Below are 72,089 nucleotides of genomic sequence, written 5' to 3'. Positions count from 1 at the left end.
TTTGTATATTCCTTCTTTTTTCCTTTCATTTCTTTTTGAAGGAATTTGAGTAGTTTTTTATAAAAAGGATTTTCTTAGTTTGTAGTTGTTGCTGTTGTTCAACTCCTATTTCTTTACGTTTCTTAGCTTTTCCTTTTATTTTTGTTTTTGTTGTTGGAAAATTTTTAATAAAGCACAATATTATATGAATGTATTTTTATGTAGTATGTGTGTGTGTAAGTATATGAAATGTTTGTTGAATATTTGGCTTATTAATTTTTATTTTATTTTGATTTTATTATATTTCTTTGCTTTACTTTTTTCTATAACTTTTAAATTTAGTTTATTGCATTTAGTTGATCTTGATATAGAAATTACTGAAAGGAGATAATATATTTTTGTATATGAATGAATAGATTGAAATTTAAAACTAATATGGCATAAGAATCATTTATAAATTTGTCTACATACTGCCATTTGAACTTGTTAAAGTTGTCTAAAGAATTATCTATAAATTTGTCTAATAATCTACATTGTGTACTTTTCAATTGACATGTGCTTGAACTTAGACTATAAGCGCACTTCGTCTTAAAGCTCGCCTATAGTCTCGTCTATAAACTCGACTACAATATCAACTACAAGCTTTCGATTATAAACTATTATTGCCTACAAGTCTATAACCATGTCTAAAAGCTTGTCGGTAGTCTAGTCTAAGAACTCTTCTATAAACTCGTCGATTATCTCAACTATAATCTTGTTTATAAACTCTTATAAACTAGTCTCATACATAGATAAACTGACCTTAACCTCGACTAAAAGCTTGCCTATAGTCTCATCTATGAACTATTATATACTCTCCTATAACCGCGTCTAAAAGCTTATCGCTAGTCTAGCCTAAAAACTCTTCTATAAACTCGTCGATCATCTCAACTATAATCTTATTTATAAACTCTTATAAACTGGTATCATACATATTTAAACTGAACTTAACATCCTCTAAAAGCTTGCCTATAGTCTCATCTATGAACTATTATATACTCTGCTATAACCGGGTCTAAAAGCTTGTCGCTAGTCTCGCCTAAAAACTCTTCTATAAAGTCGTCGATTATCTCAGCGTCTACGTACTTACTACGCAACTATTAACTCTGCTATAATCTTGATTATTAACTCTTTTACAAGCTCGTCTATGAACTCGTCTATAAACTCAACTATTAACTCGTCTATAAAAATCCATAAAAATTCCTCTGTATGGTTGTCGAGAGTTTTAACGTGAACATACGACACATTCTTTAGGTAGACGGGTGGGGTAAGGCCCGCCGAACCTCAAATTCATCCCGTACCATATACAATTAATACCAAAACATTTCCAACGCTTAGTTCCACAGTCACTCCTCTGTGCGGTATCTGTTGTTTTCGGCAACAGCACCGAACTTATCCCGAAATATTGACCATTATCATGCATCAGTCTTTTAATCGCCACTGACTCTCCCCACGAATTTGTGTTTAAACCACAGCCACTACGTGGATCCCGAAGGAACTTCAACCAACTGACCAGACAGGATATAGTCCAGCGGGCAACTGGCCACCCATAGTACCAGATTATGCGGTGCTCTGGTCTGACCTCTGGCAATCTATGCAAGGACTAAGCCAAGCAATAGACCGTAACCAATTTTTTAATCCCGGCCAGACTGAAGGTATTGGCCACCTCTCTATACCTTGAGATTGCAATAACACCAAGGCGAAGGTCTCGACAAGGCAACATGCCCCCGGGGGTATTCCTCTGTATATACGTTAATAGATTTGTTTACAAAGTCGCCTATTATATCCTTATAAACTCCACTGTAAACTTGTATATAGGCTCTTCTATAAACGCTAAATTAAACAAGTGTGAGTAGTCTGGTCTATAGATTTATAAAATCGTATGTAAATGTCTATATAAACTGATCTATTAACTCGTTTATAAACTGGGACTAAACTCGACTATAAACTGGCCTAAAAACTTGTCTGCGACCCCATATATAAATTATAATAAACTTGTCGAAAATCTCATTTATACTAATCGTTCACGAAATCAACAAAATTTTAATTTTGAATTTGAAGAAATTTTAAATTTTGTTTAATTCAACTCTCTTAATAAGTCCTAAGACAATAAAAATCAAAAAATTTTATTATCATTAATTTTTAGCTCAACTATTTATAAATGTTAAGCAAAAATAATCAATATCATTTTATTTACGTGAATATTCATTTTAAAAAATAAACAAATTTAAAATTTAATTTATGCCAAAAAGAAAACCATAATCCATTCATTCATCCAACCAAACAAATATTCATCTATTTATCCAGCCAAACAACGAACGAACGAACCAACATCCAATCCATCTATCATCTATCATTCAGCAACACTTCACTTTATATGCTCAGATGGATGGATAAAAAATGGTTAAAAAAGGGAATATCGAACCAGATAGTGGTACTCATACTCGAACAGGAGCCAAAGTATTATTTATACACAGTCTCCCAACTCACCAGCCATTCCAATACCACACTTTCCTGCACACATCCTAACAATATCGTCACACTTTCTTTTTTTCATGGTTCTAACAATTTTCACAGTTTTTTTGCGTCTGTGTTTGCGTGTGTATTATCCTTCTAGTGCGTAGGTTTGTGTATGTGTGATTTGTTGTTTTTTTATTATTGAATCTCTAGCGTAACATGTTGTATTTTTACTGCATTGTTGTTTGCTTTTTCTTTAGCGCCTTTTCGGTTCCTACCGATGTTAGCTGGTTGCTGTTCCAGCTCCATGTATACTGTGCTATTCATTCTTTGTCACTTTGTGTACAAACGCGTGTAAAATGCGTTGTTATAAATATATATTTATATATATTTTTATAAATGTATATGTATTTCGTTTATTTTAACTCATCCTTGTGATTTCTTTCGTTATTTTATGAAAATGACAATATGCGTGTCAGCTTCTGATAAGAAAATTTCTGTGTTTTTTATGACAACTATTTGAAGGATATTAACGAAATGTATTATAAAATATATATTTATGCTTAAAAGAAAATAAAAATATATTTAACAAAATTGTGCATATTTCTTTAAAAACTCTGTAATAAAAAATAGATTTTCGTTTAAGCTATGGTTTACTACTTTAAAACGTTGAGTAAGATTGTTTAAATAAATTTTGTTTATAATAAAAAAGTTTTATAGGAGAGTGTAGCTATAGTTGCTGTCGTGACTTGTCTATAAATCGACAATTAATTGTTCCATTGTTACGTTACAACCTTATCTATAAACTCGTATAAGTCTTGGCTCATAGATTCCTTTTTAGAAGTTCCCTTGTTCCGTCTATTAAAGTGTTTTGAAAGTCGTCTTAAGTCATATATATAAACTTGTTAAAAGTTTCGTTTAAAAATTCTTATATTAGCATATCTGTGAACCATCCATTAACTCATCTACGACTCGTCTATAAACTCGACTAACGTTAGTCTAGTCCATAAACTATTCTTATTTTTAGTTAAAAAATTTTTTCATAGTTTTATCTATAAACTCTTTTAGTGACTATATTCTCAATTGTTAATGTGTCATGTTCATCATATAGAAACTCGTCTAAAGTTACATCTTCAAACTATACCATAACCTCACTTATATGTATTATTCGTCAATATTCTTTCATCTATTCGTCAATATTCGTCAATATTCTCATCTTTAAACTACTTCTGCATTAGCAGGACTACTTTCTCGTCTATTGACTCTTGACATAGTCGTCTAAGTTTCTTATATAGTTTCATCTATAATCTTGTTCATAATCGTCATAAAGCCTTTAAAAATTCCACATAATAATTCCAAAGCTAAAAATATGGAAGTTTTATTAAGACTGTTGTTTTTAGACGAGAATTAATTCGTCTATAAACTCGTCTTTGTTTCGGCTAAAAATTTGTCTTCAGTTTTATCTGCCAACCCTTCCCTAGTCTTATCTATAAACTATTTCATAATATTTTCTATAAATTTGTTTAGTATCTATATTCTCGAGAGGTTAAACATGTATAAAATCTCATCTAGAAACTCGTCTAAAGTTTAATTTTTAAACTCATCCATAACATATTCTCTTATATTCCATAGTCCATTATTTCGTACATAAACTCTTCTATAATGTCGTTACTCACTATAGTTTTGTCTATAGACGAGAATTATTTCGTCTATAAACTTTTCCATAGTCTGGTCCACAATCTCGTATATAGTCTCGTACATTATTTCGACTATTGTTTCGTCTAATCCATCAATTCTCTTCTAGAAAATCGACAATAGTCTCGTCCATAATCTCGATAAAAGCGTTCATGATATCCATAGTATTGTCTATTAACTCGTCTACATGCTATGGGCAACCTTGTCGAAAAACTCGTCTACATTTTTGACAGAAAAACCTTTTATATTCTACAGTATTGATAGTAAACTCAAAGTAAACTATTTTGAAAAACTATAGTTATTGAACCTCTCTAATCTATATATTACTACAAAATCATGTCATAAATTATCCCTAAAATACTAAGGAATTATCATTTAATCATAAAATTAACAAAATCCAACAAATTCTCTTAAAATTCCTACAACATGTAACAACAACACAAATCTCATGTATGCATGTATGTGTAACAAAAATTTCCAAAATTTATTTAATATTAAATAATAAGTTAAAATAAAGTTCAATTCTAAAAAAATTATATCTATTTCATTATTAGGCTTTTCACATACATACATATATTAGTTAAAATATTTAGACAATATTTTGTGTAAATGACATAATTTTTGAAGGATAAATGATACAAAACAACAAAATAAGGATGTTGAGAATGATTATAAACGATATGACGAGAAAAATGAACGTGTAAAGACAACAAGGATAATGTTTTGATACTAATGCTGCCTTCGACTGCTTCGGATGATATACCATGAAGATGTGCAAATTTAAATGACAGGAAATTACAAAAGACTTTATCATCATCTTTATCATCGTCAGAATTGAGAAGGAAATTAAGAAGCTAGTCTAAGAGTTAACATTGTTGTCGTAACATAACTGCTGTTAATATAGGAAGTGGATATGAGTGGAATTTCTTTTTTTTTTTTTTTTGGTAAAAATTTATTTAAAATTTACCTTTTTTTGGTAAATATTATTAAATACTTAAATGAGTAGTAATAAAATTGATAACCGAATTAACAAAAAATCGCATAAACGACATACAAACACATAATAATACAAAAAATGTGTAACATAAAAGATAAACATACAAAATTTTAAGAATGAAAGTGATTTTGCGGAAAAAGGGAAAACTAAATTAGAAATACTAAAATAACCCTGCAAAACTTGCGACTACTGCGCATAGGCTTGTAAAGAGTACTACTTGCTTGTTGTGGGATTACTTCTGATTTTCGACTATTCTTAGTCCAATAGCTACAATGTAGAAATCAGTATTATTTAGTAAAATAACTAATTAGTCTAAATTCAGTGTCTTTTTCATCATAATTTAAGTAAGTAGTATTAGGGCTATAACCTTCTGAATATGTAAACATATTTAGTAAAAGGATTTGATCTTTTGTTTATTCGAATCAAATAAAAATCTAAATGAAATGAAATGTAACTCGTCTATATATAGTCACATCTCTTTCCATCTTTAAAACAATTTTTCAAATTAATTCATCTACAGTTTCGTCTATAAACAAGTCTTTAGTGGTGTCTATTACTTTGTCAGTTGTCCTATCTACAAAGAAAACAAACCATAATTAACTTTACGAAAAAAAAATTATAACTACTTTTATCGTAATATTTACTTTTTTCTTTTATAATCTCTGTCTGATTTACAATGAAAACAATTCATGATTAACTTTACGAAAAAATCGTAATATTTACGAAAATTTCGTTAATAATATAAACATTACGAAAAAACTCATAACTTCTTTTTTCGTAATATTTACGAAAATTTCGTGAATAATACAAACTATTATTAATTCTAGACCCTCTTAGTTCCTATATTAACTCTGTCTGTATTCTTATCTACAAATAAAACAATCCATGATTAACTTTACGAAAAAAAATGATAACAATTTTAATAGTTATTCAAGATCCACTTTCTTCTTTTATTAACTCTGTATTTTGTTTTGTCTGTCTGTAAATTCGTCAAAAGATCTGTCTATAAAGTTATCTATAAATACCCCTAGAGAATCGTCTCTAAACTCGTCCATTCATTTGTCTATAAATTCGTCGATAAACTCGCTTTTAAACATGTATATAAACTTGTCTATAGAATGCTTAAGATAAGCTATAAATTCCATAATAGCGTCTAGAGTATAGACTCATCAATCTATAGACTCATCTATAAATTCGTCCATTAACTCCTCTATAAACTCATGCATGAATTGAATATGTATGAGCTTCACTTAGATACTTGTCTACTCGTAGATACTTGGGCTCTATAGTTGAAACGAAAAGTCGACTTTTAGACATTTCGTTAAAAGTCGAATTTTTCGAGTTTATTCGACTTTTTCCGACTTTTCGTTTTTGACTATTTCGACTTTTTTGACTATTTTTTTTCTTTTTTCGAGTTTTTCCGAATATTTTAGAATTTTTTACTTTTTTTCCCCTTTTTTAATATCTTTGACTATTTTTGACTTTTTTCTACTGTTTTCGAGCCTTCGACTTTTTATCACTTTTTTCAAAATTCTTCGATTTTCTACTTCTTCCGTCTTTTTGACTTTTTTCGACTTCTATTTACAAAGTCGACTTTTTGATTTTTTTCGACTTTTTTTTCGACCTTTTCCGACTTTTAGTTTATTTTGACTTTTTCCGACTTTTGGACTTTTTCCGTCATTTTTCGACTTTTCCGACTTTTTTCGATTTTTCCGACTTTTTTCACTTTTTACGACATTTTTCGACTTTTAGATTTTTTTTACTTTTCGACTTTTTTCAATTTTTCTGACTTACCGACTTTTTCCGACATTTCGACTTTTTTCGACTTAACGACTTTTTTTCGACAAAAAGACGATTGTTCGATTATTTGATTTATAGAACCCCAGTAGATACTTGTCTATTGTACTCTAAAAATTTGTCTGTATTATATTCTAAAAACTGCCTGTGAAGTAATCTATGGCCTCATGTTCATATCTCAGTGTTGTTTGTTTATGCGACCTTTTTCTCAGAAACCCCCTACCACCCTATCTAAACTCGTCAATAAACTTGTCTATGAATTCTACGATAAACTCACCTATAAGTCTGTCTATTGTCTATAAACTCGTATATAAACTCATCTATCTAGTCTAGAGTCCCACTAAAAACTTGCCTATAGAGTAAATATGTTTGAGTTTCACTTAGAACCTTTTCTATAAATTAGTCAAAGATCTTATCTGTGTGCTTGTCTATATAAACTTGCAATTGTAACCACTTACCTGTTAACATACTTTTCAATGATTACAACTTATCGCTCTGATTACATAGAAGAACTATAATAACGGCTTATTCATAATGTATTACCTACATATATACTTTCTAATTTATTGATCGTCTTCTGCGTGAGAATATAGAAACTGTATTCATTTTTTCACACGTTTTATATTGACTAATTTTTCTAATTACTTGCAAGCCATTGTTGTAAGTACTTGCCTTCATTGACATTACAATGTTAAAATAATGACTTAAAATGCTATTGTGTAAGTAAATTTTAACACGGTAATGAATGAATGAATATTTATAAAATTGTTTTTGAACATATATAGGATCTTATAAAGGATCTTTTATGAACCACTCTTGAAGTCATTGAAATTTGCAAAACAGTTAAACCTTTAACCACCCTAATCCAGAATAAGTATGTATGTATTTATATGACAAAATACATGGATGTATACTTGTATGTATTAACGTAAGCCTAGATATTTAACCAATCAATCACATATAGTAAAATTTCGCATATATAAATGTAATGTTGTTGTTGCTATTTATTATTTTTCATATCAAAACTCAATAAACCAATATGCCACCACCAACCACACCTCCCACTTTAAGTATTTTGTACTTTTTTTTTTTTGCAATATAAAAATTGAAATCAGTACAAAAAAATCCTTATAAATTCCATACATTCAATACTTTTTGTATCTCAACAATACATGAGTGAATTGGATATGGGTGCGTATGTGTTATTTTTTTATTTTTTATAACAAAAAATATATCGCATGTGTAGCATCAACCCTTATCCTGCCTGACAATAACGACAACAATGTCTTTTACAGAATTCACAAAAACAAATCACAAGAATAAAATAAAAAGAATGAAAATAACATGCTTTAGATATGTTGTATATTTTATAAGTATGTATATGTGTATACAGTCATTGATATTTAAATAAGGGACGATTTCAATAATAGGATATTAACATAAAAATAGTGAAAAATGCTTTAAAATTTATTAAAATTTTATGTGGATATATCTGTAAGTTCTTTTAAACATTAAGAAATCCTATTGTCACAAATTGTCTTTTTTTAAACTTAACCTGCCCTTAATTAAATTACCTTTACTGTATGTAAATGTCAGAGTTGTCGAACCAAATTTGCCAAAACAAATTTACAAACATACATATAGAGTTTTTTCGCAAAATTTACAACAACTGTAATAACAACATCAACAACAAAACAAGGACTAAACAAAATGAAAGAAATCCCTACAAATACATAAATACGGAGTCACTACAATGTCGAAGAACATTTTTTTTGATAAACAATTTACATATTCAAATACACATGCGAGTACTTGTATCCCAGCAGATTTTAAAGTAGTCAATGGATAGCAGTTTATAGTCATGAAACTATAACCTTTTTTACTTCTGACACGATCCACTTAACAACTACCTAGTAATCTAATGAGAGATAATTAGTTACATTATGCCACAAAAGTGGCATAAAATCTTAGAAAGTTCAAGCTTAACACTAATAGATGTGATTCATTAATCGACCCAAATCTTTAATTTGATTCAACCTTCCCGAACTGCTGGGATATGTGTATATACTACACTCCAACTCCCATAAATGGATTTTTGTTATAAAATGAAATTCTTAACATTTTAAAATTTTTGCATAAAAACATTCATATATGAACAATATTTTTGCTTGATTAAGGGTACAACAAAAATATTAACAAAAAAATAAATAAATAAAAATAAAAAAAATAGAATTAAATTTAACGAAATTCTTTTTAATATTAAGAATACTTTGCATTCAAGCGTAGATGTTAGATTTGCTTGGATATATTAATTTTGAAACATTTAAATTTATATTTTTATTTCGGAAATTATTCAAAATTGTTTATTTTTTTCTAATTTTATTACATGTATTTATTTAGTGTTAAAATAAATGCTTTTTTTGTGCATGATGTCGAAGTGCTTTACGTGAGTACCTGGCATGTTGCCCTATCTCACGGTGGTACTTTTTCAACCACTGGGTTTGTTGTAATTTTTGTGTATGGATATATCGGTCCATGTACTTTGCTCAAATACTTGAGATATCTTATCTCTGACCATTGCTTCCATCACATCCGTTTACAACCACGCAGATGGGATGGCCTCTAGAAACGTAACCGGTAAACCGAAGTTCGAATCCATCAAATAAACCGAGGCTTTGTTCTTACTCACATTCTGTTGTAATTCTGATATGAGCAGAGTATACCCTGAACATATCTGGACAATGAAGGAAAATTTTATGGTATTTCTTGTATATGATACCTTTCATGCAACATCAGACAACCCGCTGCACTTCTCATTTATCCGACACATGCATAAGAGAAAAACAAACAACACATCTATTATAGGAAAACGGTTGAGTGAGGTCCGCCATACCCCACATTCATCCCGTACCATATACAATTAATACCAACTCATTTCCAACGCTTAGTCCCATAGTCACTCGTCTATGGGGTATCTGTTGTTTCGGCAACAGCACTGAACTTATCCCAATATATTGACTCACTATTTCCGCGAATTTGAGTTTTAACCACAGCCACTACGTGGTTCTCGAAAGAACCTCAACCAACTGACCAGCCAGAACATAGTCTTGCGGGCAACTGTCCACACGTAGTACCAGTTTATGTGGTTTTCTGGTTAGACCCCTTTTCAATCTATGCAAGAACCAACTAAGCCAGGCAGTAGACTGAAAACACCAATTTATAGTCCCGGCCGACTAGAGGTATGGTAGCACCTGTGTGGATATGTTATCAAGGATAATATGCCTGGGGGTGTTATTTTTGATCTATCTATCTATCTATCTATCTATCTATCTATCTATCTGCCTATTTGTCAATCTATCTATCTGTCTATCTATCTATCTATCTATCTATCTATCTATCTATCTATCTATCTATCTATCTATCTATCTATCTATCTATCCATCTATCCATCTATTTATCTATCCATCTATTTATCTATCCATCTATTTATTTATCTATCTATCTATCTATCTATCTACCTACCTACCTATCTATCTATCTATCTATCTATCTATCTATCTATCTATCTATCTATCTATCTATCTATCTATCTATCTATCTATCCATCTATCTATCTATCTATCTATCTATCTATCTATCTATCTATCTATCTATCTATCTATCTATCTATCTATTCATCTATTTATCTATCCATCTGTTTATCTATCCATCTATTTATGTATCTATCTATCTAGCTATCTATCTATCTATCTATCTATCTATCTATCTATCTATCTATCTATCTATCTATATTTCTATCTATCTGTCTATCTAGAATTTTACAACGTAAACGTTTCCGGCAGACTTCTTTTCAAATTATTTTTGCAAGAAAGTGAAAGGTTACCCAAAATAAAGCTCTCTACACTCAAACATCGAACCTAAGCAAATAAATAGAATAAAATAATAATATGTCTAAGCAATTGTGAAAAGCATAAATAATTGTATAAATGAAGGTATGTTCTACAAATGTACGTATAAAAAACAAACAAGCGACAACGAGTATTTGTATTAAATTTGAATAGAAATTGAAAAAAATTAAGAATCCTTCAAAACCCACATGCTTAGTTGAATCATAACAATACAATGTTTAACGACAACAATGACGGCAATAATAACAATCAACGAAAGGGAGTAAAAAAATATTATTATTATTATTATTTTTACTTATTTTAAATATTTTACATACATTGAAGATATTACATGTGTTCTCTATACAGAAGGAAAAAGAATGAATGACGAAAAAAATATTAAAATAAATAAACACGAAATTTTTATAATAAGCATTATTGTCACAAACATATACAGACACACACACACACACACACACAAATATGTCGTTGCATATACCTTCAATAATAGAACCACCAGCTCTCAAACAAATAAAGAAGCTGAAGAAGGAAAAGCTCATATAAAAATGTCATACTCCTCATACAGGATGTAGGATTTTTTTAAATTTGATTTTTGCTAAATAAAAAAATGTAATGTATGTACGAACTACCAACTTATACATATGATATTTTTTTATTTTAGAATCGAGTTTGTTGATTTCTTCACAATGATTGAACCTACTACACTTGAGATGAAATTTTTAACAAAAATAAAAAAGTCCCTTTTTTAGAAATTACTTGGGAAAAGTAGGTATAATTAGTTTATCAAGAAACAAGTAACTTCATAGAGAATTTGAGAATCTTTAAAAAAATACACCAATACGAATTTGAATAAAAAACAATTTATTAAAATTAAATCATATTTTTCGTGAAAATGGATTTATTTTTTTTAAATATTTCATTTTAACTAAATGAGTTGAACTCTTTTCTAATTAATCTAATTTTTGTAAAATAGTAAAAATGAAATTCTATCTTGCCTCCATTTGAAAAAAAATGTACGCTGCCTTAACAACCAATACACACACGTATATTAAAGTACAGGAATTGCATACTAAAACATTGCGTTGGCGACAAAGCAACAGCAATAGCAATAACAAGTAACAACATATGAAAAGCACGTCTACTTTATTTTTTCAACACATCCTTCAATGTTTTCTTTACCTTTTTTACTGTATTTTTAGCCCGTATTGTTGTTGCTGTAATTTTTTTGTTATAGCAAGTATTCAAATTGAAATTGCCTCTATTGTTAAAATGGATTTTTTTTTTGCTACTGCTGTTGTTCCTGTCGCACATGATGTAGTAGAGAATACATATCTATAGGTAGGTACCAACGGTGGTACCCTTATATTTATATTTCGCTGGAAGACAGTAGCTGATATGTTTAGTTGTTTTACGACGAATTTTTCTATACTACAGACTTTTTATATTGCTTTATATAGTGTACTTCTCTCCTAAATGTTGCAGGTGCTTTATTCTTGAAACAGCAAGACTTCAAAGGTTTAAATATGAATGTTGAATTTATATTACTTTTCAATTTTACTGTGTTATTGTGCTTTTGTACCTTTCTTGTTGCAGTAACATCAATAATATAAAATTTTATGTAAACTCTAATATAATTTGTTTTCTAAACTTGATTGTTATGTTACTTTTACTGGGTTTTCCAGTTCAGTTCGAGTTCAGATCTAGTTCAGTTCTAGTTCAATTCTAGTTCAGTTCTAGTTCAGTTCTATTTCAGTTCTACTTCAGTTCTAGTTCAGTTCTAGTTCAGTTCTAGTTCAGTTCTAGTTCAGTTCTAGTTCAGTTCTAGTTCAGTTCTAGTTCAGTTCTAGTTCAGTTCTAGTTCAGTTCTAGTTCAGTTCTAGTTCAGTTCTAGTTCAGTTCTAGTTCAGTTCTAGTTCAGTTCCAGTTCAGTTCTAGTTCAGTTCTAGTTCAGTTCTAGTTAAGTTCTAGTTCAGTTCCAGTTCAGTTCTAGTTCAGTTCTAGTTCAGTTCTAGTTCAGTTCTAGTTCAGTTTTAGTTAAGTTCTAGTTCAGTTCTAGTTCAGTTCTAGTTAAATAAATCAATGTCTATACCATCCATACATATGAACAAGAGTTTATACATTCATATATTTTAAAGTAAAAGATAATCTCTTAATAATCGTTAAAATAAGATTGAAAACAATGTTAATAATTTACCAACCATCACTTAAATATTGTTCCCATAAATTGAACAAAATGAAAATCATATCCAAAGTATAGGGAAAAGGCACACAACACAAATTTATTAAAACTCAATTAATTTGTTTTTCTTGTTGCTCATTATAAATTCTCCATTATTTTTATGACCTACATAAACTTTTTCACAAACCTGTTGCTGCACTCATTCATTCGTTTATTCTCTGCAACCAAAGACAAAAACTACAAAAATTTTGAATTTTTTTCCCACAAACTCGAAAAAAGTGAAATTATGAAAATGTAATTGAATTACCCAGACATACAGATCTGCAGACGCAAAGACACACAGACAGACAACCGAACCATAAAACAAGAACAAAAGCAGCAGCATTAAATGTAGAATAAAACACAGACACAACTTTGCTGGAGAAGGAGAACCATGATGAGAGAAATTAAATAATTGGGGAATTCCCACGAACAAAAAACCAGCCAGACAGTTTGACATAATTTCGCACAGACACAAAATTGCCCCATTCCAACCCAAACGCCAACTCATCATCATTTCTCTAAGTTGGGTAAAATGTTTTAATGTGGCAAATGGGTGTTTCGTTTTTTTACCAGTTCCATTTACTTCCCCCATCCCTACCCCACCCACAATTCTCTTTTTTATATTCATTCATTTAGACAAGACCATAACCAACCCTAACAAAGTTTTAATTAATTGCGTACAACAACAACAAATAAGCCAAAAGGCAACAAAAAAGTAAAAGTTGGAAAATTTTCTTCATGTTTTCATTTTTACGTACATTGCAGATGAAAAACAACGACGACGATTCTGTATTTAAAAAACACAAGAAAAACAATATCAGAGCATGGATGGCATAAGAAACAACAGTAGCAACAGCACCAGCAATGGCATCTGAATCACTAACATCATTATTATGATTAATAATAAGAGGGAGGGTTTAAAAATTTCTTTAATTTCTGCAGTGATGGAAATTAATTAATTTTAGAATACAACTTATTCCTTGTTATAATCTCAGATTTCTGAAAAAATGTCTTAATTATTCTAATGTCATTTCTAGTTTAGTCTACTACAGCTCAAGCGCAGTTCAAGTAGAGTTATAGTTTAGTTCTAATTCAGTTCTAGTTCAGTTCTAGTTCAGTTCTAGTTCAGTTCTAGTTCAGTTCTAGTTCAGTTCTAGTTCAGTTCTAGTTCAGTTCTAGTTCAGTTCTAGTTCAGTTCTAGTTTAGTCCAAGTTAAGTTCCAACGAATAACCCGCCTGTTCATCGTCATTAAAAACCCGCAGCATTTGTAGCAGGATCCAAAAAAAAGCTGTAGTATTTAGTATATGAAAGAGCAGCAACGTTAGTAGTCGTAGAATATTCATTGCCAACTTTATTATAAAAAACTTCTTTAGAAACTGTGTTGTATTTGTTGTTTTTCTTACTTATTATGTCTTTTCATCTTTCGGGCTCTTGTTTCTCTTTTTTAATATGTACATTTTCATTAAAATCTCACCAACAACACCCTACCACCTCCTACGACAACATCTTGAACTCTTAGTTAATACACTACATTCAAACACACATCCATACAAACAAGCCCTTTCTTCATTTCTGTGTGCAGTTTTTTCCGTTTCCGCTATTTTACAGTTTCTTGAATATTTTTGCTCATTTTCATTTTGTGGTTTGAGTTCAGTTATGGCGTAAATGGGTGTTTGTGTTTTTTTTTTAACTGTTTTCGTGATTAAAAACAACCCGGCAATGAATGAACTGAAGAAATTGTATAAGTACAAAAGCATTCCAAGCAAAATTTAGCTTGACGGCGAAGAAATAAAAAGCAGCAACAGAATCATTTTCACTAAGATTTTTATTTCGCGCCATAATTTTTTCTTACTCATTTACTTGTTGTTGCTGTGTCTGTAGTTGGGTGGGGGGGTCTTATATTATTTTTCTTAATGTTTATAAATACTTTTTTTTTTGGTTGCCTCGTTGTTTCTCACTCTCAACCTTCACATTTTCTTTTGTCTCATTTAAGCGGTCCTCAACTTTTTCATCTTCTTCTTCAGCAAGAAGAAAAAAAATTAAACTTGGAGAAAATTACTTTGTTGTTGTCGATGTTTTTTTGTGTTTCATTTAATTTTTTTTTATTTAAAAGGTTAATGAACTTACAACCTTCATCACTACCGCCGCCCACATTAGCACGTGTTTTTCTTGGGTAGATTTTTTTCCCATTGCTTTTAACTCATTATAAAATTGTGTTTATAACTGTTTTTTTTTGTGCTTCTTCTTGCAGCACTTTTATTTTCCTACATTACTACATTTTTAATAGTAGTACATAATAGTAGTAGTACTGACAGAAACTCTGCTGAAGAATGTCGTCGTTTACTGGCATACTTTCATTTCTAGGTTTTCTTGCCTTTAAGTGTAAATCTGTGAATTCCATAGCAATGTTAAATTGTATGAAAGTTCTTATAAGTGCATTATATTTTTATGAATAATATTTTATTAATTATATTAAATGGAACAACATTAAAAAGGATAAAGATGTGAAGATATTTAACGGTTATAAAATTCAATAAATTTTAATCGAACCCGATTATAAACTTACTGACATTTCTATAACATTCTACCCAGTCTTAGGTCATAGTAGAATGTAGGAAGCTTTCGTGTTTTTTGTTTGTATTTGTGTCACTTGATAACCTGACGATTTGGCATGATGCCCTACCCCACGGTGGTCTTTTGCATTTACAGGGTATACGTGAACAACGGTCTGCCATCGCCCTTGAATTCTTAAAATGAAGAAGTCACAGTCACTCTTCTGTGGGGTATCTGTTGTTTCGGCAACAGCACCGAACTTATCCCGAAATATTGACTTTACCTTACATCAGTCTTTTAACCGCAACTTACTCTTGTCACGAATTTGGGTTTAAACCACAGCCACTACGTGGATCCCGAAGGAACCCCAATCAACTGACCAGCCAAGACATAGTCCTGCGGGCAACTGGCCACCCGTAGTACTAGATTATGCGCTTCTCTGGTTTGACCTCTATAATCTATGTAAGGACTAAGCCAGGCTGAGGTATTGGAAATCACCTCTATATCCAAGCCTACACCAAGGTGGAGGCTTCACCAAGGTATCGGAATCGAATGGAATGTGATCTGTAATTACAATCCACAGAGTGTTATAAGAAAAAGGCTGGGTCGCCTGTCAGATATTACCCTTGTTTGGGTCCCTGGAAATAAACAGGCAAATAAGCTTACCAGAACGGGATTTGCTCTTGATATCTCCAATGCCGTTCCAGTAGCAACCCCATTAGGTTTTATCAAGAGTAGCATCCTCAGGTTATATATTCAGAAGACTAAAAATAGGTGGAATAACCAAGACACATGTAAAAGGGCCAAGATGTTGTGCTCCTCCTTCAATGAGAAACGTACAAGTCACCTTGTAAACCAAGTAGACAGGATATATCGAGATTAATAGCTGTAATAACAGGACACTGCGTTCTAGGCAGACATGCAAGTAGGCTTGGGCTACCCTTCAATTACACTGTCGCATTTGCAAAGACAAGGTAAAGGCAGAAAAGGTCTTTCATTCATAGACTTACATTATAGTCTCCCATGGTGTTAATTGCTTTGCTAAAGCATATAAACTTCATTTAAATAGTATAATGGATTAAAGTTTTTGGTATTTATGATTTGAGGGTTTAGAAACAAAAGCAGCAATCTCAATTTTTGTATTGTATAAAGAAACATTTTAGTTTTTCTACTCATTAAATATGGAGTGGAATTAAAAGAATCTCCAAATTAAATTGGAAACAAATTTACTCAAAGGTTTGCTGGCATGTCGAATCCATTAATGGAGAGAATGCTTTCTTTGTTTTTATAGCCTTCATATATGGACCTAATTTTCTTGTCACTTGTTTGGAAATGAAATTGGACTTTAACCCCCATTAACTCAATAGCTTGTTATTGTTATGCCTTTCAGCTTCGTGAGTTGTGTTTCAGTTTTTAATTTCCACAATATTCGATTACGACATTTTCATCTGTCTGTCTGTAAATCTGTTAAAATAAGTTTTTTGAAGACCGCAGATATTTTTGAGATCTTAACCTACTGAAATTCCATCGGTCTGATCTTCGAGAAGATTCCTGTTTAAAATCAGTAAAATTAGTCGATAAATTACGGAAGAATTGGAGAAAGCCTGAGAGATATTTGTTACAAATCCAGCATAAGCTGGGTAATGACTTTCAATTGTTATTACTTACCTAACAACATAGTTTTCAATAATTACTACTTATCGTCTTTATTACACAGAAGTAGTCTTATAAGGTCTTACTTATAATGTGTTATATAAATATTTTCTAATTCATTACTTCTCTTGCCTGTGAAGCTATAGAGCTGTATGAGTTTTTTTTTTCACACGATTTACAACGTCAACTATTTATAATTACGTGTAAGCGTTTGTGGTAAGTACTTACCTGCAATGCCATCACCGTGTTAAAATAATGATATTAAATACTATTGTGTAAGTAAAGTTTAGCATTTTAACCCCTTACATAATAACGAAAGTTCTTGCTGGGAAATAATAATTCCATTTAAGATTTTAGGGTTCACAATATCACATTTACTAAACATAGATCAGGCACAGATCGTTAGAAGATACAGACTCATAAACCTTCAAACTTAAATCAAGTTCTTATGAAAGGTTAAGGAAAAAGCTCTTTAAACAAAAGACTCTATCAGAGAATGAAATGTATAATTTGCAGTCTCATAAGGCAAACGTTTGTTAAATTTTCAAAAATGTTCAACACAAAATCATAATTCCATTTTTCTTTAGAATATCAGATTATAAAGAATATAGAAATGCTATAACCTATTAAATTTTTAAAAATAACTTTATTTACTACAACCTTCAAAAACAAAGCTACTATCTATCATAACATCAACTCGTATCATTAACGGATTAATCTCCTAAAACCTAATGAAAAAAACACGCACTTAAAAGAAAACCTGCATTAGGTAAATGTAACCATTCAAATGGAACAAATAAAAACTAAACACTTTCCAAAAAAAAAAAAAAACAAATATTAAATAAAAGGATGCTACTGATTATTTATGAGAGCATAAAACATATGATTTAATATATTAACATACCCACACTTACATATACATACATACACACAATACCAAGGACATGCGTAGAAATAACACATAATTTAAATAAACAGGAGTGTATTCAAACAATAGATAGAAATAGAAAGCAACCATAAAATCTATAATCAAAAATCATAATGCGTGAAGTGGATGCTGGATAAATTACACGTATAAAACATATAAATATACACTGGTACAAACATGTGTGGTGTACTTGTATGCAGATATAAAACCTAAGGATATTTGCATTATAGATAGATAGACGGACGGTTATACCTATTTAAATGATATCGCTTTGCATGTGGTTTAATGTGTTTCTGTTTTAAATAAATACACAGATGATGCGTAAAGGGATGAGTTGATTTTTTTTCTGCAGATATTAACCCCTTGAATGTTACGTATTTGTTTTATTTTTTTTTTATTTTAGGGAACGAAGTATTTGATTTAATTTTTAAAATTTTCGGGAATTTTATTAATCAGTTAAGCGTTTAATTTATACTGAAATCGAAAAGAGTTTTCCCTAGGATGGCATTTTCTATACAAAAAGAGTCTTTTATGGGAATGTCCTTAGAAAACTCTTTCTATAAGAAAATAGAATTTTTCTATAATAAACGAGGAAGGCTTTTCCTTTGCGAAATGAGTCTGCCTTAGGAAGACCATTTCTACACAAAAAGAAGAATTGTTCTATACGAAATGAGTCTTCCTTAGGAAGAGCTTTTGTATACTAAAAAAGTCTTTCTTAGGAACCCTTTTTATACGAAAATATACTTGCATATGATGGCACTAGAAACACCATTTCTACATAAAATGAGTCTTTCTAATGAAGAATTATTCTATACGAAAAGAGTCTTTTGAAGAATTGTTATATACGAAACGAGTCTTCGTAAGGAAGAACTTTTCTATACGAAGAGAGTGTTTCTTCGTATAGCCTTTTCTCTGAGAAACGAGACCTCCCTAGAAAGGACTTTTCTCTACGAAAATAGTCTTCCTTGGGAAGGCATTTGTTTTACAAAAAGAGTCTTTATTAGAAAGACTTTTTCTATACAAAAAGAGGCTTCCTTAGAAAGATATTTTCTACGCGAAACGGGTCTTCCTTATGAAGTCCATTTCTATAGAAAACGATTCTTCTTTAGGAAGGGCTTTTGTATACGAAAGTAGTCTTCCTTAGGATGAACTTTTTGTATACAAAAATTGTTTTAGTATAAGTCTTACTTAGGAAGGCCTTTTTTGTACGAAAAAAGTATTTTCTATTCAAGAAGAATCTTCCTAAGGAAGACCTTTTCTTTATGACAAGAGTCTTTTTTTTTTCTATTCGAAAAAGAGTCTTTCTCAGGAAGACCGTTTCTACACGAAACGAGTCTTCCTTATGAAGTCCTTTTCTATAGAAAACGAGTCTTTCTTAGGAGGGGCTTTTGTATACGAAAGTAGTCTTCCTTACGATGATCTTTTCTATACAAAAATATTCTTTCTTAGAGAAGGCCTTTTTATACGAAAAGAGTCGTATGAACTTGGGAAAAGATTTTCTATACGAAACGAATCTTCCTTAAGAGGACTTTTGTATTGGAAACGAGTCTTTCTTAGAAAAACCTTTTTTCAGGAATACAATTTCAATTTCTATTTTCTATTTCGAATTTAGTCTTTCCTAGAAATATCTTTTCTATATGATCAAAGTATTCCTTAGGAACGCGTTTCTATAGGAAAGCAGTTTTTTGGAACACTTTTTTCTTATGGCATTTTTATAAGAAAGGAACTTCCCTATGGAAATTATTCTTCTCTGGGAGATATTTTGCTATAGAAAGGTAGTCTTCTTTAAGGAGAATATTCTATATAATAAGAATTATAAAGACATTTGAAACCCTTAATTTAAAACCCTGTTTTATTTAAACTTAATAATCTAACATGTATATTTTTTTGTTCTAGATTCTTATAATCAGTCCAGCTATAGCAGTTTCAAACTTGTTGACTTGGTAAGTGAAGTAAGAAAGGATGTTAATGAATAGAAACTATTATATCGTTTTGTCCTATTAATACACTTCATACATAAATGAAATAGAGTAAAGTATGCATGTGTTTATGTGTTACCACATGTTGGTTATTATTTTTTTAAATATCAAAGGCTTAAAAAACACAAACGTTACATTTTTGAACCTTCTTTGTAACTACATGTAAATGTGTTAAATGTTTGGCCATAAATCAAGAATTACAAAACAAAAAAAACACACTACAATAATAACCCCTTGATTTTATTTCGCAAACAATGAAACGGGGTAATCAAAAATGTTTTGAATGTAATAAAACGTAACGAAATATAAAAAAATATGAATATTCATAAAAATCAAACAACCATAAAACTTATGCTTTATATGCAAAGAAAAATCAAAATTAGAAAAATTGCAAATAACGCAAAAAAAAAAACTCATTGAACTATTAAAAGGCAAATTTATATTAATGGGCCAACGTTAAAGGTATTGGATTATCAAGCCAAAGACAAAGGTTACCCAGCCAACCCCTATTTGGCAAATCAATGAGCTAAAATTTCCATTTCAAAGATAACATAAAAATTTTGCTATCTATCTTTTATTAGTTTCCAAAAAAAACAGATAGCAAGGTCTGACAATCGAAAAACTGAAACATCCTTTTTTTCGCAAATGAAAAATTTGCTTACAAAAAGTAATAAAAAAGATATGCGTACAACAACAAAGGAGCAAAAAATTTAAAAGCCTAGAAAACCACTTTTGATGATTTTACAGTCTGATTTAATCAATAGCAATAAATCGCACATTAAAAGTAAACTACAATGTATTTTTAACATTCATTGTCCTTTGGTAGTGTTTAACAAAAGGATGTTTATTGTTTTTCAAGTATCAGTTCATGCTCTTTGTTGTTTTTTGTCTCTCTCCACTAAAACTAAAAACATCCTTTTGTTCTCCAAAAAAATGATCATGTATAGGGTTTAGTCTTATTTTTTGCTTGTTAAAAATTTCCTGTTGCTGTTGCTAGGATTTTAAGAGTTCAAGGGTTAAATAAATACTAATATTTGCAAAAATAATAGAATATTGCAAACATAGATACCTGACTTTTTGCCACATAATACTTCGTTATTGTTTGTGTTATTTTTGTTTTAACAAAAGTAAATCTCAAGTAGTTTATTATAGTTGTTATTAGCTGTTTTATTTTAATAATTTTCCGTATTATGTTGTAGTGATAACACTAGTTAAACTAAAGATAACATTGCAAATTCAACTAGATCATTATCGGCTTATTGTGCACTGCTTTTCCCCAAAAATGACATGACGATCAATTATTTAACTTTTCTATAATACGAAATATATGACTAATAAACTGCTTTAACTAAGTAGTATCATCCTTTAAAGTTGTCGGACGGACGGACATGATTAAATGATTTCAGAAAGTGATTTTAACTCGATTGAAACATCCTTAGGTAGTCTGAATTCAATATTTTTGTTCGTTATAAAAACTATGTAAGAAGCATAACATCTTCCACACTATAGTAGTGCAGGGTATAAATAAATGCTGAGGTATCATCTGTTAAAGTTGACGGACGGACACACACTAGTAAATCGAATCAAAAAGTAATTACTTAAGCTGTGGTCAGTTATTTACCGCCTGTAAAGTTTTTTTTTTCGATTATACAAAAAATATAACCACTAAACTGCTTTAATTAGTGAGATATCATCCTTTAAAGTTGTCAGACGGACAGACATCATTAAATGATTTCAGAAAGGGTTTTTAACTCGATTGAAACATACTTAGGTAGTCTGAATTTAATATTTTTGTTCGTTATAAAAAATATATAAGAAGCATAATATCTTCCGCACTATTAACCGTTTGTAACGTTTTTTTTCGATAATACAAAAAATATGACTACTAAACTGCTTTAATTAGTGAGACAGACATCACTAAATAATTTCAGAAAGGGAATTTTAACTCGATTGAAACATCTTTAGGTAGTCTGAATTCAATATTTTTGCTCGTTTTAAAAAATAATATCTTTCGCACTATAGTATTGTACAAAAAATTACTGAGATATCATCCGTTGAAATTGGCGAACGGACAGACATTAGTAAATCGAAACAAAAAGTGATTTTTAAATCGATAAGAATCTTTTTAGGTAAGCTTGGATCCAATATTGTTCGTTATAAACAACATTTAAAAAGAATAATAACCTCCTCACTATAATAGTGTAGGGTGCATACATTATTTGTTTTCAAGCTTCAGGTGAAGATATCTCGAAGAAGAATGTAGATTTGTCAAATGTTAGGCTTTTTTAAGTTTTGTAAATAAAGTTGTCTTGGCACTCAAAAAAAGCCAAATATGACGTTCTTCAAACGTTATTTCAAATCTCAGATGCATTGGAGAAAATAATTTGTTTTTAAGCTTAAGGTGAAGATATCTCTATTTTAAAGTTTTATATATAAAGTTGTCTTGGCACTTAAAAAGAGCCAAATATGACATTTTTATAAACATCTGAACACGATATTTCAAATTTCAGATGTATTAGAAACTGAGGTCAGTTCCCCGTTGATCATCTTGTGTAAAATTTGAACATTTCTTAATTCATTTTAATAAGTACAGTTTGAGAGTAATCAGAGTAACACCATTAAAAACGGGAAGATTATTATGTTTGAAGCTTTTTCTCGGGAAAAAATACAAATACGAGGTACAGGTTCTTTTCAAATTTAAAATGATTTTCTCAAGAATTGTGTATATGGGATCTAGGGCCTGTTGAAGACCAATCAACAGAATATAGGGTGGAGGTATTAAGGTTTTTTTTAATAAAACTTATTCATGCCGAATTTCATTGCGATCTACCTAAATAATGAAGATAGAAACAAGTTTTTAAGGAAAAGGGAAAAGGTCTGATTTTAAAATATGATCTGTACGAACCTTTAACGGATTTGTGCTAAATATGGGCTGTATACTCCGCCAAAAAAGTGTAAATTTTTTTTTTTCCAATTTTGGCTTACAAAATTTACATTAATACAGAGATAATTGCAACGGCATAATCTTAGACATTTTTTGCTCAAAATAAGTTTAAGATATCTTCACATATCTATTGCAACAATTCATTCACAATAGTTGATTTTCTATGGAGTAGCTGTTCAATGTTTACAAAATTCCATCAAAATTTTCACAACAAAAAAGTTAGTGAACGAAAAAATTAAAAAGGGAACATATTTCACGTGAAATGATAATTGGCTATAGGGGTTAATATGTTCCATTTCAAACTAATTTTCACCTAAATCGAAGAAAGATACTTAAACAATCTGCATTACTCTTAAGAACTCTTTTAATTACTTACATATAACCACATAAGTAAGGACTTTACTTTGAGTTTTTGCAGTGTTATTTGCAAATTATATCGCACGCTAACAATTGCTTCTTGACGCACACATAAAAAATCTCAGTAACAATTCAGTTATCACTTGTACTTACACAACAAATTACTTTTCAATAACTATTGCATACCGTCTGCATTACTTTTAAGTACTTTTGCCTTATTTACACATTTTATTTGATTGCAAGCTAGAAAAAGAAAGAAAAAAGTTTTTATTTAACAAAACAACTTTCGAATTCATTATTTGTAAGTAAATATTTAAGTAGTTTTTTGTAAACGAATGTGTTAAGTACTTGCCTTTAACTCAATACTTTTCAATATAAGTTTATGCTGGGTTAGTTTATTTTCTTAGTAATTCTATTTCGTTTTCAACAAAAACACAAGCTCAAAATCCTTTTAACTATAGGTGGAGTTTTTAGTAAGTATATGAAAAATTACCTAAAAAATATATATTCATATTTGTCATCAATCAAACCAGGATTAGAATAATAAAGCCCTTTTTCATAAACAACCAAAAATTTGTCATACTTAATGCAAAAACTAATCCAGCCTAAGGATAAACAAAAAACTAGTATTCAAATTAAAAAAAATAAAAAGAAATCACATATCTATACTTTCCGTATAGTATTTTCAAAATACCGATTGATGTTGAAATTACGTGACAAACAGCTCAGCTGTCAAGGCTTTCTAAACGCAATAAAAAGGGTTTACCTTCATCGTCTTATAATTTATGCGCGAGAGTAAACGCCTCATTGACAAGCAAGCAACAGCAAAAAAAAAACTAACGACCAAGATTCTCTAGAAAAAAACAATCATATGATCACTAGCATTAAACCTTTTTACTCTCTATTTTGCACACACACACACAGTAGCATCTGGGGGTTAAAACCAAATGCCTGCATAACCAGATCTAAAGACTAGAGGATGCTTTTTTTGTTTTGTATAGAAATGATAATTTCAAATGAACCCTCTTCACGTTGAGATCTATACGACAGAATACAACATGCTGTTTACCTCTTTTGAATATGAAAGGATTTTGTTTTATGTTTTTTTAGAATAAATTAAAATTTATTATAATTTACATACGTTAAGGATCATTAAATTTGAATATTTTTCTATTTAAATTTAGTTTTAAAATAGAAAACAGGGGGTTTTTAGAGAATTGTTGAAATTTTGAAATTTAGTTTTCTCTTAACAACGATACGGGTAACAGTAACTGAAATTTGTAATAAAAATAAAATATAAAAGAATTAAAAAAAGTGTTACTGTGTAAAAGAATTGCAAGCAAAATTAAAAAATAATAACAAATTATTTTAAGAGTCTACACTCCTATAGCATCCACTTTATTATGTCTTTCTATAATACCAACATTGGATTATCATTTAGCCAAATTAAACGAGTGATTACCTTTACAATTTTGTGGTGTTTCTCAAAAGGAATTAACAGCAAAATAAGATAAATTGAATCAATTAAAAGTTGTAAACAACATTTAATTTTGTTTAAATTATGAGTTGTAATCAACAGGTAACAATTATAAAAACCACTTTAAAACATGGTCATAATTATGGGGATTTTAATGACACACGCTCACCTATTTGCCACATGTGTGTAAGCGGGTAAGTAGTAGTTGTTGTAGTATTTAGTTGTTAGGAATTTGTTATAAAATATTTGTAAACGTTTTGCTTTTTTTGCAAATCTCTTAATTGCCTTAAAGTGGTTAACTATCAATGTGAATGTCTTTCCATTAGTGATGATAAAGTGGGTGTCATTTTGGTATAAATCAAAGATTTTATGGTTGAAGTTACTTATTTCTATCTGAACTCGTGCAACAAATACTTATTTCATTTCAATCCCCTGTCCACCTCTACTGAGGTTCACCATTTTGTTTGACAATGTTTTGATCGGCTATTGAATAGGTTTTAGAAACATGCACGAGTTTCACATTTTTAGGCGTTGATGGAAACATTTTTTTTCAATCGATAAAACTAATCAATTTGTACGTATGGTATTTGAATATCAATTAACTTGTTAGTAGTAAAAAATGTTACAGTTTATTAAGAAGTATTTCCACGATTAAAAATATTTAGTGAAAATAGATATATTACCTTAACGATGGAAAGATAAGTTAAATAGATAGATAGATAGATAGATAGATAGATAGATAGATAGATAGATAGATAGATAGATAGATAGATAGATAGATAGATAGATAGATAGATAGATAGATAGATAGATAGATAGATAGATAGATAGATAGATAGATAGATAGATAGATAGATAGATAGATAGATAGATAGATAGATAGATAGATAGATAGATAGATAGATAGATAGATAGATAGATAGATAGATAGATAGATAGATAGATAGATAGATAGATAGATAGATAGATAGATAGATAGATGTACGTAGATATATTAGTGATTCAAAATTTGCCTTAGTTATATAAATTTATCGAATTAAGATCGCTTAATGAGGAAGATGTAACTATGTATGTCACTGGCATACAACGAGGTCTATTCTATTCGCCATAAATCGAAACTAAACATTTACACATTTATTAACAGAAAAAGCTTTCATTCACGTCACCACAACTTTATTATTTAATTATTTTGTCAATGCAATACAACCCTTTTGCTATCAATTGCTGTAGACGCCTTTCGACTGTTTAAAAAACCAACTACTTGTTTTAGTTTTGTTTTAAATTACACGATAAAAAATAAAGAGAAGGGCATTGTAAATCTTACTTTGAAGGTATTTTTGCCCTTCAAGTTGCAATAAAACCAGTCTTTAATGTACAAACTAAACGTCTTAAAAACCTAATAATTTTCTCAACAATAGCTGACTGCATTAGTTACTTATTTATATTATTAGTATTATTAAATAAGTATGTACTTTATTTTAAGTATATGGTACTAGTAGTTACCAAAGTACTTATTTAATTCTTTAATTTAAATATTATGAATAAAATTACTTATTTTATTGAAAGTAACTTAATTATAAATAATGCATATTTAATTTTATGGCTAGCAACAGTTCTGGTTTGTCGCCAAACCAAGTTGGCTGTTTTTTTAATAACATACAAATATATATATATTTTTTTTGGTTCAGATTAGAATATCAACTATTTATTAAATTATATTTTGTGTTGATACATTTACAAATGGATGAATTAATGTTTAACCATTTGTTATATTAGCTTCGCATCTGGTGAGTGTGACGAAATAATTGTTTATACTTTTAATTAATAAGTATGTAAAATATCTATACGATTATTATCATTATGATTGCTATTCATGGTAAAAGATCTATTATACATGATACAGGAACGCGTATGACTATTTTGTAATGACTATATACGAAATGGTTGTAGAGGGAAGAAGTCTAAACGTTTGCATTGAATATATTTTGTAAACTATTACAAATGACCAGGCTATAGACTAGACTATAGACTAGACTATAGACTAGACTATAGACTAGACTATAGACTAGACTATAGACTAGACTATAGACTAGACTATAGACTAGACTATAGACTAGACTATAGACTAGACTATAGACTAGACTATAGACTAGACTATAGACTAGACTATAGACTAGACTATAGACTAGACTATAGACTAGACTAACGACTAGACTATAGACTAGACTATAGACTAGACTATAGACTAGACTGTAGACTAGACTATAGACTATACTAAAGACTTGGCGCTAGACTAGATTGCAGACTAGACTATAGATTATACTATAAACTAGACTGTAGGTTAGACTATAGACTAAACTATAGACTAGACTATAAATTAGGCTATAGACTAGACCATACACTAGAGTATTGACTAGACTATACCCTTGACTATAGACCAGAATAGATTTGGTTAAAACTTAAATACAGACCTGCAGTCAAAAGAATTATCTCAACTATTGTTTGGACTACAGTTAAGACCATTGTCTAGACTATATCATAGATTATAGACTGTAGAATATTCTGTAGTAAAGAATGAAGAAAAAAATATAGACAAACATTAGAAGATTAAAGACTATAATAAAGACTAAATTATTTTACTTCACTGATAACCTATGCAAAACACGCACTAACAATAAAAATCTTGCAGTGTAAATAATTATAGAGGGAAATAATGCATCCATCTATCGCATACACAAAAACGCAAGTGGGTTGGACTAAAAAACATGTGTATGCATATAATTTTCCTAAATAGTAATTAAATGGAAATTAAAAATATATATTCTATGCAAAATCTATTTAAATGCTATTTATTTTATTTTAATAACAAACAAAATGGTCGTTGAAAACTTGATTTAAATAAAAATCAACTTTAAATTTACATGCAGGAAAATTAGACAAAAAAATTCTTTGAAAAAAGTTTTGCTTCAACAATCTTGTAATAAAAAAGTATAAAATACAAAACACTGCACTCGATGAAGTTAATAAGACTAAAATCACTTTGCTTTTGTACTTTTCCCTAAGAAAAATGGTGAAAAAAAGAGGAGTAAAACTTTTTCGTTTTTAGAATAATGAAAAAAAAAAAACACGAAACTTCTTGTTTGTTTGTTCATACTCACACATGTTGTGCTGCATGTTGATTGAGTATGTGCCACGAGTAGGAATATTCTGAATGTATATAGATGTAAGTTTCTCGCCTTCTTTCTTTGTTCGAGTTTATTTGAAAAAATTTCTTTCACATCAAACAATGGCTTTTCTATGCAATCTTTATTTATTTATTCACATTTTTTTCAAGCTCGTCCTTCTTTGTAACTTGTAAATAAAGGCTTAATATAGAGACTTTAGATTTTAGACTAGTTGTGTAGCTTTTTTTTTGCTCTTGCTAGTAAGTACTTACTCTTGCATACGCACTTACTGTGAAAGAGTTGCATGTATTGTAATTTCATGGGTGGGGTTTGACATGTGAAAAACATTTTTATTTAAATTAAAGATTACATAGTCAAAGTGTTTAATTTGCTTTTAAAAAACACAGATCATTAAATTTATTTTGATACTTTAAGCTGTAGACTGTAGACTAGAATATACACGAGACTATAAACTAGATTATACATTATAGAAAAACTAGACTATAATCTTAATCATGGCTTAGACTATATGCCACACTAAATCATAGACTTGACTATAGAATTGACTATAGACTTGATTATAGACTAGACTATATACTAGACTATAGACTAGACTATAGACTAGACTATAGACTAGACTATAGACTAGACTTTAGACTAGACTATAGACTAGACTATTGACTAGACTATATACTAGATTATAGACTAGACTATAGACTAGACTATAGACTAGACTATAGACTAGACTATAGACTAGACTATAGACTAGACTATAGACTAGACTATAGACCAGACTATAGACTAGACTATAGACTAGACTATAGACTAGACTATAGAATAGACTATAGAATAGACTATAGACTAGACTATAGAATAGACTATAGACTAGACTATAGAATAGACTATAGAATAGACTATAGAATAGACTATAGAATAGACTATAGACTAGACTATAGAATAGACTATAGAATAGACTATAGACTAGACTGTAGACTAGACTATAGACTAGACTATAGACTAGACTATAGACTAGACTATAGACTAGACTATAGGCTAGACTATAGACTAGACTATAGACTAGACCATAGACTAGACTATAGACTATACTATAGACTAGACTGTAGACTACACTATAGACTAGACTGTAGACTACACTTTAGATTAGACTATAGGCTAGACTATAGACATAGATTATTAATATATATTTGATTATATACTAAAATAGATTATAGACTAAACTATAGAGTATACTATAGACTAAATTAAAGACGAGACAGCAATTTTAACTGTTTGCTAATTGGACAATTTTTAAAAATATTTCAAACATATAAATTTTTACGCCATTTTATATGTTGAAATACAAAACTCAACTGACTCACACATAAATGGCGACAAAACACACATGTGTGTAAAAGAGTACATATGAGTCTTGACATTTTCATGTATATAATTTTCCACACTTAATGATACATATACAATAAAAAAAACACATTATATATAAATACTTTTTATTGGATTTACCACCCATAACCAACAACAACTCCTATATACATACATACACACACGTATGTATGTTCAATCACTCATACATTTGTAAAATTCGTATTTGAATTATTTGAAATCAAATCAATTGACATTCGACCCTTTTTTAGGGAAAAATTTCTTTTTGATAAAATGAAAAAAGAAACCGGAACATAAAAACATATTTTTTTCAGCCATGCAAAAAGAACAAAAAAGTTTGCAAACTTTGCCAAAAAAATAAATATATGTATATAGTTAGTCACATAAAAAAATAACCCCCACAACTCTTCCTCCCTTGTATTGTTATACTGGCTTGTATAGCCAAGTGTATTGGTTTTTTTGGTTTGTATCCTTTATCCTTTGTAAGAGTTTTTAGTTTTTATGTTGCCATTTTTTTGCTCCGTTTTTGCTGCTCCTGATGAATGCTATTTTGATGCGTGATTGTCATAAAATTTTGTGATCTGAATAATAAAAGTCATTTTGCCATTTAGTTTGATTGAACATAAAATGGTTCAACGACAACACACACACACAAAATGACATGCAAAAGAAATTCTTATTTAGATTAGAAATAAAATTTAGATTGCGATGTTCGCAAAAATATGCTTTAAAAGACAATTTTAAAGTTTTCATTTCATATTAAAAGGGGGGGAAAATTTAACTGTTTTTGAAAAAAATTTATTTCAAATGGATTTTCACATTGAAGGTTAAAGCATTCAAAAATTTATTGAAAATTTTCTGTATAGAAGAAAATCTTACAAAAAGTTTTTATTAAAAGAAAATTTTTCATATAGAAGAAAATTAATAGAAATTTGTCTATAGAAAAAATTAATCAAAAATTTTCTATAAGAAAGAAAGCTTTTTAGAAATTTTTTATATAGAATAAAATTAAGAAAATTAAGTAAGAAGAAAATTTATCAGATATCTTTATATAGAAGGAAATTTATTGCACATTTTCTATATAGAAGAAATTCGTAAATGGTTTATTTGGAAGAAAACTTATCGAAAATTTTGTATACAGAAATTTTCTATATGAAATAATATTTATTACATATTTTTTTATGTGGAAAAAAATTTATAGAAAAAGGAAAATTTATCGAAGGACAACTGACAGACTCGACTATAGTCCAGACCATAGATTAAAGGAAAATGCTTTCAAAATATATATAAAAATTATTCAAAAATTTAAAAACAAAATTTATTTAATAACTTTCTACCCCTCTGGATTACCTTAAACCTATTAACTATATTGTCAGTAATATTATGTATCACCATCGTACTTAACTAATTTGCCAACGTTTGGAATATCAATTAGACATTCAACAAATAATTCAAAATTTTCCGTATTTTAAAAATTAAACACCTGAAAATATCATCAATTCATTGAAAACTTTTTAGAAAACTGTTCGCGTTTTCTAAACAAAATGAATGCAAAGGAACATGTGTGATATAAACTCTAACGACGACTATCAATACAATTCAATTAGAGAAAATACCTTTTGTCAAAAAGTACAACAGCAACAAGAAAACAAATCAAGTAAAAGGTAGACTTGTGTGCGAAATTTTCAAATTAGAATTCAATTTGCAAAAATACAAAATGATGGATTGAATAATTTTGTTTAAGAAATGAATGAGTGTGTGAGTGATGAAGTAAAATAAAATACATATACAGTGAGCACCCACAGAGAATAATTCATATGTTTGTAAATGACAAAAGGACTCCATAATAAAAACGAGAAACCTCCCAAATTTGGGTTGCAAGAAAACAACAAATTTGCATACTTACCTTTCGATGAATATGTACATTACACAGGACCTTAAAACCAAGTAATGATATGGATGTTTGTAATTTTACTCTAACTTAAAAAGAACGTTTTGCCATTTAAAAACCATGTCCTAAACCGGAAATTGCTTGAAAACCATAGAAACCAATTGCTACCCAAGTTCCCAATACTATATTTTTTTTCAAAGGGCTAGTCTAATGTTCACATATCTACTTAGCGTAGCTGCTACACACATACATATGTATTCCCAGTTTGTCAAAAATAAAAACAACTTGATAAGAAATTGAAAATTTGTTTTACTTTTTTTCAAAATGGTACCTCAACGTCAATTCGGGGCAAAATACAAAAATAAACATCCAAAAAGATAAAAGTAAATGTCCTAATACTACTTACAAGGACAAAATACAGAATTTTCCTTAGAATTTGAAATAAAAAATACACACAACATCCATCAGTTTTTTATATTTTTTTTCTTTCGAAGTAAAAAAAAGGATCTGTAGGAATATATTTATCTGTGTAACAGTGGGTTTTAAAGAGATAAAAGGTTAAAACTTATAAGATATATATTTTTAACTGGAATATAATAAAGACAGCATTTAGTTTCGACTATAAACTAGAACAGATTTCTAACAATAGACCAGAATATAATCAAAACAATACATTAAACAATAGTCCAGATTGAAGATCAGACCTGACTAGAGTCGAGGCTATATACTTGGTTATTGTTTGACTATAAACTAGACTATATTATAGTTTATAGTCCAGACTACAGACCACACTATAGACTAGACTGTAGACAAGACTATAGAATTGACTATAGACTAGACTATAGAATTGACTATAGACTAGACTATAGACTTGACTATAGACTTGACTATAGACTAGACTATAGACTAGACTAGACTATAGACTATACTATTGACTAGACTATAGACTTGACTATAGACTAGACTATAGACTAGACTATAGACTAGACTATAGACTAGACTATAGACTAGACTATAGACTAGACTATAGACTAGACTATAGACTAGACTATAGACTAGACTATAGACTAGACTATATACTAGACTATAGACTAGACTATAGACTAGACTATAGACTAGACTATAGACTAGACTATAGACTAAACTATAGACTAGACTATAGATTAGACTATAGACTAGACTATAGACTAGGCTATAGACTAGACTATAGACTAGACTATAGACTAGACTATAGACTAGACTATAGACTAGACTATAGACTAGACTATAGACTAGACTATAGACTAGACTATAGACTAGACTATAGACTAGATTATAGACTATAATGTAGACTAGACTATTGACTAGACTGTAGGCTATAGACTAGACTATAGTCCAGACTATAGAATAGACTATAGTCCAGGCTAAGGACTAGACTATACTCCAGACTTTAGACTAGACTATAGATTCGACTATAGTCCAGGCTATAGATTCGACTATAGTCCAGACTATGGACTAGACTATAGTCCAGACTAATGACTAGACTGTAGTCCACACTATAGACTAAATTATCCACAAAATTTTCTAAACACACTGTACAAAAAATTTTCTAAAATATACTATAAAGTACTCATTCACTCACATCTCATTAATTTGTGATTGATACGTTTATACATAGCACATACGTGTCTAAAGTCATTGATTTGACTGTGAAAGCAAAAAAACACACACACAAATCGAGAACCGAAATAAAAATGGCGTGTGTGTTGTTTTAGTTAAGGGAAAAGAGGTTTCTTCATCTTTTTTGTCAAAGCATTACTAACTCAATTGAAGTGTGATGCCATTACCAGAATATGCAAAATTTGTTTTATTTTCTTTTTTTGTATATATTATTTTAGATATGTAGTCGTTTGTATATAAATTTATTTATTTATCTCTTTTATTTTTTTACATTTGCAAATATATGTGTGTGCATGATAAAATATAAAGAAAAAAAACCTGGCATCAATAACAAAAACAGATCACATTTCACAAAATGTCGTCAATTTTTAACATTTGATGGATTTTCTCAAAGTGACATAAGTCACTAAAACATATCCTATTACCCCCGAAAAAAACATACACACACTTATACACGTATATACATTTACTCATGCAAATTTGTACAAAAAACAGCCATTTCTGTTTTGTAGGTTATTTTATTATTTTCTAAAGAATTTTTGTTTCTGTGACATTTGCTTACCATGCCAATAACTCTCTTATTCATCAGCTACACACTGAGTTAGACAAACAAACATACAAAATTATCACACGACTACATGCAGTTCGTTTTTCTTAGATAAATTTTGATATTTAGAGTCCTGACTTATATTCTGTCCATACTAAAGACTAGACTATAGTCCAAATAATGGCGTAAACCTAAACTATTGCTTTGGCTAGAAACTACACCTTAATCCAGAATCGTGAATATATGAACTGTAGAACTGACTACAAACTAGTCTTTAGGCCAGACCAGGGTTACACAGGGGGGAAAGGGAAACACAGGGGGGAAAGGGAAATTTCCCCCTCTTTACCGAAAAAGGAATTAGGAAAATAAGTGAGAAAAAAATATTTCCCTCCCCCCAAACAATGGAGCTGGATCCGCGTCTGACCAGACTATAGATTAATGTATTGTACGAGCTTTGGAGTAAACTTTTGGCTGACTTAAGTATAGACTAAACTATAGTCTCGAGTATGTACTTATCTTCAGTTCAAAATATTGACTAGACTAAGGACTATAGTCCAGTCTAAACAAGAATGGATGCTTATAGTTCAGACTTTAGAGTTGTTCGTATAAAAGACAATATTACAGTCCAAGCTATAGACTAAAATTTCGTCGTTACGAAAGACAAGAACTTACTTGAGACTGTACTTTTATCCTAACTTTAAAGTATTGGCTGGCCTATAGACTAATAGTTAGGCCTGAATACAGACCAGACTTTAGACTTATCGGAAATATAGACTGAACTATATTCAAGATTAGTGACTAGACTAAAGTCCAGTTTCTAGAGAAGAATGTATGATAATTGTCCTAATCAGTGTTCAGTCCAGACACTAGACCCCATTATAGGTTAGACTATATAAAGAAAAGACTACAGTCTACATGTTCCTCAACAAAGTTCATAATTTCAAACTGAGTACCAGCCTTAAAGGTAGAATTTTTTGAAGATATTCCCATTACATACCATTACTTTTAACACTGACTGTATTTCATACATTTAAAATTCACACACTTGCGTTAGTACTAATATTACGATACTAGTAAATGAAATATCAACTTCGATTTGGTGTTTTCTTTGTATGAAAAATACATGTAAGTATACATACCATGTATGTATGACATTATACAAATTGACACCCTCATCTACATTAACTCGCACTTCTAACACACTCTACCATTACAATCTTCAAATTTCCACCATTTACCCAAACTTCGCATAATATTTTGCATAGAATATACATACATAGGTAGTATTTTTGGGTATAACAAACGCTAACTAAAAAAAGAAGTACAAGAAGTGAGAAAGAAAAAAAATGAAATTATTGTCAAAACTCTTGCCGGAAGCGTGAAAAATCTACATACGCCAAAATGATACATACAAAATAATATTATTACTTGCAAATACCGAATACCAACAATAAGACGTACATGTACATACATCTACATAAAAAGTTTACAAATGGAAAATTACGGTTGCTGGTAGTTTGAGGAAAGTGAGAAAGACACGTGTATGTTGGTGTATAGAATTGCACATACACATACATACTAACTGTACCCTTAAATATGTATATTTTAAAATATAAAACAAATTTTCCTTAAATCCCCAGCCTATCGAAGAAATAAAACGAACCCTGTTTTAAGTTTATCATTTTAGGCTTCGCATAATACAATTACCAATACCACCCATCTCTCTAAAGAATGAATGGTACAAGAAAACTCTTTTCGAGGTTTTTTTGCTAAATATATACATAAATGTTTTGCAAATGTCACAAATCTATCTAAAGTATTATTATTAGTATTACACATACACAGTGCTATTGATGAGATTGATAGTGAGTGAGTGGGTGGGTAGGTGGGTATGATACGGTTTCTGACAGTTTTAAAATAACATACAAATTTGTAAATGTAGTGTAAACTTTATTGAATTCGGGTTTTTTATTTCTCGCGAAATTTGTAATTCAATGTATTATATTTATTTGCATACAAAGAAGACATGTTTGAAGATAAATTTGTTAAGGATACTTTAAAATAAATCAATTTTTAAGGAATCGAATTACAAATTAATGCTGAAAGTTATTAAGTAAAGAAAATAAGAGACAAAGAATTTAGGTGTTACCTACGATTTCCTACGGCTAGAGAATTTATTAAAGATTTTCTGCTAAGAAGAAATTTTTCTTAAAAGTGATAATTTAGCAAAAAATGTCGAAAATAACTTTTAAAGAGATATTTATCGTAAATTTTCTAGAAAAATAAATTTTATTTAATTTTAGAAAGAAATTTAAAAAAAACCTTTTTAATAGAAATAAAAAATTATTGAAAATTTTTTAATGAAATGAAACATTTATCAAACAATTTCCTCGAATAATAAAATTTACCGAAATTTACTATTTTCTATAGAAAATACCGTTAGAAAGAAAATTTCTATTGAAAAGAAAATTTTCTATTAAAAATAAACTTAGAAGAGAATTCTGAAATGAAATATTTATCGAAAATTTTCTATTGAAAATAAAATTAAAAGAAAATTTTCTATTGAAAAGAAAATTTAAGGAAAAAATTCTATTGAAACGAAATTTCTTATTGGAATGAAAATTTTAACAAAACTTTCTATTATAAAGAAAGTTTATCGAACATTTTCAACGATTTTTCTAAGAAAATTTTCTATTGAAAAGAAAATTTATGGAAAATTGTATATTGAAATAAAAATTTATCAAAAAATTTTTATTAAAAAGAAAATTTTAAAATCTTTGATAATATTTTTAATATACATTTTTTGATAAATTGAAATAAAACATTTATTGAAAATTTTCTATTTATCTAAAGTTTTTTAATAAAATAAAAACTTGTCGAAAATTTTCTATTGAAAAGAAAATTTATGGATAATTTTCTATTGAAGTGAATAATTTTTTGAAAATTTTCTATAGATAAGGAATTTTTTCAAGTATTTTTTTATTAAAAGGAAAATTTATCGAGAATTTTTTTATTGAAAAGATAAATTATCGAAAATTTGATTTTATAGAGAAAATTTATAAAAATTTTCTTTAGAAACTTAAATTTATCAAAAATCTTCAATTTAACAGAATATTTAAAAAATTTTTTTTTATTAAGAAGAAAATTTAATAAAAATTTTCTATGAAAAACAAATTTAACGAAATTTTTTTACTAAGAAGAAAAATTATCAAAAATTTCCTTTTAAAAAGAAAATTATGGACAAATTTCTCTTTAAAAGGAAATCAATGTAATTCTATTAACAAAAAATTTCTATTAAAAGCAAAATTTTACGAAAATTTTCTTTTTAGAGGAAAGTTCATTAAAATTTTTCTATTAAAAACAAAATTAATCGAAATTGTTTTTATTTAAAGAAAATAAAAATTTCTAATATATTTCCCGTCTACTTCAAAGTTATTTATGTAGAATTTAAAATTGTAATTATTATTTATAGGTGAATTTTGACCTCCAAGTCATTTTCTGAAGATCTTTTATATGGGGGCTGGGGTCAAATGAGACCCGCTCATTACAAAAATCGGTAATGTCATTAAAAGTTCTATTAAACTATGTTTTGCCGACTTTTGTTGACATAATAGAACATTTAACTTAATTACGAACCCAAAGGCCCTATACGGTGGGTACGGTTGTATGGGGGCTAGGCGAAATAATGGACCGGTTGTATCTATTTTCAATTCGCCAAAAAAAGTGTATGTGCCAAATTTCATCCAATTATCTTGAAAATTGCGGACTGTACCTTGCGCACTTCCCCCCGTTGGCATGTTACCTTGGTGGAGCCTCCGCCTTGGTGTTATTGCAATCCCGGGGTATAAAGAGGTGGTAACAGTCTACTGTTTGGCTCAGTCCTTGCATAGATCTTAGTCCTTGCATAAATCTGGTACTACGGGTGGCTAGTTGAAGGCAGGACTATGTCCTGGCTGGTCAGTTGGTTGAGGTTCCTTCGGGATCCACGTAGTGGCTGTGGTTTAAACTTAAATTCGCGGGGAGAGTAAGTGGCGGTTAAAAGACCGATGTAAGGTAATGTCAGTATTTCGGGATAATTTCGGAGGAGTGACTGTGGGATTAAGCGTTGGAAATGAGTTGGTATTAATTGTATATGGTACGGGATGAATGTGGGGTACGGGGGGCCTGACCCACTCGTCTACCTATAATAAATGTGTCGTATGTTTTTCTCTTATGAATGTGTCGTATGAAAGGTATTATATACATATGATACTATTGAATTTTCCTTCCTAGTCCAGATATGTTCAGAGTATACTCTGTTCATATCAGTGTGTCCCTGTGAGTAAGAACAATATCTTCGGCTTATTGATGGATCGTACTTCGGTCCACCTGTTACTTCTCTAGGTGCTGTTGCCGAATCAACAGAGGCCATCCAATGGTCAGGTATTGGATAGCTCGAGTACTCCAGTAAAGTACTTGTGCATGGACCGGTCAAAGTCAATGTACAAAAATTGCCACCTGAGTTCTTCATTGAAGAATAAAGGGGCTATGGTAGACCGTTCTCAAGTCTACCCAGTGGATGAAAAAGACCACCGTGAGATAAGGCCGTCAAGGCAGGACGTTAAAACTGTCAACATTCATGTACCTTGCGCACAAGGTTTACATGGACCAGCCAGACGGACGGACATACATAGCTTTCTGAAAACGATTTTAACCCGATTAGTATACTTTAAGGTGTATACTTTATGTTACAAACACTTAAGTGGTGTAGGGTATAAATATTATAGTCCAGACTAGGCAAGGATCCAGGCTTTAACAATAGTACAGATAATATACTAGTCTTTAATTAAAACCAATCCAGCCAGTAGCCTATAGACAATGCTATAGTCCAGACTGCATACTAAACTTAAGGTCTATTTATTTCTGAAACTGAATAGGTAAGTGAAACATGAAGTCCTTAAATAAAAACTATGAAATATTCTACCATTACAAATTAATAATTTCATAATTTCAAACTTTTAATTTAAATTTTAAACACAGAAGTATTAGTTCAAACGAACTCCATGAAGCATAAAGTAATGTTAAATGACATACTTTCTTTATAAGAAAAACCTTAAATTGCAAGTATTTCAGTAGAGAAACGACCCCTCAGCAATTATAATACGTCTGCAATAAGAAAATACTATACTTTTTTTTGTCATAATAGAAAAAAGTGGAAAATATTTTGTTCCTTTTGATATGTTTTCTTATTTATTTCTCTGCAATTTCATTTTAAGGACAATTTGCGCGGTTTATTTTTTACGCTATTCATAGTCTGATGCTTCTATATTGCTGCATAGTTGTTTGTTTCTAATAACGTGCGCTGAGTTATTTTAATTTCTGTTGCTGCTTTTTAAAAACGAAATAAGTAAAACAAAACAAAAAAATATATTGTTTTTATTTTCATTATTATTCTTTTTTTTCAATTGTAGTTGTTTTGTTTTTCCACCTCTTTCTCCATGGAAGACTTCATACACATGGTAAAATGTTAAAAGTTTTGCTCCCTTTTTTCCCTTTTGGTAAACCTACTGCTTGATGAGTGTAAATTCAAATGAATAAAGTTTAAAATAATGAAAAAAAAAAATCAGAGAGAAAAACGCGAAAGCCGCAACATTAGTGCTGTTCAGCAGCCAGGCAGTCAGCATCCTTCACCTCCTGTTTACATCCTTCTATGGCAGTTTATATGAAAAGCTTCTGTGTGTGTGTACGTTTGAATATCTTTTTTTCATTCCCTTCATTTTATTTTGTTTATAATGAACGCGGGAATGAATGAAACGAAATGAAATGAATAAATGATAATGAGAGAATTTGCAGCTGATGTAAATTAGAAGAAAAAAAATTGCTGAGTATAACACTACTACAAAATATCCTACTACTTACTATACACTACTCTGTGGCATAGAGTAGTAAGTGAGTGGTATGTGTTGCAGTATTTATACAAATTCATGTAAATGAAGTAATAAAATACTAAAATAAAATGGGCAGCAACAGAGTCCTGCAGACTGGGATTAAAATTTTTAAACATTTTTCGAATTTACGTTTGATGAATTTTCCTTTTAAAGATCATTTATCTTTTTAAAGAAATTTTTTATTGAATTTTGTATGAAAAAATTTTCAATAAATTTTCCTTTTTGTTACAAAACTTTCATTAAATATTTTTGTTTGAAAATTTTCTATAAATTTTCTTTTTAGAAAATTTTTCTCTTACAAAAAAAAAAATTCAATAAATGTTATCATTTTACAGAAACATTTTTATAAATTTTCTTTTTGTTAGAAAATTGTGAATAAATTTTAATTTTTTTTTTAGAAAATTGTCGGTAAATCTTCTTTTTGTGATAACATTTTCTATAATTTTTTATACAAAATTTTAAACTAATTCTCTCATTTTATAGAATAATGTTAAATAACTTTTATATTTTCATAGAAATTTTTTGATTAATTTTCTCGTTTTATAGAATTTTTCAAGAAATTTACGGAAATTTTTCGATTGTACTTTTTTAAAGAAACTTTTTTGAAATTTTCACTTTTTATTGAAATTTTTTATTTTTTTATAAAAAATTTTCTTTATTTTTTCTCTTTTTTAGAAAATTTCTTATAAATGTTCATTTTTAAAAGATAATTGTTGATAAATCTTCTTTTTCTATAGAAAACATTTGATAAATATTTTTTTCTATAGAAAATTTAAGAGATTTATTTTCTATATAAACAACTTGTGATAAAATCTCTTTTTTCGCGTAATTTTCTCTTGATAGACAATTTCCTCTTTTTATAGAAAACATGCCATCAATCTTCTATTTTGGAATATTTTCGACAAATTTTCTCTTATATCAAAAGTTTCAGGGAATTTCTTTATATTTTAGTAAACTTTTGATAAATTTTAAACTTTATAGAAATTTTTTAAAGAAAACGTTGGGTAAAATTTCTCTTTAATAGAAAATCTTCGATAAATTTTCTTTTTGGTAGAAAACTTTCGATAAATTTTTCTTATTTTTAGAAAAATTTCGATAAATTTTCACGCTATTTACCCCATATAAATACAATATATTCTTTCTTTTTATAGAAAACGACAAATTTTATATTTTAAAATTTTTTCCCATAAATTTTCAGTTTTTGTAGAAAATTTTTTAAAATGTTTTTATTTTATAAAATTCACTTCTTATAGAAAATATTTGATAAATTTTTTTTTTTGAACAAAACTTTCGATAAATTGTTCTTGTTTCAGAAATATTTCGATAAATTTTCATTTCTTAGAGAAAACTTTATTTACCCCATACAAATACAATATATTCTCACTTCTTATAGAAAACTAATCGATAAGTTTTCTCTTTTTATAGAAAACGAAAAAAAAATTTTAATATTTTTCTCTTTTTTAACACAAATTTTTAAATTTTTTTTATTTTATAAAAATCTATCGATAAGTTTTTATTTCATAAAGAAATCGCCCATTCAATTTTCTCCTTTTTAGAAAAATTTCAATAAGTATTTATTTTTATGGAAAAACTGAAATAAATTTTCTCTTATTCTCAATTCTTATTGAAAACTTTTAATAAGTTTTCTATCTTTTTATAGAAAACTTTCAAGAATTTCTTTTTAGAATATTTTCGATAAGTTTTCTCTGTTATATAAAAATTTCGATTAATTTTGTGGTTTACAGAATTTTTTTTCTTTTAGAATATTTTCGGTAAATTTTCTCTTCTTGTACAAAATTTTCAATAAAGTTTTTCTTTTATAGGAAATTTTCGATAAGTTTACATTTTTTATAGAAAATTTTCGAAAGATTTTCTCTTTTAGAATATTTTTGGTAAATTTTCTCTTCTTGTAGAACATTTTCAAAAAAATTTAGTCTTTTATAAAAAAACTTTTGATAAAAAAATTTCTCTTTTATAGAAAACTTAACATATATTTTCTTTTTTAGAATATTTCATTTAATTTTTCTCTTTTTCAAGAAAAATTTCAATAAATTTTCTGTTTTATGTAAAAATTTCGATAAATTGTCACTTCCTATAGAAAACTTTCGATAAACTTTGTCTTTTTATAGAAAATTTTCAATAAATTTTCATTTTAATAGAAAACATTCCAAAATTTTTCACTTTTTGTTAAAAACTTTCGATAAAATTTCTTTTTCATAAAAAAAATTAATTATGTATATTCTAACTTCTAATAGAATACTTTATATAAAATGTCTCTTTTTTCGAAAAATTTCAACAATTTGTTTCTGTCATCGATAAATTTTGAAAGTTTTCAGTAACTTTTCTCCATTTTAGAAAATTATCGATTAATTTTCTTTTATAAAAAGAGTTTTATTCTCTTTTTATCTTTTCTTAATATTTATTCAAATTTCTTTTATTTTTCTAAAAATTTTTGAAAAACTTTCTAATTATAAAAAGTTTTCAAAATCAGCCCCGTTAGTACTGTCGGTGTAACTATCTGAAAATTTTAATATTTTACTTGTGTTTTTTCTCGTTTATAAATATTTTTGTTGTTTTTGTTATTATTATATATTTTTTCTACAGATTGGTATGAGTTTGGTGGCAATAACTGGAAGGATGGTTGTTGGTTCGCTTGGTTGGTTGGTTGGTAGTTAGTTGTAGCTGAGTTGAGTAAATGAATAAATGAATGAACGAATGAATGGTTGGGCTCATTTGTTGATGAAATAATGACTTTCTCTGTCTTTAGTTACTGCTTGCCGTTGCTCATGACTCCTGTTGATGATGATGTTGATAATAATGACGTTATTTGAGGATGCTGCTTCTGCTGCTGTTGTTAATGATAATGAGGTTATATATCTCTTGTTTTTTTTTTTGTTTTTCTTGTTGTTGTCGTTGTTGCTGGATACGCTAACGAATTTATTATTTAAAATATAGGTTTCAAGGTCAAGGTAATGTATGTTCGCTGGCTGGCTGTTTGTTTGGTTGACTGACTATTTGGCTGGTAGATGTGTCTGCTTTAAATTTGTGTGGCACCATTATCATTATTTAGCTCATTATCATTTAGTAATTGTGGATTGTTATTGCTCTTTTGTTATTATTATTGTTCTTTTTTTTATGACGTTATTTTGTGGGCTTTTATTTTTCGGTTTTCTGTTAAGCTTTACGCATTTTTTAATTTTGTTTTTGTTGTTGTTGTTGGTGTAAGTGTCAATTAATGTGTAATTAACTGTTGAGGAATTTTGTATGAATTTGAGGTTGTTGTTCAGTGTCATTGACACTAGAAAGGATTGTTTGAATTGCCGAAGTGTTAAACTGTAATTTTGAATTGTTTTTGCAGTTTAAAGATATAAAATAATAATATTTTTATATAAAAATTCTTAAATTGAAATCCTATCTTATTTGCAAAATACTTAAGTCTTCAGTGTAATCACTACAATACTAAATACATTTTGAATAAAAATTCTCTAAGGAAAATAAAAATTAAACTTCAATTCAACATTACTTTCCCCCTGTTTACTCATTTATTTACAACATTTATCATGTTTTCTATGTAAATCTTAATGATGTGCAAAAATGTAAAATTTCTTAAGAATTTTTTACTTTATTACAAATCATATGTAAAATTACATGAGTTTATATTGTTCTACAATCATGTAAGATATTTATGTATTTCAAATATTACTCTTTATGAATTTTATTATTAACCTATAGACATATTCTTGAATATCTCATATGCATAATTTTACTTACATGAGTCTTTTTTTGAAAAAGGAGCCATTTTCATAAAGTCCTTTAGTTATATACATATAAAAAACTACCTGTTCTTTGGCAGATGTTATTGCTTTAAGTAAAGTAAATTTTTAAAATATTTACACTCCATTTTATCATGTTTCTACTATTAGTAAACTCTTACAAATTCCTAACCAATAATATTACTTAAAGAGTTTGTTCTTTAATGAACAAATGTACATGTAGTTTTAATCCTTAAGGTTGTAATTTAATCCCTGATAGAATATTTTGAAATACCTGTTTGTACTTAAGATACAAAAATGGCTTGTCAGGTATTTTGGTTACTTTGTAGTCACTTATTGGTTTATATTGTGAAATTCTTGTAAATGCAAGTATTCATATACATATGTATTATATAAGAAGGTCAGTGTCATGACTTGTTTTATCTAATCAGTATATTTTACCAATAGCGTGCTAGCAGACGTATCAACGATAAAATTTAGAATTAATTTAAAGCGTAATAGCTTTTAACATTCAGTACTGTTAACTGTACTGTGTCGCATGTAAGTAGCAACCAGCAAGTAATTAAAAAGAATTATTTTGTACTACTATATCGATGTTTTTTATAAACATCAATTGAAAAAGTGTTACATAGACTAATGTTTATCATTTTGTTTCGAGTTGATGGCATTATAAGCTATAGACCCTCAATAGTCATGACCGTCTGTTATTGATGGAAATTTTACACAAATATTTCAAATAATGCCGTCAACATCGATCGGTCTATAAGATCCTTTTCAGAGAATGACTTTAACGTTTATAACAGAAAAAATGCTCTTAAAATAACGAAATTTAATATAAAAGTGTCTCTATGAAACCTCAAACATACAAACCCTTTTCCAATATAGCGTCTCCAATAAGAAAATACTCTTTTGTAAAAAATCGTTTAAAATGAGAAAATTTTGAGATATTTTAATAAAATAATGTATTATTATAAATAAATGACTCGAATACAAAAGAATTTTTTCAATTATTGACTCAAAACCCTGAAAAAACACTCATCCGATATCGACATACACTCTCACACTCAAAATTGAACCACTGAACTGGTTCAGTCTTGATATTTTCCCGTTTTCCCGTATACGCGAAATAGTTAATAGTACGTATGTATATAAGTTTCGGAATTTTCGACTCTCTTTCCTCTGGATGTATAGGGACTTACAGATTTGAAAGGTCCCAATTAATGACTCTCAATGTAAATTTATACAAACAAAAACAAACATTAATTTTGTTGTTGCTTTTGTAACTCTTAGAAATATTGGCCTTAGGACCACAAAAAGGTTCTTACTGGATTCTAAAAGTATTTGAATTTTTTAACCATCTGTCTTTAAAAAGCAAACATAAATTTTCTTAAAATTTCGCTGTGATTCTAAGGTTTGATTGTCTTACAGAAAGTGTAATTAGGTCCTGCAAAATATAAGTTGGGAAAAGACGTTGAAAACTGCTTTGATCGCACAAGGAGAAGTTATTTTTGAGTTCATTATAATGGCCCAAAGTAGAGGAATTAGTAGAAACAGCAGAAGTAAAGAAAACGTAGTTACTTCATTTTTAATTAATCTAGCATTGGCAAAAATCTGCTAAGAATATACGCCCAGATATGATAGCGCAATGCTGCTATCATGACAACACTCGACTCCATGATATAAGTCTGAAGTATACGTCTTCAGGTTACCTTTTTTTTTGAATGTCGGTTTGTAGCCTAGAATTAAAAACTAGTTACGGTGTTAAAAGTTAAAGGTCATCTGCTATAAGAAAACCTATTAAGTATTATAGGTGTCCTCAAGATATTCAAAAATCTTAGCAATTCTGCTCTAAAGTTTTGAATATTAATTTCCTTTTATTTTTATAACTAAAAAATCTTCCCAACATTTTCTTATAAACAATTTAACATTAATATTTTCTTAATATTAAAAAATATTTCGAAGAAAATTTAATAAAAATAACACAAATCTCTCTACTAGTTTATAATAATATAAAACTTAAATTATAGCCAGAAATAATACGGAAAGCAATTCAAGAGAAATATATATATATATATTGTTTTGAATGAATGAATGTCTATTATACTACATATACAATACATACATATATATTATTTTGTATAAATTGTCAAACGAATGAAGAAGGAATGAACAACAACAAAATACATATTTTGAATATACTCATCTGGTTGCTGGCAACTATACAAAAGACATACAAAATCCTACACACATGTATATTCTAATAGTTAAATCTAAATATGCAAATTGGAAATTTCTATAGAAAATATTACTTATATTCTTATGGCACCACTACAACACATCCTCACCTCTCCCCCTTCAGACTGTTTACTGCCTGTTATTGAAAGCCACCCATAACAACCCATTTTTAAGAAACAAAATTTGTAAAATTTTAAAGCAAAATAAAAAAGAGATGAACCTTTATGGCATTAACCCGTTACGCCTTGTTTCCTTTTTCTACTCGTTTTATTTTTCGCTTTAAAGAAAATGGAAAATATGTAGTATGCTTAAGGGGATCTGTATGGTGTTTTGAGAGTGTGTTGGAGATGTCAGACGAAAATGTACAATTTTAGCAGTAAAGCAATTTCAAACTGATGCCAACCGTCATGTTTCCCCCTTTGGCATTTTAAAACACTCACTGCTTTTTTATATTTTGTTTTTTATGTTACTCTCTTTAGCTCTCATATACTTAGCAGCGATGAAAAAGTTGTGTGAATAGTACTATTTGAGTACTAATACTTCTTTTAATTTGATATGCAAATAGTTCACATTATTTGTCAGGACTATAATATAGTCTATTGACTGGACTATAGAACGGTCTATAGTCTGGACTATAGAAGGGTATACAGTCTGGACTATATAACGGTATATAGTCTGGACTATAGAACGGTCTATAGTCTGGACTATAGAACGGTCTATAGTCTGGACTATAGAACGGTCTATAGTCTGGACTATACACCGGTCTATAGTCTGGACTATAGAACGGTCTATAGTCTGGACTATAGAACGGTCTATAGTCTGGACTATAGAACGGTCTATAGTCTGGACTATAGAACGGTCTATAGTCTGGACTATAGAACGGTATATAGTCTGGTATATAGTCTGGACTATAGAACGGTCTATTGTCTGGACTATAGAACGGTCTATAGTCTGGACTATAGTATAGTCTATAATCTGGACTGTGGAAAGGCCTATAGTCTGGACTATAGGTTATGTTATTAAATAAACTTTGGACAATCCAAATAACCGAATTAAAGTAAGTCAATTAGAACTTAAACTAGTTAAAAGCACGATAAAAGTACTATTTTTCAAGTACCTTTTAAATTCCACACTTCATATTCTTTTTATACAAAGTGCCGTTAGTGTTGAAAAATCAACATACTAATATCCTTTTTAGCTGCTACTTCAGCCATTACTATGAAAAATTTATTTTTATCGTTTTTATTTCATCACTCTCTATATATACAAGATTTGATTTTTACACACACTCATACACACATACATAAATACGTGTGCAATTTTGCCAATTTGTTTGTGTATTTATTGGTTTTTTTACATTCTCTTTCTTCGTTCTTCGTACGTTTTGTTTAAGGGGAAACTATAGTAAATTGCCGCTAAATTTTAACCAATGCGCATGAGCATTGCTTAAGTTTACTGTAAAGGATACCTAAAAGCAATAAAATATAGAAAATAGCACTGAAAGCATAAAGGACAATGATGGCATGCACTCTTTCTTGCTAGTGGGCTTAAGCAGTGAATTTTCTCACCATCTCTTTCTTGCCGTAGGTATTTTATGCTCTCTGTTCTCTTTTTCAAGCATTACTAAAGGAAATTTTTTTGTTTTTGCTCTCACCCCATATTTGATTTTATATTTTTAGGTATACATTTTTTGTTGTTGTGTATATATCCTTTTAAAAATTTCTATAATTATTTTCGGGTGTGTATGTTTGTGTATAGGAACAAATTGAGATAGTGAAACGCAAAAATTAACACACAAACAATGAAAATAAGGAGTACAAATTAAAAACACTACTAAAAACATGCATTTTTCTGTTTTTCCTTTTCATTACAGAGACCATACTCATCAGCATACTCCTGATAGTCGGCGAAAACCCCCATAAAAACAAAAAGCACAACAACAAAATTGTTGTAAATACAGGCAGCCAGAGATTTTTTAATGACGTAACAACCTGCTGTATTCGGTATCAGTGCGAGGTAGTAGTAGCAGCAGAGTCCAAAAAAACAGAAACTCAATTAAGCAACAGTTAAATTAAGTAGGTTTCAAGTTCAAGGCTGACAGTAACGTTGCAGACTCATTGAAGTTAAAACAAATATACATACATACTATATTTTGTACAGAAAGTCATTGTACTGTCAGAGCATCACTAAAGCAGCGTTTGCAGCAGAGACAGAGAAACAAAAATCGTTTAAATTTAATTAACAAACAACAAAGCAAACATGTCTTTATCATTTGAAGCTGCCTCTAACGAAGGACCCGGCTATGTTGGTATTCGCTTTTGTCAAGAATGCAACAACATGTTGTATCCCAAGGAGGATAAGGAGAGTAAAATCCTAATGTATGCCTGTCGTAATTGTGACTATCGTCAGGAAGCCGATTCCAATTGTATTTATGTGAATAAAATTATGCACGAAATCGATGAATTAACTCATATTTGCCCCGATGTCATCTCGGATCCCACTTTGCCACGCACCGAAGATCATGAGTGCCCTAAGTGTGGTCATCGTGAGTCGGTATTTTTCCAGGCTCAAACTCGACGCGCTGAAGAGGAAATGAGATTGTACTATGTTTGTACCAATCAAAATTGTACCCATCGTTGGACTGAGTAAACGATGTGATGCTATAAGGGGGGTGGGGACATATATTTAATGGTTTTTGTTGGTTTATTAATTTTTAGCTTTTGTCTTCAAATTTTTAGGTTTTAATATCTTTTACAAAAATTTAATTTAAATTCACTAATATAAGTTTCTGTACATCTCAAAATGAATTAAATATTCAATTCAATTTTTTTACTTATAAAATTCAGACTTCATACAATTGTTGTATTCACAACCTGTTTTGTATCGTTTTATTAACATTCTGTCAGTCTACGATACGACACATTTTTACATTCAACCATTAAATTGTTTCCTTTTCCCAATTAAAGACTTTTTAAGTCTTTCATAAACTCGGATCGATTTTTTTCTAAAGTTTATATAAACTCATTTCTTTATCTATTTGTGTAACTCTATTATGTGTTTTTTCTAAATTTAAATAAATCGATTCTTGAGCGCATAATTATTAAAGACTTTTGAATTATTTTCTTTTTAACGAGGTAAGTACAGATAGAAAAATCTCTATTTTAAATGAAAAGTTTATTTAATCTTAGATAAAGTTGGGTTACATTAGAAACTCCAATCGCGATTGCAATAAACTGATTAAAAATTGTAAAAGCTTTTTCAAGTTAAAGCAAGTGAAAAAGTATTGGACGGAGAAGTTTTATGACGTTTTGATAGCTCCTATGATTACTTGGTTACATTTCAGATCAATTGCCTTATGTTCGTTCGTCTGTTTAAATTTAGCATAATAAAAACATTATAATTACGCGTTTTAACGGCAATGATAGGCGTAGGTATTCACATCTTACAACTTTGTCATTAAAATGTCTAATGATCGTCTGAACTTACACAGCAATGTATCAGACTATCTCAGTCTACACTGACTGTCACTCTTGTTTAGTTGCAGTTTTTCAGTATGAAGTTAATGATATCAATACGATCGCGACAAACAGCAGTTATATGTTCATATTTATATTTACTCATTCTCGGGATGTCTATCAATACTCGAACACGAAGTCGAAATCTATTCTGTACTGCTCTGATTCCAACTCACACAATTCTTCGTCGTAATGTTTTGGATTTCAGAATAAGGCGATATTGTGTGTAATGTTATATCCAATTCAATACTGCAAAAATTCAGACTACTCTATAAATACATTATAAAACACTTAATATTGGAATGTCCTTGGTGGGGACTTAGTAGCCCAAACGTGCATAAGACAAATCCCAAAACTATTTCTAAGTAAAAACTATGGGGACTACATAATCCGCAATTTGATTCTATATAAAGCCACATCGTTTAAAAAATGGTTCTACTCAACTAAACATGTTCTTCAATGTTCTATTCAAGTATTCTAATTATGTTTGGAAGTTTACTGAGGTGTAGAACATGATCCAACCACATGTAGATAGGGTCATGACTTACCTGGTCCTTTATAGAAATCTGAAGTATTCTTATAGGAATACTTAACAGCAAAATATGTATGTTTTCACACATTTGGAAATCTAAAGTTTACATATTTCGAAATCAAATCAATCAATAGATTTAACCAATTTTGTGATTATATCTTTGAAAACCACATCAGTTACCCAGCAAAACTTTCATCAACATTTAAGGGGTTAAAATACTATACAATAGCATTTGAAGTTAATATTTTAACACGCTTACAAGTACATAATCAGAAAAATTAGTCGTTCACAAGTATGATGTCTATTGAATGAGAAAGTTTATATTAATCACATTATTGGTATGACCTATTAGACTACTTCTATGTAAGCCGGACGATAAGTAGTAGCTAATGAAAAGTATGTTGTTAGGTAAGTAATTACAATTGAAAGTTATTAACTAGTGTTTGCTATAATTAGAATTATTGCAACAAAGGGTGTTCTTAAAATGGAAATAATTTGTACAAAACTGTTTTGGGTGACTTCTACGAGGACATGAGTTCGGACCAGAACTACCCTTCAAACTGTCTAATTATATTTTTAAATTTGTTTATAAATTTAAATAGAATCAACCTTATTCTTGACTATTGCCACGCCCACTAATTCTAGTTTCAAAGCAATACACAGAAAAGTGTATTGCTTTGAAACTAATAAAAAACACTTCTTCGATACTATCAATTGTTCAAAAGCTTTTAGAATATAACCAAGAAAATAGAAAGCTTTTTATATTAGGTATTTCTATTTAAATTTGTAACCTTTAAAGATCATTTATCCTTTGAAGTTATTTTAAATTTAATGTCTTTATTACACACTTAATATTTCTTTTTTATACATATTTTAAAATATATAGATCGATTTTCTAATATAATTTAACAAAATTCCTTTAATGGCATATTTCTTATCGTTTATTAAAATTCTAAAATTTGCTGCTTGTTCTTAAATGAAAAAAATTCAATGATTTCTTTAGGATAAAAAAAAGAGAAAATAAAATCATTTTTTCTGTTGTTATCAGGCAACGAAAGGATATAAAACAACAAAAGTGTTCATATAAACATGTATGTATGTGTTGGTATGCATGTATGTATGTTTGTAGATAAAAAAACGTAAGTATTGAAAAAATATTCAGACTGACAGTCTTGATGCTAGCGACACACCAAAACACTAAACACAAAGCTATAGTAGAAACAATATATTACGTTCTTTCATGATTGCTGGCTGCTTCTAAGATAAGTTGTCAAAGTAGAAATGTATCCGTTGGTAACATCCTGAGTTGATGATGAAGCTGAATGTATATATGTATATGTACGTAAATATATGTTTGTGTTGAGTGAGTAACTACACTACAACAAAAGACAGATGAGCAGTATGAAACAGGATTAGCTATAAATCGTATTTAAATAAACTAAAAATTTTTGTAGAATTTTTTTAAAGCCACAAAACTTTAAGTCCAAATATGAAAACCTATTAGTCTCCACCCTTCCCTAACTTCACCTATCAAGCACTTCTCTTTTCTGTGTTTAACTCAGGGTATGAAGTCTCCAAATAATATACCACAGTTCTTGTGAATATCTTTCCGGTGAAAATGTAATTTTCTCTTGAAGCAAAAATGTCTACACAAACTTATTGACTACCAGTCGTACCAAGATTTGTTGTTGTAATAACATCGAAGGAAGGCTTAAAAATGCTACCATAAGTGTTTTGCAGCTATAAACATTGAAGCAGCTATAGCATTTGGAATACCCGCGAGACTTTATCAATGTTTTCTTCTTAACAAGCTATACAGACGTATGAAAAAACGCTAAAATGAAAAACGAATTTGCAAAATTTATTTTTCAAATACAAGAAGTATTTTTAGCAAATTTTATTTTTTTCTTTGTTGTGATGAAATTTTGTTGGTCTTTAAGGATAAATGGGAAAGGTGGAGGTTTTAGAAATGGGTTGTATTTGAGTGTGTGTGTTGTCAAATGTATGATGGGCTAAAGCATCTTTTTAGCTAAATGCCCTTCCTTTGCTCTACATTATCATCTTGAAATTTATGAATACATCAATTTTTTCTATTTGGTTATGTGCGTTAGTTACAAATATACATATTTTAGGTGACATTAAGGTCAGTAATTTAAAAGAGTTCATTCATTTTATGATAGATATACATAGGTCCAATTGTAACCAATTCAACCGTATAAAAAATATTTTTAAAAACAACAAAAAATCTATAAAATCAAAAAAAATTGCTGTATTTTCGATTAACAAGATCAAAAAATACCTTCACATACTTTTAGGCATTCAATGTATATTGTATGAACCGATCAGTCCGTTCTCATACATAATTCGGTGTTTGGTGAACTATGTATGGGTATAAATTAAACTTTAATTTAAACGGATAATTAGTGTTTTATTAGAGTTGATGGGTTCCTTGTCCACAAGTTTGGCGTGTTTCAGCCTTTTTCTCTATTTATTAATTAAATTTTGTAAAGTTGTTTCGAGAAGTTTCCGACCCTGTATAAAGTTAGGTTGAACCATGTCGTTTGTCTTTTTAAAACGCTGATTAACTCCTTGCTTATTAGAATTATTATCTTATACATATTGATCTACATGATCTTCAAATTTTTACCAACTACCAACTTAGTTCCGATCATGACAATTTTCATTACGATACCTCCAATAGGAGATGTGCGATCTAAGAAATATTTTTGGCATGTCACAAGTAGCACAAACTAGCGAGAAAACTAAACATACATAAATAAGAAATTTTTATCTAGTATTGAGGCAACATTCATTAAAGGTTTTTGAAATTCTTTATTTTGCTCCAAACTCAAACTCAACTGAAAACTCACATTTCTTTGAAATTTCCTCGCTGAATCCAAAAATGCTCTCAGAGGCAACCTGGTACCATTATTTCATCAAAAATACCCATTACCATAAAACTCTTTAATGGATATCCCTCCTAAGGCAAACCTGTTTTAAAACTTCTTAAAGTCTTTTTCAGCTCTTTGGAAATTCTTTTTTTTTTTTGCTGGGTGTACATTCTTTCTTGTTGTATTTAACAAAAATAACATGGCAACACTGATTGTTTGTAGTATGTATGTATTTAGCTGTAGCAGAAGCATCCATCAATTTTATGGATAAATATATGCAAATTGTGTATTAGCCGTGTGTATGTATGTATGTCCTTTTTTTGCATATTCGTTATGTTTTTGTGTATATGAATTGATATTATTTGCTTTTGGTATGTTCAAGTACAAGTTAGAAGTACTCTCTCTTGTATGTCTTCATGTTGGTATGCTTGTTAACGCTGTTGTTGTAGTTGTATGTTATCCTTTTCTGCTTTATATGTATGTTAGTCATATTGTTTATTTGTATATTGTAAATATACATACATACATACATACATACATACATACATACATACATACATACATACATACATACATACATACATACATACATACATACATACATACATACATACATACATACATACATACATACATACATACATACATATTGTCACCTGAAGTGCAAAAGGGCGTAACAAACCTTTTAAAAGTTTTACGGGAAAGACAAAAAGACGATTATTGCTATAAAAGTTTTTGACTATGTGCCATAACATGTATTTTGATGCAGCGCACCATTTCCAATCCATAAGTCGATTTTTCTTTTTTTGTTTTATGTTTTGCCTTTTTGCTTTTCAGGTCACGATATGATAGTATGTAAATGTTTACGTGTATGTTTGTACGTATATGCGAGTATAATTTGCAAACGGTAGTTGTGTTTTTTATACTTACATACGTACATGTATGTACCTTGCTGTCCCAGCGAATAATTTGTAGGGAGTTTATGAGATTATCGCTTCGTAGTAGAATCCCCTAATTAAAGTTAAAAAAACAGTAATTTTATGTAATATAAATACACTTAGGGTATCGAATTTTGCAATAATACCAGCATGTTAGAACAAATTTCAATATTTTTATATTTTGAAGCCAGTTATGGGCGTCTAAGTAAGGTCAATTGTAGACCGAGCAACGTTATATGAGGTTGGAGCGTTTTTTTTTCATTGTCAGAAAAACAGGGCTAGATTGTTATGAGATCGATATTTTAGTGTTCTAGTCTGCTAGACTTTAGGTCGTGGGTTGGATTCTCTCATCAGGCCCAATATCTATCTACTGACATACTTACAACCAACATACTGAACATAGAGAATAGTTGTTTGATCTTCACAACAATATTGCAAATTGTCGATCACAACGTGTTGCTCATCAACAAGTGCTGTGAATACATTAGTAATAAGAAAAGTAGTAAACAATTTTGAATTTTTGAATTGAAAATATCTATCTATCTATTTATCTATCTATCTATCTATCTATCTATCTATCTATCTATCTATCTATCTATCTATCTATCTATCTATCTATCTATCTATCTATCTATCTATCTATCTATCTATCTATCTATCTATCTATCTATCTATCTATCTATCTATCTATCTATCTATCTATCTATCTATCTATCTATCTATCTATCTATCTATCTATCTATCTATCTATCTATCTATCTATCTATCTATCTATCTATCTATCTATATATCTATCTATCTATCTATCTATCTATCTATCTATCTATCTATCTATCTATCTATCTATCTATCTATCTATCTATCTATCTATCTATCTATCTATCTATCTATCTATCTATCTATCTATCTATCTATCTATCTATCTATCTATCTATCTATCTATCTATCTATCTATCTAACTATCTGTCTGTCTGTCTATCTATCTATTTATCCATCTATTTATCTATGGTTGGTTCTACTACACCCCAGCAACGATGTATATATGACATCAACATAATAAAATAATCACGTGGCAATAGTGAGACCAACATACTGAACATCGAGAATAGTTGTTTGATTTTCACAACAACACAACAAAATAGCAAATTGTCGATCAAAACGTGTTGCTCATCAGCAAGTGCTGTGAATACTTTAATAATAAGAAAAGTAGTAAAAAATTTTAAATTTTTGAATAGAAAATTTAAAATCTTAAACCAAAAGTAGAGTATATTTTCAACAAAAACTTTTTTGTTAAGAAATAAATTTATATTGTAATATTTTTATGCAAATCAGTTGCATATATGTATGTGCATATGTATGAACACCATATTCTCAGACATATGAGACACGATTTATTTTCTCAAGAATATACAAATATGTAGATTGAATAATAAAAAGAAAAAAACGAATCGCATAAAATCACTTTGAAATACATTTTAAAATAAACCAACAATTATACTCATACAAACAAAACTTTGAAAATAAGATAAAAAAGAATGCAACATAATTTGAATTGATTTTAAAGACAGATGTACCATAAATAGCGTGAGATAGACGTTACTTTTTTATGAAGAAAAAAAAGAAATTCTTTAAGTAACAACCCTTTCTCTATTTAATATAATATTTCATAGAACACACACGTAATTTAATTATAACAGAAATAATTTCTTTTTCTTGAACAAAAACACTGATCTTGAGTTTTAGCAAAATCCATAAGGGATGATCTGTATAAAAGAATGAATATGTAAATTAGATTTTACTTTTTTACATTTGTCAAGGATTATTTTTTAGAATATAAAATATAACGACATGCAAATTATTTTACGTTTCCCTTTCTAAACATTTAATTGTTTGCAAAAAAAAAGCGACAGAAAAATTTGAATAAATTTTAAATTTCAAAAGATTTTAATCAGCAACAAGAAAAATGATTAATGTGAAAAACTTAACAAAAAAAAAAAAAAAGAAAATCAAGGTAAGAAAGGATATTATGCTAACAATAGATCACTTTTAGTTTCATAGTAAAGGCCCCTTAGCGAAACGATCAAATATCAGTCCCGTTTATGTTGCACATATATGTAAAAGAGAAAGTATAAAAAAAATTTGCATTTGAATACAATTGCTGGCAAATGTGATCATAAATTTAGATGTCAAAGGGTAACACAATTAACAACCATGAACGTATTTCGGGACAAACTGTGAAAATTAATATTTTCATTGCGCAAAAGGAAAAATAAAAATAATTCGCACATGCGCAATTTATAGCGAATTGTATGCAAATTTTCAGTTTCGTTGTGTATGCAAATTTTTGTTTTAAAATATTTTTGCCAAAGGCTCAAAATTAAGGCAGTCAATCAGTGGTGACAATAAATTAATTAAATTATAGTAACATTTGTTGAAGGGCTCTCTATTTTAAAAGCATTGCTGTAGTGGCATTGGGAAGGGTTGTTGAAGATTTTGTTGTTAAATATTTTTATGTCTATTTGCAAACGTATCAATTTTCATAGACTAGTGAGGTGTTTGTAAAAAAATTTACTACAAACTGTTTTTAAAATTTAAAATCCCACAACAATTTGAAACAATTTTAAATACAAGCACAACAGTCTTGTAACACCCCAAAATATGAACAATGTAGGTTTCTCCTTAAATTTGAATACTCCATGGGGCATCTATTAATGATTCAGTTTGTAAGGTGTAAACTTTTAATCAAAATATGGAAACTTTAGATATTTTGTTCTTAACAACATTTATATATTTTCATTTGAACATTCATAATAAAATATCATGTTAAATTTTTTATTAAGTCACGCCATAACTCAGTAATTAAATTTCCGACTCCTTTTTATAAAACCCTTAAAATTTTTGAATTTTTCAAACTTGTTGTACAAAATTTGTATGATCTTTTGTTGCACCAAAGACGTAGGTTATTAAATATTTCTTAAATCAATATATTATTACATATAACCGCCATAAATATGGACCGACAAATATCGCTTTTTATACCCTACACAAATATATTGGTGAGGGTATTGTGCGTTTGTTTTGATGTTTGCAACATATCAAAAATATTGGTACAACAACAACAATTTTAAACGATTCAAGGTTAAGGAATGCACTGGAATGAGTTTGCATTTAATGATAGGGATTGCATATTAAATAATGCAATTATTCATGTCATCAATAGGGTGGTTACCTTCCGGTATTTCAAGAAGATTGATTTGTCCTCCATTCAGTTTAATTAAAGTCAGTTATTGCTTTTTCCTTGCCGGATATGAATTAGTATTTATCCCATGCTGCCTTCAAAACGGGGCTTCTATGGCAAGAGATTAAATAGCTCGAGTACTTTAGCAAAGTGCTTGTACATGGAATGGCACATACACGTACAACAATTGCCACCTGACTTCTTCATAGAAGGAATCAGGGGCGCGTGGTTCTCAAGTCCACCCAGTCGATGAAAAAGACAACCGTGAAGTAAGGCCATCAAGGCAAGTGTTTACATAAAGCACTCGATATTCGTTGTCCGTCCGTCTGTCCATCCGACCGTATGTTTATCTGTCTGTTTGTCCCTCTAAAGCTTGTGCTCACGCTACAGATCAAGGTAAATTGATTAAATTGGTACATACTCTTCTTTTGATCCAATGACGAATGCTATTGAAATTGGTTGAAATAGGTCCATTATTTCTCCTAGCCCCCAATAGAACTGTACACCCAGAATAAGGCTTTTTAACTCATAATAATGTAAAATGTTTCTGTATGTCAACAAAAGTCGACAAAACATATTTTTAGAAGTTCGGAGATTCCCTATTTAAAGTCATAAAAATATCTTTACCAAATTTAATAAGGATAGGGTGAAATTATATTTATCCTTGCCCCCAAATAACATCTATTTTAGAAAATCTATTTTTTGGTCAACAATAAGTAAAATTATTCCGGAATTAAGGTAAAGAACAAATTAAACGTTTTGTTATTAAAATATAATTCACATTGTTAACATAATCACTAAGTAGAGTATCACAAGGATTAGTGTAGACAAATTTAACCAAAAAGGAAACTTGTACATTAAAAACTTAATAATTTTTGTCACATATGAAATCCCCTTATTACACCCTCACGATGGTGAGAAGGTGTCAAACACGTTGATATATCATAACCCATGTATACATATGTTTCTAAAGTATTCCGTGAAACAGTCATTTTAAATAATGGCTGTCAATTCTCTACCAGCATTATAGTAGAATTATCTTATAAACCAAATTTAATTAATAATAAAAACTCACTATGCCAAATGCAAAAAGAAAATATACTAAAACAAAATACTCTTTATTTAGCACAGATTTCGAATGTACGCTAAACACTTAAAGAAAAATAATCATTACATTACAAAAAATACTCACCCTTATAAGGATAGACTACTTCCACAATATTCACTAGAGCCATCTATGAGAAATATAACAAACTACAGCATAAGGACATTTATATGTATGTGTGTTGTATGTCCTGACACAGCATCAATCACGTATACACCAACAAGTATACGCAAAAACACACGCACAAACTAAAGTCGATAAGGCAGTATTTTTTGCACTGTGGATAAAAGGATAAACTAGAAAAATGATATTAAAATTTTGCATATAATATGCAAATTTGAAATAATTCTAATAAGAATATCTATTAATAGAGTTGAATTTGGCAAATATGCAAAAAAATGATAAATTCGCAAAATTGTTGTTAGAAAAATGTGGTGAATAATTTTTTAACGTATTAGAACAGGGTGGCAAAAAAAAACAAGCTCTTAGAAGTGTAAATGTTTAAAGAGTATATTTTTGAAAAATAAATGTTTACAAAATATATTTATTTTCAGTTGTTTTCAACCTACTTACAGTGATGTTTTCAATTCAATTTATATCATTGTTAAAAACAAGAAAAATAATAAAGGTGTATTTTTGTTAAAATTAATAAAAAGTGCCATCAGGCAGCAACTCCTTTGGGACGTTATAATAATTTGTCTTGCTGCAAATAAAGATATGGGTATTTTGAAATGTAATTCTGTAAAACTAATTTAAAATAACAAGAAATTAATTAAAAGTAATGACTTCTTCACTTTACATTCGCAAAAAAATTATTGACCAACTTCATTTATTAACTAAACACGTCAATCCACTAAATATGTTACACAATTTATAATTCGCGTATTTTTTATACCCTACAGCTTCTACATCTAAAGCTATAGATTTATCTAGAACATAGACTACTCTAAAGTAAAGACTTTGAACTACTCTATAGTCAAGATTTTAGACTACTCTATAGTTAAGACTATAGACTACTCTATAGTCAAGCCAATAGACTACTCTATAGTCTTGACTATAGACTACTCCATAGTCTTGACTATAGACTACTCTATAGTCTTGACTATAGACTACTCTATAGTCAAGACGATAGACTACTCTATAATCAAGACTATAGACTACTCTATAGTCAAGACTATAGAATACTCTACAGTCAAGACTATTGACTACTCTATAGTCAAGACTATAGATTACTCTATAGTCAAGACTAAAGACTACTCTATAGTCAAGACTATAGACTACTCTATAGTCAAGACTATAGACTACTCTATAGTCAAGACTATAGACTACTCTATAGTCAAGACTATAGACTACTCTATAGTCAAGACTATAGACTATTCTATAGTCAAGACTATAGACTACTCTATAGTCAAGACTATAGACTACTCTATAGTCAAGACTATAGGATACTCTATAGTAAAGACTATAGACTACTCTATATTCAAGACTATAGACTACTCTATAGTCAAGACTATAGACTACTCTATAGTCAAGACTATAGACTACTCTATAGTCAAGACTATAGACTACTCTATAGTCAAGACTATAGACTACTTTATAGTCAAGACTATAGACTACTCTATAGTCAAGACTATAGATTACTCTATAGTCAAGTCTTTAGACTACTCTATAGTCAAGACTATAGACTGCTCTATAGTCAAGTCTTTAGACTACTCTAAAGTTAAGACTATAGACTACTTTATATTCAAGACTATAGACTACTCTATATTCAACACTCTAGACTACTCTATAGTCAAGACTTTAGAATTCTCTATAGTCAAGACTATAGACTGCTCTATAGTCAAGACTTTAGACCACTCTAAAGTTAAGACTATAGACTACTTTATATTCAAGACTATAGAGTACTCTATATTCAACACTATAGACTACTCTATAGTCAAGACTTTAGACTACTCTATAGTCAAGACTTTAGACTGCTCTATAGTCAAGACTTTAGACTACTCTAAAGTTAAGACTAAAGACTACTTTATATTCAAAACTATAGACTACTCTATATTCAAGACTATAGACTACTATATAGTCAATAGTTTAGACTACTCTATAATCAAGTCTATAGAATACTCTATAGTCAAGACTATAGACTACTCTATAGTCAAGACTATAGACTACTCTATAGTCAAGACTATAGACTACTCTATATTCAAGACTATAGACTACTCTATTTTCAAGACTACAGACAACTGTATAGTCAAGACTATAGACTACTCTATAGTCAAGACTATAGACTACTCTATAGTCAAGACTATAGACTACTCTATAGTCAACACTATAGACTACTCTATAGTCAAGACTATAGACTACTCTGTAGTCAAGACTTTAGACTACTCTAGACTGCTCTATAGTCAAGACTTTAGGACTGTAGTCTACTCTTTAGTCAAGATTATAGACTACTCTATAATCAAGACTATAGACTACTCTATTGTCAAGGCTAAAGATTACTCTATAGTCTAATCTACTTTATAGTCAAGACTATATAGACTACTTTTTAGTCACGACAATACTTTGTAGGCTATTCCATTGACTAATAGTAAACTTTACTGACCATAGCCAAGTATATATACCAACTTTCAGTAACTGCCGATCAATAGGATAAGACAGGATGACAAATTGTCTAAAATACAGAATTATGAACAATTTGTACTTTTTATATTTCGATAATTTTGACATCACAGAAAAAAGCTGCTTAATTGTCAAACAAATTAAATTTAGTAAAATATATGTATGTCCTTGAAAATATAAAAAAAAATAATTAAAATTTATTTTGATCAAAAATAACCACAATACATTTTTTTAATCACTTTTTAACAATGCTATGTCAGCAAATATCAACAGCGTTATCATCATCATTATAAACGGACCGAACGTCCATTGTCAACCATATACTACTATCCATCATAAGAGTAGTGAAACGATGACATTGTTGTTTTATTGTGCAAAATTATAAATATGTATAAATTAAATATTTAATTTTATTTTCAACCATATCCCTTCAACTCAATGATACATTTAACTTTGAGTTTATTTTGAAAATTATTTACACGACCAAAAACCGAACTCTGAGAATTTATTTACTTGTGAGCAGGAGTTAATGTTTCAATATTGTTGTAGTTTCTTTGCGAGAAGGGGTGAATGTAATTTGTACCCGTATGAAAAGGAGACATTATTAAGGCAGGTTGTAATAAATGTAATTTTAATGAACATGAATGCCGCAAATGCCTATCATACCGGTTGTAAATAATATTTAACTGGACTAACTGAATAACTGCTGCGTTTGCAGAAAAACATTTTTAACAGCTGCAGTTATTTCTTCTTAGCTGTTTTTTGACTATACATTTGGATAGTTGTTTGTTTGTTGGTTGTGTAAATTTCCTATTTTTACAATACACATTCTAAGGATCAATGTTTTGCGGTTTTTAACTTTTGATATTTATCCTTTTGTAAATGCTGGAGGTTATTGGTGTAAGAAAACTTTTTAAATGATAATTTTTATGTACATATGAGCCAAAGATTGGCTTAATATATAAATGATTTCTTTAAAATTAATAAAAAGAGAGTAACGAAATATTTTGTTCTCCAATAACTGTTTATGTTAAGTTTTTTCTAAAATACATTGCATGATATTTAAAAGGCTTTTCAATCTTCCATATTCCAGACTATGACTGCTCTATAGTGCAGAGTATAGGCTTTTCTGTTCTAAAGTGCAGACTATAGCCCGTTCTATAGTCCAGACTATAGACTATTCTATAGTCCAGACTATAGACTATTCTATAGTCTAGACTATAGAATATTCTATAGTCCATACTATAGACTATTCTATAGTCCATACTATAGACTATTTTACAGTCCAGACTATAGACTATACTATAGTCCAGACTATAGACTATTCTATAGACCAGACTATAGACTATTCTATATACCAGACTATAGACTATTCTATAGTCCAGACTATAGACTATTCTATAGCCCAGACTATAGACTATTCTATAGTCCAGACTATAGACTATTCTATAGTCCAGACTATAGACTATTCTATAGTTCAGACTATAGACTATTCTATAGTCCAGACTATAGACCATTCTATAGACCAGACTATAGACTATTCTATAGTTCAGAATATAGACTATTCTATAGCCCACACTATAGACTGTTCTATAGTCCAGACTATAGGCTATTCTATATTCCAGACTATAAGCTATTCTATAGTCCAGACTATAAGCTGTTCTACAGTCCAGACTAAAGGCTGTTCTATAGTCCAGACTATAGGCTGTTCTATAGTCCAGACTATAGGCTGTTCTATAGTCCAGACTATAGGCTGTTCTATAGTCCAGACTATAGGCTGTTCTATAGTCCAGACTATAGGCTGTTCTATAGTCCAGACTATAGGCTGTTCTATAGTCCAGACTATAGGCTGTTCTATAGTCCAGACTATAGGCTGTTCTATAGTCCAGACTATAGGCTGTTCTATAGTCCAGACTATAGGCTGTTCTATAGTCCAGACTATAGGCTGTTCTATAGTCCAGACTATAGGCTATTCTATAGTCTAGACTGAAGACCATTCTATAGTCCAGACTGTAGACTATTCAATAGTCCAGACTGTAGACTATTCTATAATCCAGACTGTAGACTTTTCTATACTCCAGACTATATACTATTCTATAGTCCAGATTATAGACATTCTATAGTCCAGACTAAAGACTATTCAATAGTCCAGACTATAGATTGTTCTATAGTTCAGACAATAGACTCTTCTATAGTCCACACTTTAGGCTACTCTATAGTCAAGACTATAGGCTATAGATTATTCCTTAGAATTGTCCAGACTATAGACTGTTCTATATTCCAGACTATAGAATATTCTATAGTCCAGGCTATAGACTATTCTATAGCCCAGACTATTCTAAAGTATAGTCCAGATTATAGACTATTCTATAGCCCAGCCTATAGACTTTTTTATAGTCCCGACTATAGACTATTCTATAGTCTAGACTATAGACAATTCTATAGTCCAGACTAAAGATTATTCTATAGTCCAGACTATAGAACATTCTATAGTCCAGACTATAGATTATTCTATAGTCCAGACTATAGATTATTCTATAATCCAGACTATAGATTATTCTATAGCCCAGACTATAGATTATTCTATAGTCCAGACTATAGATTATTCTATAGTCCAAACTATAGACAGTTTTATAGTCCATACTATAGACTATTCTATAGTCCACACTATAGGCTATTCTATAGTCCAGACTATAGACTATTCTATAGTCCAGACTATAGACTATTCTATAGTATAGTCCAGACTATAGACTTTTCTATATTCAAGACTATAGACTATTATATAGTGCAGGCTATAGACTTTTCTATAGTCCAGACTGTGGACTGTTCTATAGTCCAGACTAGATACTATTCTATAGTCCAGACAATGGACTGTTCTATGGCCCAAATTATAGACTGTTCTATTTATGTTTAAAGTGTAAAGCTTACTAATCACAATTTTTTTAAAAATTATAAATTAAATTTCAAAATATTTTATAAATTACTTCAATTACCTAAGTATGTGATTATTGAAAATGTCGCAAGCAAAAAACATGACCAAATAATTTGAGATAATAAATTAAAAGGTGTCATTTTTAAGACCAAATTTTTTTTTAAAACTTGACAAAACAGGGGATGTCCGCAATTGATATACTGACACAAAGATAAGTATCATCATATAAAACATTTCGTCATTTAAATAAAGGGCTTAAAACAAGGTACTTTCTTTTCTTCACTCTTAAACAAGATAACATTTTTACATTAATTTGGTGTGTTGAAAAATTTGGATTAAAATAACATGTTACAATTTTTTCTTTATTTTTTATTCTCCAAAAAATTATTTTAACAAAAAACTTTTTTCGTTGTCGATCATTGGTAATTATGGACAATTTGTTAGCCAGAAAGTACTGTTTAACCCTTAGACCTACTTTAAGGTTTTTACACTTTACGTCTGTTTAAATGAAGGAGAGTACTTTGGGTTTGAATTAATGTTTGTAACACTTAAAAAAAAAATTATCAAAGTTATATTAAAATATACACACATATATTTTGGCAGACTATTTAGATTTTTTAGGGAACCGTGTAAAAATAATCCCGGTCAAGCATATAAATATAAAAGTGACGAAGTAACGAAGTAACGACTTTTGTTGCAAATTTCGTAAAGGTGTTGAAGAAACGACATTTATACAAAAAAATATTTATATTTTTTATTAAAATTACACAAATCCAATTTATATATGAGAGAAAAAACTTGGAGAATCGACAGCTAAATGATCATAGAACCCTTCTTTATCTCACAGATGCAGGGTATCATATATACGGCTTTGAATGTCTTAACTGTATTATTTTCTCTTTTTTAATATTATTATTTTTAACAATGTGTATCTTTAAGTACTGTCTGTTGTTGATTACTTGTTGGCACGTCATGTTCAACATCAATCGATTTTCGATCAATTTTAAATGACTGATCACAAGTACATGCCTGCATATTTGTTTGTTTTATATTTTTTACCCTTTTTTCGTAAGTTGTTCTTTCAACAGATCAAGGGCAATTTGAGTTGTTTGTTTTTTAGCTGCTATTGTTGTAAACTTCAAATTGTTCAAATTATCGAAAATTTGTATTGGTTTTAATAGTGAGAATCCTAACACAACATATAAATCGTATTAGGGTGGCAGTATTGTAAGTAGGATAGGTGTTACAAGAAGTTCGGTTGAGTTCAAACAAACTCTATTGTGAAATAATACAATAATTGTATTTGTTGTGCCTACCAGAGCTCGATTCTTGACTGACTACAGATTAGTCTGTACTCTTTATTATAAACCAATATATATGTTGTGTTGTAGATCAGACTATAGTATTGACTTTAGATCAGTCTATAATCTTGACTATAGATAAGTCTTTAGTCTTGACTATAGATTAGTCTTTAGTCTTCACTATAGATCAGTCTATAATCTTGACTATAGATCAGTCTATAGTCTTGACCATAGATCAGTCTATAGTCTTCACTACAGATCAGTCTATAGTCTTGACCATAGATCAGTCTATAGTCTTGACTGCAGATCAGTCTATAGTCTTGACTATAGATTAGTCTGTAGTCTTGACTATAGACCAGTCTTTAGTCTTGACTATAGATTAGTCTTTAGTCTTCACTATAGATCAGTCTATAATCTTGACTATAGATCAGTCTATAGTCTTGACCACAGATCAGTCTATATTCTTCACTACAGATCAGTCTATAGTCTTGACTATAAATCAGTCTGTAGTATTGACTATAGATCAGTTATAGTCTTGACTATATTTCAGTCTATAGTTTTAAATATAGATCAGTCTATTGTATTGTATAGATCAGTCTATTGTATTATACAGATTGGTATATTCTATTTATTATAAACCAGTTTATAGTCCTGACAAAAGATAAATATAAATTCTTAACTATAGAATCGCTTATAGTTAACACTATAGATCAGACTTTGGTATTGACATACAATACATCAGTCTATTGTCTTGACTATAGATATATCTGAAGTTTTCATTCTGTAGTCTTGAGTGTAGATTAGTCTAGAGTGTTGACTATAGATCAGTCTAAATCCTTGACATCATGGATATTGTCTTTGCTTTAGATCATAATATAGTTTAAAAATTAATTGAAAAATTTCATTGGTCACAAAATAAGACCAGAATTTTTAATATAATTTTTTGCCCGATCTGGTCCCTTTAGTTAAAACCACATTTCCTATAAATGCCAAAATACACAGAAACATACAAATAATAAAATAACATGGTTAAATGTGCAAAAAAAAACTGTGTTAACAATGCATTTTATTCCTATTAACCTAAAGAGGTAAAACCTAAGACAAACAAAAAAAAATAAAAATGTTTCTTTTAAGAAAACTAAAATAAGCTGGAGTTAATTTGACGATTAAAGTGCTTGTTTAACATAAACAAACAACGAGAAACATTTCAAAAATACATGTGTTGCTTGTTTGCCTTTTTTTGTTATTCCCTATAAAAGTTACCTTTTTCTTGAAGAGCATGTCCAGAAAGAAAAAAACACATAGTAGTTAAAAATCCAACCAGTCATGCACTAAGACGCTTTAGCCAAAAACAAATAAAGAATACAAAAAATGCAGTTTAATAATTATCGATTTCATCATAATAAAGTTTGAAAATTGATCTTGTTGATTTGTTCATTTAACATACATATATATAATGTTTTTTTTCGATACAAAGCTTAAACCAGAATGAATAAATTAATCGATATACGATTACAGGAGTATTATTAATGAATTTTATTACTTCTTATGTTATGTTATGGTTTAGACTTGTATTTTATGAGTTTTATTAAGCTTAAGAACTGTAATTTTTATTTGAACTTTTTAAAAGGATGTACTATGTGATGTTGGTTGTCATGCTCTAAAAATTATCAGTTATTAACTGTTGTTATATGTATTTCGTTAAATGCATTTACCGTTAATCCCAGGAAGTGTATATGTATAATATTTTTGATAATTAACGGTTTAATTGTGGAATGGAATATATCCGCTTGTGATCTTGTTTAGTAACCAAAAAAATTTATATTTAATTTATGTTTTTTTGTAACAGAGTGTTAATGGCTTTTAATGTGAAATTATTAAAGCATAAATACATATCAACGACATGTTTATCTTATTTAATAGAACAAACTAAAGGACCTTTTATTCAGTCCAACGAACTTATGTTTTTCACTGATAGTTTTTCTTAATTGACGGCTAAAAGCTTATTATAAGATTATATACTGGTCTATTGTAAATAATACTATTTACAATTATCAACAGATCTGTAGTCAAAGCTTTAATTTGATTTGTCTAATATTAATTCCCGATCTATATTTCAGTCTATAGTAGCATTTACTATAGATCAGATCATAATCTGTAATAGTGTTATAGTCAATGTTATAGTCTATTATATCATAGACTGATCTATAGTCAAGACCATAGACTAAGCTATAGTCAATACCATAGACTGATCTTTAGTCAAAACCATAAACCGATCTATAGTCAAGAGTATAAATTGATCTCTAGTTAAGACTATTGGACTAGTCTTAAGTCAATACTTTAGATTGATTTCTAGTTATAACTATAGATTTGTCTATAGACCTGATTATAGACAGGTATATAGTCCTGTCTATATTATGGTCTACAGGCCGGCCTATAGTCAATGTACTAGTCGATAGTTAAAATTATAGTCTAGTACTTATTATAGATTTTAGGCCGGGCCATATACTTGACTATCGCCTAGTTTATAGTTCTGACTAAACAACAGGCCATAGCTATCAAACTCCACTAGTATATATATATATGACTATAGACTAGTCTATAGGGTTGTTTACTGTCCATAGTTTTTTCAATAGGCCAGAAAATGCATGTATAGAGCAGTTTAAAGCTGCCTATAGTATTGACTATAGGCCAACTCAGAGTCTAGTTTATAATCTTCATTACAAACCAGCCCATAGTTCTGACTATGGACCGGTCTGTAGCCTTGACTTGGATTGTCGAGACTAAACACTGGTCTATAATCAAGACTATGGACTGGTTCTTAAAAGAATGACTATAGACTGGACTTTATTCAAAACTTTAGACCAGGCTCTTATCCAACTCAATCGTTTATTAGGGGAAATTTTTTTTACTTATTTTCTTTATTAAATTTTCCTCAGTTTTATATTTTGTATGAAAAATTTTTGGTTTGGGGGTGAAAAATTTCCCTTTTTCCCTCCCCGTGGATCCGCGTCTGCTTTATTGTGAAAACTATATACTGATCTATTATTCTGATCTTACCTAGGAAAACTTTTGTAATCCTTCTTGCAGCTGATTTTATGTTTTAAAATAAAAAATAATTTTTGAGAAAAAAATATAAATATATACAGGATTCACAAATTGTTATAATTTTCTTAAGCAATAAAAATTATGTAAATTAAAGCTAAAATTACATACATAAGCGAAAAGCAATCTAAATTACAACTTTATACAGAGAGACAAAACAAAAAACCCTTTCATTACCAATGTAGGCTCATTGAAATAACTTTTGTGTACTTTTTTTGTAAACAACCAATAGGTAAAGAATATTAAACGAATGTATGAGGAAGAAGTTTAAAATATATATAATTAATTCTGCATATGCATTTAACCAATTGAAGTGTCGTTTCCCAGGCACTTATGCAGATGTCACACATGTGATTTGGTGGTACTTGAATAAATGAGACATTCCCGCCTTCCTAAAATATTATGAAAAAAATTAAATGTTATAATAAAGGGGTTTAGCTGGGTACTGTATGTTAATGCTGAAAAAATATGCATAAATATGCTTCATTTCTCATTATTTTTATTATGTATTATATGCATATTTTGTTGCTATTATTTTTCAAGTACATTCGAATATAATTAGTATATAAGATGAGTAAGCAATTACATATATGAATTTATTTAAAATACTATAGTAAAGATTGTATTATAAGTTTGTGCTGAAGTTTGTTATGCACGAAAATAAGAGATAATTTTCTGATTTCATTATGAAAGTTTCATCACTCATACGCCCATGTATACCTTGTAAACAATTACTTATTTCTTACAAAATTCAGCTTAAATATGCTCATGGTTGATGTAGTCAAAACTACGACAACCATAATTCCTGTAGGATATTATAAAGTCCATCACAATCGACACTACTTGCTTAATTGTTTAACATACAATAATAAAAAACATTGTATGTATATTTTTATTTTTAAGGTTTTAATGTACATACATGCAACAAAATGATGCAATTTTCATTTTGTTTTTATTGCTTTTATAGCTTTTCTACTTTACAAGTGTCGCATAAAAAATAATAACAGCAGCCAGCAACAACAAAACAACATCTTTGTGCAACTTGTCATTGTATTCACGTACTTGAGATGTTTTTGCAACTCTACAATACCAGGACTCAACTCACTGTCTCTGAATGGTTTGAAAATATGATACAACAACGAACAACAAATTGTTGTTGCTCCATTTAATTCGTTGCCTCAGACTGTCTGCCTACTACGAAATTAATGTGCAAGCGATTCTTATAAGAGATTGTATTTAAGTCCGCACATGAAGAAGAAGGTGTGTGCTTATTTAAGTGTTTGGCCGTTGGTTGTTACAATTTTTTTTTACATATTTTGTATACGTTGTTTAACGGAGTTTGTTGAAAATATATTTATTTATATAAAATTTTTTTGTTGGTTACAATGTCAAACGATCAGTTAATAAACACCTTACGTGCACAGTGGGTATTTGTACATATGCATATAAATGATTTGCACTTTACCATAGGTCAGTCATACATTGCATGAACACAACGATATTACAAGAATACTAAATATACATATTAAAGGCAACAAAATAACTTATAGTCAAGACTATGGACTGATCTATAGTAAAACTAATTTGAAGATTATAGACGATGTACAGTTAAGACTATAGACTGATCTTTAGGCAAGACTATAGACTGACCTATAGTCAAGACTACAGATTGATCTTTAGTCAAGACTAAGACTGATCTATGGTAAAGACTATGAAGTGATCTATGGTTAAGACTATAGACATATCTGTAGTTAAGACTGTTGACTGATCTCTTGTCAAGACTATTATCTATAGTCAAGAATATAGATTAATCTATAGTCAAGACTATAGATTGATCTATAGTCAAGAATATAGATTGATCTATAGTCAAAAATATAGATTGATCTATAGTCAAGAGCATAAATTGATCTATAATCAAGACTATAGATTGATCTATATTCATGACTATAGATTGATCTGTAGTCAAGACTATAGATTGATCTATAGTCAAAACTATAGATTGATCTATAGTCAAGACTATAGATTGATCTATAGTCAAGACTACAGATTGATCTATAGTCAAGACCATAGATTGATCTATAGTCAAGACTATAGACAGATCTATAGCCAAGACTATAGTCTGATCTATAGTTTTGACGATCTATAGTCAAGACTATAGACTAATATATAGTCAAGACTATAGACTGATCTACAGTCAAGACTATAAACTGATCTATAGTCAAGACTATAGACTAATCTATAGTCAAGACTATAGACTGATATATATTCAAGTCTATAGATTAATCTACACTGTATAATGATCTGCAGTCAAGTCTTTTAACTGATCTATAGTCAACATATAGTTAACAACATATAGATATATCTGTAGTCAAGTCTATAAACTGATCTATAGTCAAGACTATAAACATATCTATTCTTAAGACTATAGACTTATCTACAGTCAAGACTATAGACTGATTTATAGTTTTGACTACAAGATCTCATGATATTCGTTTATACATAAGGGTTGACATAAATAAATGTATTCAAGATATAGTCTCCATGTAGGACTTTAAATTAGTCGTTATAAATTTACAAATATATATGTGCATTTTTCTATTGTACATGTTTTATAACATTTTAATGACAACTTAAATTTTATGCAGTATTTTTACATAATTTTATTTGGCTTGTTCCACATAGCAGAATGAGTAAAATTCTAGTTGAATTGTTTACTAAATGCGTCGTGCATATTTTTCAAGACACAAGAAAAGAATGGGAAAATATTATAAAAGTCAGGAGTGGTTGCGGGACATGGATGTTGTGTGTGTGTATTGTAATACTTAAGTGCAAGTTAAACATAAAAGAAATGTTATGAATATTCACAACGTATAGCTTGATGATGATGAACGAATAAACACAATTATTTTTGTACAAACATACATAAATACATAGCTGCATTAAAACAAAAAAACATGCTATATTATATATGTATATGCAACAAAAAAAAAATAAATATTGTACATGCTTATAAGATGAAGATGAAAAACAAAGTAACGCCATCATTGACATAAAGTGGACGAAATGCATTGTGCCACAAAATGTATGTACATACGTATAACACCGCCAACTAAAATGCATAAAGATGTTTTTATCTTGTGTGTGAGTGAGGGAGAGTATGTGTAATTGTTAAGATGACGTTGGCTGACATTCAACTAAATACAAACTCTCACACATCCATTTAGTCATTCAACCATAAACCTTTCTTTCATACATACACACACAGCCGTTTTTTTATTCTTTGTTGCTTTCCTATTTAAAACAACAAGGCTAAGGACAATGCCAATGTAATGTTAAATAGTCAGGCATTGTAGCACTTAAGCAAACATGCAGTCACCATTCAGCCAACCAACCACGCTGCCAGGCAGGCAGGCATTCATTAAGCACTTGTGTTAATTGCATCCCAATGATTTAACTTATGCATGCACATGTAAATACAAACACACAAACATATAGACACTTGTTAAAGGACGAACGAATGCATTTTATTTATTTATAAATGTAGGAGTATATATATTTATGTGTATTATAAGGCAAACAAGACTTTAGAATTGTACTAAATAAATATGTAAACCTATTTACTAACTTGTGTAAGTAAATATTTATATTAGGGCAGTGTGTTTTAACAAATTATAAAAAAAAAATTAATCATTCTATTCTCTTGATTTTAGATCAATCTATAGTCTTGACAATAGATCAATATATAGTCTTGACTGTAGATCAATCTTTAGTCTTAACTTTAGATCAATCTTCAGTCTTGACTGTAGATCAATCTATAGTCTATAGATTAATCTATAGTCTTGCCTATAGAACAACCTATAGTCCTGACTATAGATTAATCTATAGTCTTGACTATGGATCAATCTATATTCTTGACTATAGATCAATCTATATCCTTAACTATAGATCAATCTATATTCTGAAGTATAGATCAATTTACAGTCTTGACTGTAGATCAATTTATAGTCTTGATTATAGATCAATCTATAGCCTTGACTATAGATCAATATATAGCCTTGACTCTAGATCAATCTATCTTGACTATAGATCAGTCTATAGTCTTGACTATAGATCAATCTCTAATCTTGACTATAGATCAATCTCCTGTCTTGACTATAGATCAATCTCTAGTCGTGACTATAGATCAATCTCTAGTCTTGACTATAGATCAATCTCTAGTCTTGACTATAAATCAATCTCAAGTCTTGACTATAGATCAATCTCTAGTCTTGTCTATAGATCAATCTCTAGTCTTGACTATAGATCAATCTCTAGTCTTGACTATAGATCAAT

General features: G+C 29.4%; 1 protein-coding gene across 1 annotated transcript; it reads left to right on the top strand.

The window, feature by feature from the left end:
* The first annotated feature begins 20,117 nt into the window (after positions 1–20,117).
* LOC111677672 (DNA-directed RNA polymerase II subunit RPB9) lies at positions 20,118–48,678 on the top strand. The gene is made up of 2 exons (XM_023438836.2): positions 20,118–20,170; positions 47,455–48,678. Exon 2 carries the CDS (start codon positions 47,841–47,843, stop codon positions 48,228–48,230), a length of 390 nt encoding a protein of 129 aa, XP_023294604.1. The 5' UTR covers positions 20,118–20,170; positions 47,455–47,840; the 3' UTR covers positions 48,231–48,678.
* The last annotated feature ends 23,411 nt before the right edge of the window (positions 48,679–72,089 follow it).

This window comes from Lucilia cuprina, chromosome 5, assembly GCF_022045245.1.
Source record: "Lucilia cuprina isolate Lc7/37 chromosome 5, ASM2204524v1, whole genome shotgun sequence".
Taxonomy (NCBI): domain Eukaryota; kingdom Metazoa; phylum Arthropoda; class Insecta; order Diptera; family Calliphoridae; genus Lucilia; species Lucilia cuprina.
Note: the sequence above shows the minus strand (reverse complement) of the source record. Positions and strands in the feature narration are given on the sequence as shown.

Bases quoted from the DNA above. Each gene is read 5' to 3' on its own strand.
- LOC111677672 (XM_023438836.2), top strand. From the start codon at position 47,841: ATGTCTTTATCATTTGAAGCTGCCTCTAACGAAGGACCCGGCTATGTT.